Source organism: Cyprinus carpio, chromosome B16 (genome assembly GCF_018340385.1).
Source record: "Cyprinus carpio isolate SPL01 chromosome B16, ASM1834038v1, whole genome shotgun sequence".
NCBI classification, from domain to species: domain Eukaryota; kingdom Metazoa; phylum Chordata; class Actinopteri; order Cypriniformes; family Cyprinidae; genus Cyprinus; species Cyprinus carpio.
Genome location: NC_056612.1, coordinates 23,273,494 through 23,345,582, shown reverse-complemented (window position 1 = coordinate 23,345,582; position 72,089 = coordinate 23,273,494). Strand labels below are relative to the sequence as shown.

Here is a 72,089-nt window from a genome sequence, read left to right as displayed (position 1 = left end):
ACAACTGCATCCAATATGATTTACATACTAAATCCAGGAGATACTCCAGATCAATATGTGGGCTATATTTTAAAATGTTTAAGACTGGTGTTACCTGAACCTCACAGTTTTTCTGTGAAACATTTGAGTATTTCCAGCATCCTCATGACTCATCAAGAGGTTTGGAAAATGGATGGATGTTTCTGAAATATCTGGGATGTGTAGCCTAATATAGCCTACAGTATGCAGTATTATGTCTCTTTTTATAACACTGGTCATGTCATAAAATACCAAACACCTGAATAAGCTTGCAGAGACTCTTTTTGATAATGTTTTATGATGACTAATATGTTATATTGTATTTACACACAAACATCTAATAATTATAGTAAATAGTAATGAGTTTAACATTGCAATATTATATACAATATAATCTTTAATGTTAGTTTCAGTGACATGCCGATTATAACAGAATTCCAAACTCAAATTTCAGGTTATAAAAACAATGGGACAAAAATATGGAACTGTCACATTGTTTTAAGAGTGTGTCTTTGGAAATTATAAATTATATCCAGAAAGTAAGGAGCTTGAAAAATGCTCTGTTGTAAAAACAGGCTAAAAAAAATGGCCTCTTAATTACCTAATAGTTCACTGAAGGTGCAGAAGGACATGGATTGTAGCTTGGTGGAGGTTCAGAAAGACCTGGGTAATAACTTAGTGGAGGGGAAGAAAGACTTGCATCATAGTTTGGTGGAGGTACTGAAGGACTTTGATCATAGATTGGTGGAGGTGCAGAAGGACTTGGATGGTCGTTTGGTGGCGGTGCTGAAGAACTTGGGTTGTAGTTTGCTGGATGTGTAGGATATGGACAGTAATTTGGTGGAGGTGCAAGAGGACTTGAATGGTATTTTGGTGGAGGCTCTAAAGGGCTCAGATCAGATGCAAAAGAGCCTGGTTGCACAATATTGTTGTCAGTCATATAAGGCACATCTTGGTTTATGTAACTGACTGCAACATTTCTTGATTGAAAGAGACAGAGAACACAAAAAAATAGAACATCATTATTGTGTTGCATTCATTATTGCATGTAAATATAAAGGGGATGTAGTGACACCTAGTGCCAGTTAATTAAACAATCAGAATGGATAGGCAAGTTGAAATAATGCAGTTAAATAATCATAAGGATGAGAAATAAAAAGTGCCTCTTTCTGTGTGAATGAAAGTGCTAATATGTAACTCTAATATACAATTATTTCTGCATTTCCACATTTAGAAATCAATTATTATAAAATGGATCGTGGTTAACTTATAAATAAACAACCTCTTATATCATTGTTGGTTGAATCAGTTGCTTCTTAAGAGTATAAAACAATCATTAAATGTAACTGTTTTTATGTCAGACTGCTTTTGTGAGTTTTTGTAAGCTCATCTGATTCATTGAAAAATATCTTTCAAAAGAAGAGCTAAGGCTGACTTTGCTTTAACACGTCTTAACAAGGCTTATAATATGTAATATTATTATAATATATAATTATAATATAATATATAGCATGAACATGTGGACTACATTTATTTATTTATTTATTTATTTATTTGCCATTTTGCAGAGTGAAAGAGCCAGTCCTCATTCATCTTCATTATGTGTTCCACAGAAGAAAAATATGGGTTTGGAATAGCATGAGGCTAAGTAAATAATGACAAAAGTATTTTTAAGTAAGATCTTTGAACTGAATCATTTTACCTTCACCCCACAGCAGTCACATGAGGACGAGGCAACTATAACAGAGATGATGAAGACCAGAGCATCACAGAAAACCAAGAGAATTAGAGTCACACCCTGAGTGAGTACACAGACATTAGACATTATAACCTAATACACATTTTATTATTAGTTACAAATATTTCTCTTTAAGAAGCTGACAGAAACTGCACATGTGTGATATAAATGTTATAAAGGACAGATTAGTGTGGAGCTTAAATAAATAGGCTACAATTAAAACAATGTTTATAGTTGATAGTATTAGCACTTTGTCTGGTTAGAATGTAAGTTTTGCAGATATGTTTTAATTTTGTAAGAATAAAAGCAGGATATCTATACAGACACTTACATCACTGTCAAGACAGTGAAATGGGATGGAGATAGCAGCTGCTATGGCATTGAAACAGTTTAGAAATTGTGAGATTCTGACCTGAAATGGGAACAATGGGGAAAATGTAATGCATTATAATCTAATAAAAAGTTAAATAATTTCTACTAGATATTCAGACTAACCCAACATGTGTTACGTGTACATGCAGCTGACACCGTCACAGATCCGGTTAAAATAGACTGCAGTGAAGATTATGAATATTATTCAGCATATGTTCATTGCACAATGCTGTTATGATGTTGACACTGAATACTTACAATTAAACATGACCAGAGGAGATATAAAAATCCTGTCCAGATTGCTAAGATTAACATCGTTATACCTACTGATATTTCCAAAACCTGTAAGATATAAAACAAGAGAGCATCTGTTTCCTCATTTCCCCTCAATCAAAATAAATTCAAGTGTGTCAGTTTGATTTACCCCCAGGATCTTTGGCCTGATCTTCAGGAATTTAGACACCACACGCTGGTCAAAAGGTGACATTGACGGCTGCAGAAAGCTGGTCACACCATCACGTCTAGGCATCTTTAAATGCACTGAAAGAAATATGTGTTGGGATGGGAACTGTAAGAAACTAATGTTTTCAGTTAAAAACTCTGATGTACTCATGTACTCTGTTATCAGTTTTTGAACACTACAGTAGTTAAAAGCATGCTTTTCTTTTCGCTATCAACCAAAATGAAGAGGAACCAAATGTTTCTGTGCACATTGTCACAGCTGAAAATCAGGATTTGCTGGAAGAGTTGTTTAACAAAATATCACAAGGTAAGCAAACAGTGTTGGCAGTGACAGCTGATTTAGATTTAGAGTTTGAGGTCGTTTTTTTTTTCAAGGAGATGTCACAATTTTCTAGATCCAAACAAAGTTTGGAATGAAGATGTTCACTTGACCCTGTCAGTCACAACACATAAGATCTTCATGAACTTACAAAACAACCATCTACACAGTATATTTTTGCAATAACCACACTGAGTACACATTGAACACATAAAGAGGATTTATACATGATAGTTTGCAATAGTATTTAGTTCTAACTGCTTATTCCAGCTTTTACCTAACCCACAAACACAGACAGTATTAGCAGAATACTTACAATAAGTAATGATTTTTCAGCTCCCAAATTAAAATCCATGTAGTATGTGAAGATATGGTACTTATGAATAATTGTTGATAGACTATATGTCAGGAGTCATTTTCATTGTGTTTTTCCTAGTAAGAAGTCTTTTAGCTCAGACTGAAAGACTCCGCCTCCACAAAACATGAAGAGAATTATTCTTAAACGTCACACTGTTTTAAGATGTAAACTTCACATTATACTTATTATACATTATACTTGTTGATCTTAAGGTTTTAGAGTCACAATGGTCAACTCAAAATATTTTAAAAGCAGTATTTGTTTATTATTTGTTTTTAGTATGACACAAGGAAGCAAGGATCATCAAGTTTATCGCTATTACCCTACCATGTCAGGATGGCCGAGTGGTTAAGGTGCCAGACTCAACTGATGTTAAGATCCAACGTTGGGAGATGTGGTTCTCTGAAAGGAGGTCATGGGTTTGAATCCCACTTCTGACACAATGTTTTTGTAGTGACAGGACTAGACAAACCAGCTTTGGTTTAGAATGTAAGTAAATGAAAGGGCCATTTTCAACATCAAGATGTGTAAGATCAATGTGAAAAGTGTCTCAGACAGTCCTACACCATCTGTTTCAATCTGTCGAGGAGCATATTGTGGTCAAATGCAGCAATGAGATCAAGCAATACAAATGCTAGCATCAGCATTTAGGTGAATATTATATTAATCAGTGATGTCTCTGTGCTGTAATTTGTTTGGAAACCAGAACAGAAGTTGTCTAAATAGTCATTTGAGTCAACTGAAAACCTCTATTACACTGCCAAATTTGGTCTGTAGATGTTCAAAACTGAGTTATCTAGGTTGCTGTTCTTTAGAAGAAGCCTAATAACTCCAGTTTTTAAAGACCTTGGATAAATGCCAGAAAGAAGTGAGTTATTTACTTTTACTAGGTCAGATTCCAGACAACTAAACACACTTTTAAAGAAGGATGTGGCTAAAGTGTTAAGACAGAAGGTTAACGCTACAGAAGTTTAAAGCATGCTTTTCTTTTTACTGTCAACCAAGAAGAAGAGGAAACAAATGTCGATGTGCACATTCTCACAGCTGAAAATCAGGATTTACTGGAAGAGTTGCTCAGACAACACATCACAAGGTACTCAAACAGTATTGGCAAAGACAGCTGATTTAGATTTCAGGGGGGTAATTTCAATGCAACTTAAAAGTACAACCTAAAGATAATGGCACAGGAAGTGTCACTATTTTCTGCTGGTCCAAACAAAGTTTGGAATTAAGATGTTCACTTCACCCTGCCACTCACAACACATAAGATCTGGATGATCATATAAAACAGCCATCTACTCAGTATACTTCTGAAATAATCACACTGAGTACACAATGAACAAATAAACTGGATTTATGTACAATAATTTGCAATAGTATTATTTGCAATACTAAGTGCTTATTCTAGCTTTTACCTAACCCACAAACACACACACAAACACACACACACACACACACACACACACACACACACAGAGAGAGATAGATAGATAGAGAGAGAGAGAGAGAGAGATGTTAAATTTGTAACAATTTTTCATCCCCCAACTTAAAATCCATTCAGATTAGTAGTATGTGAAGATGCCAAATGAATCATTATTGATGTGTATGGTGTGTTTATCTGGAGTCATTTTCATTTTGTTCTTCAATTTGTATTCCTAGCATGAAGTCATGCTGCTCACAAGACTCCACCTCCACAAAATAAGAAGAGAATAACTCTTAAACTTCACATGTAAACATTGAGTGAATTCCAGTTATACAGATAGGATTTTATAGGATAGGAACAAATATCCTAATTGCTGATATTTTTTTGAAAAGACTTGCTGATATTGAGGTATTATGAGTCAAAAAGGTCAACTAAAAAATTAGCATGGCACATTATGCAGTTGAGGAAGCAATGATAATTTCTATCGAAGTCCTATGACAGTGTCAGAAAAGTCAAGTGGTTAAGGGATCAAACTTAACATCTTATTTTGTGATTTCTGATGATGTGGTTTCAGTTGCCACTTCTGACAAGGTTTTTGGAGTGACAGGACTAGAGGTCCCGGCTTCAGTATCAAAATAAATAATTAACAAACGATTAATAATAAATAAGTAAGTGATAAATAAGTGATTCAACATCATAATGTAAATGTACTTTTTAACATCAAATCAATGTAAAATCTGATCACTGTAATAGTTTGCTTGTTAACATACTATACAGGAAGCTTAAATGCCTTTATTTACATTAAAATAATAATAATAAATAATTAAATAATTAAATGGAATAAAATCACAGAAAAATGTCCTGTGACATTATGTTAAAACACTTCATCCAACTATAGCCCATATGAAAGGATAATGCATGCAGAGAACTTCTCAACCACTAGAGGATGCTGCAGTACAAGGATAGAAACGCATTCTCAGTTGGCTTGACATCAGTTACAGTATGTGAAGTGCCTGGTGAATTAATAATAATAATAATAATTAAAATAATTAAATAAATGATCAAGTCGATATCAGCCATAACGTGAAACAAAGAAATTACTATTTTATTTAAAATATTCAAATATTTACAAATTGCAATCTGTCTTTTTCAGATGTCTTTTTTTTTGGTCTTTTGTCTTTTTCAAAGTCTTTTTCATAATCAGTGATATTAGTATGCAAAGTTGTGCCTAAAAGTTTTTTTTTTTTTTTTTTTAAATAAAACAAAACTTGTATCTGTTACTCCATCAATAACAATAAATAAAGAAACAAATTGTCATATACTCTGGGACAAGAGTACTACAATTTGAGCCTTGTTTTGTTCAGTCCTCATTTGCCACAACAAAGGACCAATTTAGAAAGAATTGTTGACAATAAGAAATAGTGACCAGTTACAGCTGTGATATGCAATATGATAGACCTTCATTTGGAATTAAAAAATTATTCAGTGGGTAACTAAAGTAAAACTGCAACAGAAAATATTGACTTCAAGTTCAAAACTACAATATACTATGAAATGTTTAAGGTCTGCAAACAGTTTGAGTTCACGTTTGAGAACGTTAAAGCACCTAAAATAAAAAAATATATAATTATAAACTATATATATATATATATATATATATATATATATATATATATATATATATATATATATATATATAAAAACATTTTCTTAGGATATAAGTAGCAATATGTGTTATTTGTCATCCAATTTATTATTGCAGGGTTTGCAAATACTTGCAGGACTAGCAACTACTAGGATGAATTTAAATAATGATCTGATTAGCATAATGCAATAACGTTTTTAAATGAAAGTTAATATAAACTTCCTATTTTGTGTCTCTGAGTTTGTTAGGAGTCAAGGTAGTAGCCTAGTCAGTCTGTAAAGGTTAACGACTCCTGCTGTACAACAACTGTCTGCTTGGGCTGTTGAGAGGCTGGATAGTTTTTGACATCACTTTTTGTTTAGTGTTATATCTCCCATTCTACAACACATTAGGCCGAAAACCCCCTTAATGCGTCTTTCAAAACTTGCAGTTTTCCACACGCTCATCCTCACCGGGAGAGGGGTTCTTTTTTTTCCCTAGTGGATTTTGCAGGCCAACCAATAGTCAATCAACTCTTCCGCTTCTCATTAATATTCATATACGAGCGTCGTTCCGGCAACGTGATTGGCTAGAAAAAAAGCCGGTCGCTCGAGAGTGAGCGGATGAAATCACCTGTCAATCTCCAAAAGGGCGGGATTTACCAATCCCAGATATATGTAAAAATACCATTCACACGCTCTCAGTGGCTGTGACACGAGCGAAGGGGCTTTTCGAAGTATCATATTCAAATCATTCTCCGGCGAGGGACGGAAGAAGTGCACAGTTTGAACAAATGGAGGAAGATAGCGCTGAACAGATGAAACCCCTCCTAACCACAGTAAGCATAAACTTATTTGTTGTTGTCTCTTCAGATTTCAGTTGTCGCGGGAGCCTGGAGCGTTTCTGCGCGCGTTCATTTCAAAGAAAGGAAAGGGACAGGGATGAGGGAAATGGATGCGGATTGGCTTAAAGCATCACTTCCTCTGGGTTGTTAACGACCCAGGAGCATCTTCGTTGTCTTGGTGTACTTCATAGGTGTTTGTTTGGAGATTGTATGGCTGTGGATTTGTACTTTCATTGTTTTGGGGTGAGCACGCTTCTGCCAGGAAGTGTCGTTTAGATCATTGCGTCATAATAACGGTGAAAGACGAGCGCAGTAGACTGTGAATCTCTCTCTCTCTCTCTCTCTCTCTCTCTCTCTCTCTCTCTCTCTCTCTCTCTGGCTCGAAACATACACGTTATAACTTTTGTTTAACGTTTTATTGTATTTCCTCAAAAGAATGTTCCTTTTCATAAAATATATAAACATTAATGCAAGAGCTTGGTGTTTATTGTGTCTTTATGCATTTAGATTTCAGCTGACATGATTTGCTATTTATGTGTCCACAGTTTGTAACTGTTACCGTTATATTTTCCTTTTTGAAACGACGTTCTATTCTGTATTTTTAAATAAAGAAGTCACAATGACATCCTTTCAGGATATGAACACTTGACATTGAAGTCCACTCATTTTTATCACTTTTTATGGTGAGTGGGAGACTATCTTAAAATGTCAGCTTAGTTGATATGAATTTGTATAGTAAACAATTGATTATTCTCTCTCTCTTGCTATTATTATTTACATAAGTATGTATGAGTAAGTGTGCCCTTTCCTCTTTCCCTCTTTCATTCCTCAGAAGCGTAATTTCCATGTAGTCATAATGACTTCAGTAAATATTTGCTTCTCTTAACAAATCATTTGCGCTATCAATAGATATTAGCAGCCGTAATGCGCTTTCAATACTTGTGTATATATACATAAGAACAGTACTATATCATCTACAAGTAACAATAATCGTAACAACTATTGAGTAAAGATATCTTATGAATGAATATTGTCCACTTAATATATGCTTACCCTTTTCTTATAAGTGCATAGTAAGCTTGTAAATTCAGTAGAAACATTTTAAAGTGGCTGACAGTCTTTGTCTCATAATAACATCCAAAATGCAATGGATTTGACTAATCATCAATACATAGCAGAAACAGACATTGGACGGCTAAGCTTCTTCAGTCTGCTGCCATCAGGGAGGAGACTGCGGAGTCTCCAGGCCAGGACCAGCAGACTGAAGGACAGCTTCATTCATCAGGCTGTCAGGAAGCTGAACTCGCTCCCGAACTTTGCCCCCCCGTCCCTCTTCTGCCCCAGGCACCACTGAACTATAACCCCCCCCCCACTCCCATTCTCCAGGTCCTTCCACCACCCCCTCCCTCTAACATATATGACATGCACCAGTCACTTTGTGCAGCATTGGTCTGCTCACTACCTCATTCACCATGGAACTGATGTCATTCTACCACCTCATCAGTCAGTTTAAATAAAATAACTGCTCTTGAGCCCTTTGTCACTTTAATCAGACTGAATAAGCTTTTTTTTTATGCACTAAAAATCTTTTTATCTACACTGTTTCTTCACTGGTTTGCACTCTATCTGCAATGTGCCTTACGCTGCTTTTATTTAACCTTATTTTTTTTATTTTATTTTTTCTATTATGTCTTTTTTACAGTACCTTATTGAATAGTTTTATCTTATATTTTTATATTTGATCTAGATTTTTAGGCTCTACTGTTAGTGTTATCTGTATGCACCGGGGGTCTGAGAGTAACGCAATTTCGATTCTCTGTATGTATGTACTTTACATGTGGAAGAATTGACAATAAAGCAGACTTGACTTGACTTGAAGATAGTATTACATTCAGAACATCGGGTGTGTTTGCATGATATTTGGCTTGATTTGCAACATTTGAAATCTTGCAAAGGATGAATTCAACTGTTTTATTTACATTCAAGGTAGCAGTGTGAATATTGTTACTTTTGATTTCTCTTTTCAAAGCAGATAATATGGGCTTGTGTTTTCATATAAACAGTAACCAGTGGGTCCTTGCTATGCTGGGTTTTTTCCCCCCTACAGACAGTGCATTACTGATACAGAAGTATGGTGTGGTTAATATTAGCAAAACCTCAAGATAACAATCTCTGTCTTGCTACTTGCTACTCTCTTTTCACAATTGCCTGTTTGTTTATGAAAGCCTATTTTTGCCACGGAATAGAAAATACAAAAGGTAATTCTGAGAAAGAAAGAATTTTGAGATATAAACTAAGAATTGTGGAATATAAATTTGTAATTCTGAGAAGAAAAGTCAGTATTATGAAATATAAAATCACAATTGTGAGAAAAGAAGTCAGGATTTTTGCCTTTATTTTTTTTTATTTAAAAAAAAAAACAGAATTGTGAGATGTAAACTCAGACTGAGAAAAAAAGTCAGAATTGTTACATATAAACTCGCAATTCTGAAAAAAGTCACAGATGCCATTTTTATTTCTTTTTATTCTATTTTTATTCCATGGGAAAATAAGCTTTCATACATGTTGGTGCAGGTACAATGAAATAAAAAAAATAAAAATAAAAAAATCCTATTAATTACAAAGACATGACCACTAACAATGAATGAAACATGAAATGGAAGCAGAGAAGTGTCATTTTCTTGTAAAACCCACTCTATTAATCTTTGATTTATTTACAGCTTCAAAAACAGTTAACAGTGTATGTTGTCAATATTATGTAATGCTGTTTAAGGTCCACATGGCAAATCTGAGTCTAAGACTGGGATCCAGATGAGGAAATGGCTGTGGGTTATTGCATAAGTATGTATATTGTTTAGATGTCACTAAACAAAGTTAGCTTTCTATTTATCTGAAAATGTTGGAAATGGCCAGTTCCTGTTACGTAACAGAGCCTTGTTGTGATTTCCACCTGTACTTCACTGCTATTCATCACTCAGGTGTCTTCAGGACAATGATGCTTCTCTGTTCTCTGCCGTCACTCTGGCGTCTGGTTATTGGCGATGAGAGAAGATTTCATGGTTCGTTGAGTGTGCTGTATCGTTACGTTACTGCACTGGTTCAGATGGAAGATTAGACAGGAAGTTTGTCATTGTTCTCTGGCTGGAGGATCAGCAGCTCTCGGGGGCAGACAATGCTGTTGATAAAGCCACAGAGGGCACAGCCGTAAGCTCAGCAGGTTTGGAGTAGTTGGGGACAGTAGTATGAGGTCCTGTGACCTGTCAGCGTGCAGTAGTCAACACAGTCGCTCTGCTACAACTAATTCACAACAAGACTTTCTGGTCCCACTTGTTGACAACTGTTGAGAGTGATTCTTTGAAAATGCAATTCATTAACTCCGTATTGATCAGGCATAATGTTGGCACAATAATATGTGCATTAACTAGGCCTAGAGGGACTCTGGAAACATTTCGTTTTGAGGGAGAATCTGCAGAATGGATTAAATGGAACTGAGAATACTGCAGTTTTATTTGAACAAAGTTTATTTATTATGTCACCAAAATAGTTAAAACGGGTTCATATGATGAGATTTCAATTTTTCCTTTCTCTTTGGAGTGTTACAAGCTCTTGGTGCATAAAGAAGATCTGTAAAGTTGCAAAGACTAAAGTCTCAAATCCAAAGAGATATTCTTTATAAAATTTAAGAGTCAACCACGCCCCCCTAAAATGGCTCATTCTAACACATGTCTATGTCACGATGTGTGAAGATTTGCATAACGCCGCCCAAATGTTCAGGCAAAGAAAGAAGGCGTAACTTTCTCGCTGTAGTATTGTTGCTGCCTCCGTGTCATGGAGTCGCTGTGTGTTTTGTTGTGAAAGCGAAACTACTTTGTTTGGCCTTTCAAAAGAGGACAAAACTAGAAATCAGTGGTTAAAGGTGCCATGTGTAAAAATTGAGGTAAAAATATCCAAAAAATGACCTACACGCATCAAAAGAATGAGAAGAAATTAAGGGCGATGATGGGGCAATTCCAAAAAAATGTCGGACAGTTATAGTGCTGCAGAGATTTCATATTTACCTTAATTTACTGCATTAGCATTACTAGCCACGGCCCGTACAGGTTGTTCGTCGACTTCACAAATACCAGTTTTCGGCCATGGGAGGCGGTATGCGGCAACATAAACCACCAGCCAACCTGCAATACACGAATAACTCGCACGGCTTGTGGGCGTACTTGAAGCTGATTTCAATCGTTGTGGAAGGTACGGGGGGGACACTACACTCACAGTCAGTTCAGGGAAGAGAGCGGAAGGATGGCTTAAGCCCTTGGCAAAAGACACACCTACCACCACCACCCGCTACAGGGAAATAACCGCGCAGAACGATGAGTAGGAATCAAAAATCAAATCCGATCAGAAAAGGAGCCGAAACAGGAGTAAACATCCGGCACATGTGCATTTGTTGATTCGCTGGAGACAACTGATGGACTTGAAAGAAATGAGGTTCGCATTCCGAACTTGCAACATTTCTTTTGGATTAGGTAAGTAAGATGCTGTTAGTATTTCGCAGAGAAGTTTGTTTTATATGTTTGCGTATTTTTTTCGGGAAGTTTAAAAATAGAAATGTATCGAAGGCTGTTCGATAAACGTGCAAAATGTTTATTCCAGAGGATTGCTAACCGTAGCTGCATTTTTGATAATTAATATATCAGTAAAATATCTTACCCACAGATCCGATCCGGTTTTTCACCTGCAAATCTACCAAAGCCCGTCTCTACCAAGCTGATGCTAATGTTTTGTACACATTACCTGAAGAAGATTTACAGTAATGTCTTCGATGATAATGAACCCGAGAGAGAGAGAGAGAGAATGACAGAGCGCCCTAAAAATTTACCAGCACTCACTCACTGAATGAGTTCAGAGCGGTCAAGTTTTTGAAAGCGTGTGAAAAGACAGAAGTCAATTGCGTGTAAAAAAAATCACGGTACAATGCTTGAGAGTTGGCAGCTCTGGTTGTGTTTTTTTTTGGCGCTAGCTTGGTCAACATCAGCTGTCTGATGTTGAGTGCAAAGTGATTTGACAGAATGCTGTCTGTCAAATTAATTTAGCTTAATTCAAATAATGTGTATATACAACTCAAAATGTAATATGAACAAAACGAATATGAACATATTCACTGGTAAAGGTGAAGGGGGGTAGATTGGATTTGTGATGTTTTGTTTAAAACCCTTGACTTCACCCAACGTTCCTCTGGAGGCAAAACGTCCTGGAAGGCTTCGGCTATGGCAATCTAGGGTTGTTGTGAAGGTAGGGGCGGGAGCATAGAGACTATGCCGTTCTCGTTTGTTACTCTAGAGTAGACCATTTCACTTTATTGAGGCATACTGCCCCCATCTGGTATGGAATGTGGAGTATGACTTGATTTTTTTGCCAACCATTACACATGGCTCCTTTAAGTTGTATTTACAACACTGTTCCGGAACAGTTCAACCCAAATATTCAGATGTGTGCAGCGCATTTTTATGCATTGCGCATTTTATGGAGTGTGAGAGTAGTTTCTATAAAGTGGGGCAATTCCGACTTTGCAAGGACAGTCTGGCGCTTCTGACTCACAGCCTGTAAGTTTTCATATTTAAAGAATTTGCCACTGACGATTCAAATGCGAGTTTTGAGCACTGTAGAGTAGCGCTTGTTGTTTGTCGCTTCACAAATGCAGACATAGTTTTATGTTTATGCGGCGTGATGCAATGCGTAAAAATACAGTATAAGTCATTATAAGCAGTAATTATGTCCCCACTGGATGCAGCAAATGCCTCGTTTATAATGGGTTTTACTGGTTTTGTCTCGTCACCCGGGGGGACACAGCATCACAGTATGTTAAGGGGAGTAAAATTTCAGTCACATGCTTGAGGTATTTGACAAATCACAACGCACTGGATAACTGGCCAATCACAGCACACCTCACTTTTCAGAAAGATGAGCTTTGTAAAAATCGACGCGTTTCAGAAAGATTGGGCATAGAGGAGAAACAATCATGTACATTATGTGGAAAATAATGTGTTTTTTGAACCTTAAACCGCATAAACACATTGCATTACACCAAATACACAAAATAATGTTATTTTTTGTTGTTTTTATATGAATCATTTGATAAATTTGATGAGAAGGGGTTGGGTTTTGAAGGGGTTTTTTTTTTGATTTTTGTACTTTTTTAAAAAAAAATCTCTAATCACAGATAAAATAGTCAAAGCATTTATTCAGAGGTTGTTTTTGTTGTGCATTTTTGCATCATAATATATCAGTAAAATATCAGTAATCTTAGATTAGGGATTAAAATTGTTCAGCAGTGCAAAGTCTGTTTGCCAGTGATTAGTATTAGCTTAATCTATTTTATGTTTTATGATTTTATCTGAGAAAATGATTTACAATAATGCGTTACTTCAGTTTAATTTTCCTAAATGGCTGCAAAATAGTATTAGCTTAATCTATTTTATGTTTTATGATTTTATCTGAGAAAATTAACCAAAACCGGTTTATAAAATGAATGAGGAGTTGTCGGTCAAAATTTTTGATAAATGAGCACAGACATTTTTTTATTAGACAGAATATTTATTTAATTGGATGTAGGAGGTGTGTTATTCTACAGCATTTCGTCAGAGGTGAGATTTGGTGTTATGTATTTTTGTGTTGTAAAATATTTTATTAATCTTAGATGAGGGGTTGTTCAGTGCAAAGTCTCTTTGCAACATTGACAGTACTAAATATTAGCTTAATCTGTTATGTTTTTATGTTTTTATCTGAGAAAATGATTTACAGTAGTGCATTACTTTAGTTTTATTGTCATAAATGGCTGCAAAATAGTTAATAAATGAGCATAGAACCATAAAAATAGTTAATAAATGAGCATAGAACCATAAATATTAACTAAAATATTTAATAAAGGAGAATAGAAGGAGTGGAATTTTTAAAAACGTCAAACTAATCGCATGTTTTATGTGTTGTAAAAGCGAATTTTTTTGTCCGTTTGATGAGGCATTGTTATAGCATTGTTCAGCAGTGCAAAGTCTGTTTGCTTAGTATTAGATTAGTATTGGTATTAGTGTTAGCTTAATCTATTTTATGTTTTTATGATGTTGTCAGAGAAAATAATTTATGTATGTATGTAATTTGTGTATGTTACCTCAGGATTGCATTCATAATGCATTACATGCATGCATTCATAGCTGCAAAATATTTGTTTTACGTGTTTGTATTTGTAGATTATTTATATTTCATAAATGGGTTGATTTTTTGTTGGAAAATTATTTATTAAATAATAAAGGATTTTTTGGATTTTTTTTAATTGAAAAATTTTTTGTTTTAATTTTAAAATATTTAAAATTTTTTTTTATTGCTGTTCAGCAGTGCAAAGTCTGCCAATTCTTAATATAAGTCTGTTTATGTTTTCATGAGCTTATCTGAGAAAGTCTTTTAGATTAGTATATGTTACATCAGTATTGTATTCATAAATAGCTGCACTAGATTTACAATGCTTATGGTGTAACGGGCCAGGGCACTACCAAATAAGGTAAAGATATTCCCATGCAAAGCTCACTGGCTTGTGTATGACTGTCATTCAGCATTATTACATGCTCCTTCAACACTCTGCTTTATCCATAAAGCTACTACAGTAAATACTGAAAACATCAGAAATGTAAGATTAGAAAATCACAGGTCAGACTGTGCTCTCTCTCTCTCTCACACACACACACACACACACACACACACACACACACACACACACACACACACACACACACACACACACACACACAAATTAAAAATAAATAAGCACAGTAAAAAGTGGCAATTTCTCAAACGTTTGTCCTCTGATTTCTTTAAAACACACCATCATTTCTACAAACATCTCTCTTGTTGTTTTTCAGTCTCCTTTCTTCATGTGTTTCCTGTGTCACATTGTATGTGCAACCTGTTACTTTTCACAAATGACTTGCCATTCTTAACCCAAGTGTGATCCTAGGTAATCCTGTTTCATGTTTCACACTGTTCATACTTAAAGGGATACTCCACCCCAAAATGAAAATTTTGTCATTAATCACTTACCCCCATGTCGTTCCAAAGCCTCCCAGTTTTCATCCAAAATATCTTAAATTGTGTTCCGAAGACGAACAAAGCTTTTACGGGTTTGGGACGACATGGGGGTAAGTGATTAATGACAAAATTTTTAATTTGGGGTGGAGTAACCCTTTAAACCTGAGTTCTAGTTTGTAAACCCTGGATACAATGCTCATTTACATATTTATAAGGGGGGTAATTTGATTTACGGAGTATCCAGTATGCAACCTGTATGATTTAGCTGATGGATATGGTTATTATAAAGTTTCATGCATCATCAGTGTTTATTGGAAAGTGAGTTGTTGATATGATTTTATATTTCTTTATTTCTAGGTCACATTCTTTTAATCATTGTGATTTTAGTTTGCTTATACTGCCAAAGTATAAGTGAAAGGTGCTTGCAGGATAGCAGTATTTCAGTGTGAATTAAGTTGATTTTTAGGGTTTTAGTTTGCTTATACTGCCAAAGTATAAGTGAAAGGTGGAAAGGACAGTGTAGACTAGACAGGAAGTGTTTTTTTTGGTGAAAGAAGAGGGAGTGGGATCGGCAAAGGACCACGAGCCGGGGACTTACGAACCCGGGTCGCTGGCAGCGCAGTTGCGCTGTATATGTCGGCGCACTAACCGCAAGGCTATTGGCGCCGACGAGTTTGCTTATACTGCCAAAGTATAAGTGAAAGGTGCTTGCAGGATAGCAGTATTTCAGGGCCCTATGATTTCTGCAATGCGGAAAATACGGATGGAATCATGGAATCAGGTCATAAAAACTGAATTTACTGTATAATGCGGAATGTCAAAGAATTTTCCAAAGTTTTGATGAGTAAATAAAAAGTAGGTCAAGTACACTTAATCAAAACGTGATATGTGTCTGTGAATATTAAGCTGCAAAAATATAATTTAAATATAAATCCTACATGTTTAGTGTGTCTCTGTGTGAATGAATGGCACATTAAATTTAACTATTAAAACAAATTCTAGAAAAATTAAAACGGAAAATAACAGACTTTGGAAAAAAGAAAACAAAATTTGGGAAAAAAATAAAATGGATCTCATAGGGCCTTAATGCTTTGGCATGATTGATGCTTAGACATCAGAAAATGGCTAAGGTAACCTGTTTATGTATGTTGACTTTTTTGGGGGTCACAAACCACTTGCCCACATGAATAGTTTCAAAATTCAAATATGGTGAAGTATTTTGGTAAATTTCGCAAATGCTGAGTACATCAACTGACTAGGGCTGGGCGAAAAGGCAAAAAAATGAAATCTCGATTTTCTCAGAACATTTGACCAATTCTTGATTTTTGACTAGTCAACTTGAAAATGTAACTAAGACGTGATTCAAGTAACTTTTTCTTTATTAACACTCTAGTTAAATAAAATTCTATTCTAAGTGCGCCACACATTAAGTTGTGATCATGATGTAAATGTTAAACGAATCACTTGTTAAATATCTTTGCTGAAAAGATGCATGAACTACAATTACATCTTATACAAACTTGTCTTATACATTTTATATGTTCAGAAATAATATGAGAAAAAAGCTTAGAAAAATCTTAAGTCAATGTAATTCAAATTCAAAATGACTGAAGGAACACCAGTAGACTATTATTAACTATAAATGTTTTGTAAAAACAATGAACAGCAGTTTTCAGCCTGTCAGCATGATACAAACATGAAATATCAGACATACAGAGGTAGTTCTTTACAAGTTTTTTTATTCACTTTTCCATTATTTTTTCTATGTAAACATGGACATGTTTGACTGTTGTATTTGCGTCTCTTGCAGCGTCTCATGCATGAAACGGCATTCTAAAAACATGGCGCTGTAGTTATTAAAAGATGTTCAACTCCCATCTTCTTGCATCAACTCCCATCTTCTTGCATTGAAGCATCCACATTTTCTTTCAGACAATCCATCTAACAATGGTTCCTCCTAGATTAGAATGGGGCTTTTTTATTTTATTATTCTTTGCGTAAACCCTCTCCATTCATATAGATTGCGTAGCTTCTCAGATTTAATTACAGGCATTAACAGCTTCACTGGCTAACATAGGTTACTCTGTTGTCAGGGGCAACAGGTATGCGTTCTTCCTTTTCATGAGCAAAGTATCAGTGTGCTTGCTACTACTTGCTTGTGTACATGAAACTAATTGCTATTAGTGCTTTTATGGAAAGAAATGTAAATGATTTCCTCTCTCTAACATTTTTGCCACATTTATTTAGCTAGCTTAAAGGTATAGTTCACCCAAAATGAAAATTGTCTTCAAGACTCACCTTCAAGTTGTAAGAGTTTATTTCTTCTGTTGTGCACAAAAGATTGCAGTTGCTGGTAGCCATTGTAGGACCCTCTGATTTCCTCGGTGCTGAAAACATGGACAGAATTTTACAGTTTCTTTTGAGAAAATGTTTCGTCATGTCATATACAGAAATCTAAAGGTCTTCACAGCAACCCGTCAAAATAAAAGTTTGGTTTAACTTGAGGAAACTGTGACTTAATGCAAAAACTATAGTTAAATAAAACTATAGATAAAACATTATTTTAGAAGAAAAATGTAAACACACAACATGGTATTTCTGAAAAAATAAATAAATTAAATAATAATAAATTATTATTTTCTATAAAATCAATTAATTAGAGATACTTTGATTATTACAATTTAACAAAACCAGAAAATTGAATTTGGTAAAAATAAAACCGAATATGAGAAAAAAATAAAACACATTCCATAGGGCCTTAAAATTTTTAGATTTGTTAAACTTTTAATAATTGCTGTTAAATAATGTAAGTTTCATGAGTTTTATTTGACCATTAAAACAGTCTAGAAAAAAAAAAAAATCAGATTCCAGAAAAAATAAAATGGAAAAAACGGAATTTGGAAAAAATAAATAAAATGGAATTTGGGAAAAAATAAAATGTATTTCATAGAGCCCTACCACTGACTTCCACTGTATGAAAAAAGTAGAAGTCAGTGGCTACCAGCAACTGTTTAATTGGCAACATTCTTCTTATTTTGTGTTCAACATTCATTATACAGGTTTGAAACAACATGAGGGTGAGTAAATGATGTGAGAATTTTTGAGTGAACTATCCCTTTAAGGTGCTGAGTTTTTAAAAACAATGCAATATAAAGACAATGCAATGATGGCTAAGTGCAATGCAATGGTGAGTAAGGGGCATTTAAATTAGTCTACTAAGCAATCTGATTTTATATTTGATACTTGTCACACATTTGCTTGCAGTGATGTAACTTCCAATATACTTTACACTGTAAGCGATGCAACAAAAATAGAACATCCCATAATAATCAAAAAGGCATAGACACTGTGTAAATAAGATATTCATTGTGCAGTGTAGACAGTTTTGTTGATTATAATGTGATTATCCTAGCTTTAGTAGTAGGCTGTGATATTACTTTTTTATTTCAAACCCTGAATGTGCTTTAACACCTCAGGGCAATGGCACGCTGTCCCGGCAGCTTCCCAGCATTCAGGCCATGTATAGCTCCAGTGCTGTTTGAACCCAAGCGCTCACCCCTGCTCGTGGAAAAACACATGCACGCTCACAATAACACATCCTCACACTCGGATATAAATAACACCTCATGTTTAGGTCTTTGCGACCAGGAGTGAGATCCGTCCAACGTCAGCATGAGAAGTGTGCACTGGCAGCGTCTTGCAGGATTCTCTCTCAATTCTTTCTGCTTCCTAGTCAGTGTGACATAGACGCTTTTGCTCCTGATCTTGCTAGAAGCAGACTTCCTCTTCCACAGATCCTGACTGTAGCTTGTCAGTCCTTTTTGCTTTTAACTAAATTATTTTACGCTTCAGGTTGACCTTTGATTGTTTCTCATTGTTAGCTCTAGTAGCATACTGTTTTAATGAGCTGGCTGAATGATCAATATTTCTGGACCTTATCATTTAAGCTCTTGGGGTCTTGAGTGCTGTCTGATTTTCTCCAAGGGACAAAGTTTTAAAGTCCCTCCCCAGGGTCTGTGAATGATGCAGGACTTCTGGGGAGACATTGTGAATCTGAGGACCACCAGAGGAGCTACAATATTCTCGGTATGTTTTTGGGCTCACTGTTGTGTATCTGACCTAATTCAGTTTTCTTGAGCTTAGAGCATAATTCAGATTCTACATAGCTCATTGAATATCCTTTGGCTCGGTGTTAGTGTTTACTCATCGTGTTCTGTTTCAAAACATTGCCTTGGGAACACAATATAGTGTGAAATTTTATTTACACAAGTGAAATCTGGTGCCGTTTCACTGAAAAGAGGCAAAGCTTGTCAGTGGCCTCAAGACACCTTGCCTGTCACGTGTCGTGATGGTTTTAAATTCTAAGTCCACATTGTACCCTTTGCTGCATTTTGCCCTTTGGGGTGATATCTGATGCCATGGCACTCAGTAATGCTTGGACAGAGGCCCATGGCGGGACAGGGCCACCTTGTTTTTTTTTTAAATACACAGGACTCTCTGTGAATGTACAAACTCGATTCCAAAAAACACCTTGTTTTTTTTTTAAATACACAGGACTCTCTGTGAATAACATATCAAATGTTGAAAGTGAGACATTTTGAAATGTCATGCCAAATATTGGCTCATTTTATTGGATTTCATGAGAGTTACACATTCCAAAAAGGTTGGGACAGGTAGCAATAAGAGGCCAGAAAAGTTAAATGTACATATAAGGAACAGCTGGAGGACCATTTTGCAACTTATTAGGTAAATTGACAGCATGATTGGGTATAAAAAGAGCCTCTCAGAGTGGCAGTGTCTCTCAGAAGTCAAGATGGGCAGAGGATCACCAATTCCTCCAATGCTGTGGCGAAAAATAGTGAGCAATATCAGAAAGGAGTTTCTCAGAGAAAAATTACAAAGAGTTTGAAGTTATCATCATCTACAGTGAATAATATTATCCAAAGATTCAGAGAATCTGGAACAGTCTCTGTGCGTAAGGGTCAAGGCCGGAAAACCATACTGGATGCCCGTAATCTTCGGGCCCTTAGACGGCACTAAATCGCATACAGGAATGCTACTGTAATGGAAATGACAACATGGGCTCAGGAATACTTCCAGAAAACACTGTCGGTGAACACAATCCACCGTGCCATTCGCTGTTGCCGGCTAGAACTCTATATGTAGGTCAAAAAAGAAGACATATCTAAACATGATCCAGAAGCGCAGACGTTTTCTCTGGGCCAAGGCTCATTTAAAATGGACTGTGGCAAAGTGGAAAACTGTGAATCAAAATTTGAAGTTCTTTTTGGAAAACTGGGATGCCATGTCATCCGTACTAAAGAGGACAAGGACAACCCAAGTTGTTATAAGCGCTCAGTTCAGAAGCCTGCATCTCTGATGGTATGGGGTTGCATGAGTGCGTGTGGCATGGGCAGCTTACACATCTGGAAAGGCACCATCAATGCTGAAAGGTACATCCAAGTTCTAGAACAACATATCGTCGCTGTCCGATGAAAACCACGTATGTCCAAAACAGTTACTTTTCAGGAAGTGAAAAAAACACTGTATTTCAAAAGCAGTTGAAGGTAGCGTTGTCATACTTGGTACGGCATCTTTACATGTAACCATATTCTTGCCAGTGTAATGATATAATCCACATTTGACCAGAATTGAGTTTAAATGGACATACATGCATATTTTACAGTAACGGTGGTCGATATGCGTTCTTCCGAATTAGAATGGCCAAGTCGCGTTTCATATTGACAGATGAATACGCTCAGTTTATTAAATAGCCTACGTCTTAGTTTATTAAATACGCTTAGTTTATTTAATATTAATTATAAATTTATTAAATGTCTCTTGCAAACTATGAAGGGACAATGAATCAATACACTGACATGATAATGCTAGACAGATACTTTGTTTGCACAGTCCTACCGAAATTTTTTTCACTCCTAGACGTACGTCTGGCGTCAGGGGGGAAACGTTTACCTCGATGAAGGAAAGTCATTGTCTCACCAGGCTATGTTTATTTGGCAATGTATAGCAGAAAAGAAAAGTGAAACTTCACGAGACCGGCGAGATGCTTCCACAGGGCGGGAGATACGCGGCATGATTGACAGCTTTACGTGAAAATCAGATGACATGATTTCACAACTTTTCATTGGCCATTTAGATATGTGAAGCATACTGTATTCGGAAATGAACCTGGACATTCAATCCGTCGAAAAATCTAAAAATCGGCAAAATGGACATACGTGGTTTTCATCGGACAGCGAAGATATGCTCACGTGGTTTTGTTATGTCTTTGAGGGTATGCTCTAGCTTCCTGTTCCACCTTCATTAGAACAAATACTGCATCAATTACAACATCATGGCTGCGTAGAAGAAGGATCCGGGTACTGAAATGGCCAACCTGCAGTCCAGATCTTTCACCCATAGAAAACATTTGGCGCATCATAAAGAGGAAGATGCGACAAAGAAGACCTAAGACAGTTGAGCAACTAGAAGAAGCCTGTATTAGACAAGAATGGGACAACATTCCTATTCCTAAACTTGAGCAACTTGTCTCCTCAGTCCCCAGACGTTTGCAGAGTGTGGGGATGCCACACAGTGGTAAACATGGCCTTGTCCCAACTTTTTTGAGATGTGTTGATGCCATGAAATTTAAAATCAACTAATTTTTCCCTTAAAATTATAAATTTTCTCAGTTTAAACATTTGATTTGTCATCTATGTTGTATTCTGAATAAAATATTGAAATTTGGTTTGTACTGGAAGAGAAAATTCTCATCTCACATCTCACTGCATATAGTCTAGCTACATGTATATATATTTATACCATGGTCTGTCTGAATACTTGATTCTGATTGGCTGGCAGGTCTATTAACTAGACTAAGTAGGGAATAATTGACAACAGGCTGTTGAATTATTAGAAAAATAATGATGTATATATATTTATACCATGGTCTGATGTGAAGCCAATCAAAATCAGACAAACATATATCAGATGATATATTTCAAGGCATTCATCCGGTTTTTGTACTTAAAGGGGTCATATGATGCGATTTCAATTTTTCCTTTCTGTTTGGAGTGCTACAAGCTCTTGGTGCATAAAGAAGATCTGTAAAGTTGCAAAGACTAAAGTCTCAAATCCAAAGGGATATTTTTTATAAAAGTTAAGACTTGTCCACGCCCCCCTAAAATGGCTCGTTCTAACATGCCCCCACATCTCTACGTCACTATGTGGGAGGACTTGCATAACACACTCAGCACTTGCACTGCGCTCACACAGAAACATTCTGGAACATAACTTTGATACTGAATTGCTACACTATATTTCTCAGCAATGAGGAGGTAAAATTGCTTTTTTGAAGTAACTAAACTAACAGCTGCGTTGTTTGTAGAGATATGCACAGACACAGATAATTTACACATGCAACTGTCGTCTCTCTCTCTCGGTCATCTCTCTCCACTTCGTGATGGGTGGTTCTTTGCCTCCGCGTTATGCATTAAAATTGTTGCTGCATTATCCTTACATACAGTCTACATATATAATACACACACACGTGTTTGTGTATATTTATAAAATTTATATATATATATATATATATATATATATATATATATATATATATATATATATATATATAATATATATATATATATATATATATATATATATATATATATATATATATGGTTTCAACTGCGACAACATAAACAAATGTTACTGCGCATGCACGCTTTTTTTTGGGCCTAACCTATTTTCCGGTAGACCTCCAAATAGAATCAATAACAACAGCCAAGTAGTCCCTCTAGAGTAGATTATTTTTGATAACAATTAAATATGTTTGCTGGGTAAATCAGACTTACTGAAAATGCAAATTCATACTCTGCCAGCAGGAGGTGCTTTAAAGCGGGAGAAACAGAGGTTTCCCCAGTAACTGCTGTACACAAAGCAGCGCTGAGCTCACAAACAGTGCTTTATCAGGCATATACATTGTGGGGAAGTCGTGGCCTAGGAGTTAGAGAGTTTGACTCCTAACCCTAAGGTTGTTGGTTCTAGTCTCAGGCCGGCAATACCACGACTGAGGTGCCCTTAAGCAAGGCACCGAACCCCCAACTGCTCCCCGGGCGCCGCAGCATAAATGGCTGCTCTGGGTGTGTGTTCACGGTGTGTGTGTGTTCACTGCTGTGTGTGTGCACTTTGGATGGGTTAAATTCTGAGTATGGGTCACCATACTTGGCTGTATGTCACGTCACTCACTCACGTATGCAAGATGAAATGAAAATGACATCGAAAATTTAATAGACTAATTAAAGATAGTCTTCCTTCAGAAATACAGTGATATAAAAACACCCGCGCCTTGATTTGATTTTTAAATGTGCAGTACGTGCCCATGTTTATTCAACGGAGCCTTTTGGAAAATCGGTCAGTTTTGATATTGTGAACGCCACAAATAAATAAATGTATGGGAAACACATCCCATATACTTTTTGAATTCAGTTGCATTTAAATATATGAAATTAAATGGAATTAAAAATGATAAATATAGAGGTCAAATCACATAACACTTTACACAACAGAGATGAAAACAGGAAAGTAATCAGCGATGCCAACTTAATTTAAGACCAATCCAAATTTTGATGCACAGCAACTCTGAAAAGTCAATAGTGCCATTATTCAGCTCCAGTCAGTGCAGTGTTGGATAAATTCATTTCAATAACTGTGTTGTGTTTATCAATTACAAAAGTTCAATTCAGTAATAAGCAGCTCAAATGAAGACAATAGTGTCATTACTCAGCTAAGATCAGTTTTCTCATCCACATTATAGTCAATTAAATATTACTGAATATTAAGCTCAGTGATGGTTTAGTACTTGTATTAACTTGCTTAGAAAATAATATAAGGTTATATAAACAGATGAATGTCTATGTGGACATTTTGCAGGTGTACATTCTTGAAAGCCTTGTCTCTGTTGTGATGTACCACTTACAGGTATTTAACCTCGTGGATGTTTCCTGACATGTGGCAGCCCTGGAACTATTGTACCACAATTTCTCACATCATGATTGCCAATGTATTATGCAAATGTCAGTTGGTTATGGCTTGATTTATTTTTACCCATGTGCTCCTTTTGAGTGAGCTCAGAAAAATGTGGCCTGAAATAGTTTCGGGATAAGAATAGCTGTGAATGTGATCTGACTATGGTTACATCATCCTTGTCATGCAGCTGCCCAGAGGACATAGTTGCATCTATTGTTTGTTTTATAGTTCTGAGCTGGAATGTGCAATGATAGTCAAATAGTCATTCAACAACCAACTAGTTGATTAGTAAGGTTGATTCATTTGTCTAAATTATTTATATATAATAGTTTAGATATGCTTTAATTAACATATTAACATACTGACATCATTCTGTGAATTAGGTTTTAGACAGTTTGCAAGGATTTCTTTCTTAGAAAAAGTCATGAAATGAAAAGTCACCATATATTTTCTGACAATGACAATATTATTTCATCAAATACAATCACACTGTAAAATGTAATAGGTTGACTTAGAAAAAGTGAGTGTGTTAATTTTAAGTGTGCATAATTTAAAACAGTTTGTACAGAAAACTTGTTAATAAAGTATACTTAAGTGCTGTTGACTTAAAATAATTAGTTGTGTTAACTTCTTATTAGTGTTCACATTAACTGGAAAATATTAGGAAACCGATTGCCTTAAAATTAGCAAGTAAGCTGAACTCAAAACATTAGAGTAAACTAAAGACAAAAAGCAACAACCGAACTGTTTAAAAAAATTTTTTATTGTCTACAAGTAGTACAGTGTACCAAACAATGTCAATCGAAACCGATTTTTTTTTTTTTTTTTTTTTTTTACATAGTATACATAGTTATAAATGCACCAAAAATGTGCAATGCAAATGCAACTATATAAAAAAAACTCTATCAAGGATCCTGACTGTTTGACAATCTTTGAGCTGAAACTAACAATCAACATCATTTTTTTTTGAAAAAAAAAAAAAAAAAAAAAAATTCAATATAACATTGTTCTAAGAGTAGAAAAACATTTTCGACCAAGGTTCAACAATGTATAACTTTAATTAAAAGAATTTAAAAATGTTTGTGCAAACACAAGTTTAAAGGGATATTTCACCCAAAACTGAAAATTTACTCTCCCTCGTGTCATTCCAAACCCACAAGATTAGTCTTTGTCTTTCAAAGACTACTTTTAAGGAAACCTTAGAGACTTTTGTTCCTTTACTGAAAGTCCAGGTAACCAAAAGATTTTAATTTCTTGATATTTTAATGTGTGGATATGATTTGTTTAAATACACCTTAATGAACTTTTTAATATATTTTAAGTTTTGGTTACCTGGACTGTCAACAAAAGGACAGAAACCTCTCAGATTTCATTAAAAATTACTTGATTTGTGTTTCAAAGACCAAAAAGTCAAACCAAACCAAAGTCTTATGGGCTAGGAATGACATGAGGGATAGTAAAATGACAGAATTAACATTTTTGGGGGTTTTCTAAATCTCAAACAGCCTTGGTTTTCATCATCAGCAGATTTTTAGTGACTGTAGTTTAGGTTTCAGAGATTTGTGTACAATGGAAAGAAAGACTCAACGTTGAAGAATAAAATCAAAGTTGTACTTGAGCTGTATAAACCATCCAAATGGAGATTCCTGGCTGTCTTCTGCCAACACAGTCAGAATCCGATGGAAATCTGGGGTGTGTCACATTCACAGTCCTAAAAAAACAATGGAAAGGATTACAGTTCATGTTACATTTCAAATAATCTTACAAATGTACATGTAACTTAAAATATTTTGGACCATTATCTTATGCACTATGTAAAACTAACAGAGACAAACAATGGTCGTTGATTATTGTGTAGAAATTAGACAAAATGAATAGTATAATTATGACAGAACATGCATATAACAAAATGTACAAGGGCTTAAGTTAAAAAATGAAATAAATTCAGAGGTTGCTAATCTGGTGCAAGATAAGAGTTGAATGAAGTGTAATTGATAGCCTATATGTGATGTGTGAGGGATTTTTGAATGGAAAAATGTTTTGAAAAATGTCAGGGGTTTCTTCTCTAAAAGGAAGGCCATGAAGAACTGCTGTGCTCTGGAAAGAAAAGTTAAAACAGAATGAAATGTCAAATTAGTATGAATAAATGTATTTTGAAAATGCAATGACAGTGCTCTGAAAAAAAAAAATTAAAACAGAGTGTGCGAAATAAAAGTGTTTAATATATTTGTTAATATGAAAGTAAAAAGTTTTAATTTAGTGAAGAGTGATTTAAGCTTAACACATTTAACTTGGTCAAGAAATTTATAATGCTTCAAAAGGAGAGCTCTCTTTTCGCAAAATAAATAAATAAATAAAAAATCCAATACTTACATTTCCATTGCATGACTCATTTAATAAGCTCTGCAAATAAAGAAAACAATATTAACATATAAAATTCTTGAATTACTATACATCTTTTTATTTACAAATTATTACTTGTAAGACAGTCGAGATTAGTTAACTAGTTGTTCAGACATTCAAAATTATGCAAACAACTGCTGCTGGGGTGTAAAAATCCATAAATCTGTGCTCTTTGGATGCGTGAATCTTTTGTATTATCAAAATACTCATAAATCCAAGGCACTTGAGTAGTGTGAAAAAATGAAAAAGCCTTTATTCACATGGCTTTAAAATTTAAAAACAACACATTTGTGCATCAACGCATTGCGGCTAACTTGCCTTCATCAGGGTGTCAATTTACAAACACACTCAGAGTTCATTTAAACAATTTTTTTTTTTTTACACTACTCTAGTGCCTTGGATTCATGAGTATTTAGTTTTTCAGCCAGTTTTGAAAAGTGTTAATTTTTTTGTCACTGAAATGAAAGAGGTTACTTTGTTTTGTCACAGATCTATGCAGCGTTCTGTTTGGAGATTTAGCCTATGTATTAGCAATGGTAGGGAATTGTGGGAATTGGATTATTGTCTGGGGAACTTAAACAAATAGGCCTATGCAGTAGAGGGACTCGGGCATACAGTAGTCCTGAGAATACCCTGGGTCGCATCTGGAAAAATGTTGCACAATCACCTTCTCTAATACACCAGCTCCTTCTACAGCAACCAGCAAAATGTTCTCACAGACATGCAGAATTCTCTTGGGAAATTTGGGACAATGTTGTCTGGTGCACTCTTGTGTCCCAAGAGTACTTTAGGATCTCTTCTAGGATGCAAGTGGAAAATGTTTCTCATTTCACAATAGGGATTGTGAATTTCGGTTATTTTTCCTAACAGACAACCGACGCTTGTTAACCGATTATTAACTGTTAACTGACAAGATTATTTTAAATTAGAATTGAATTAAATTAGAAAGGATCAGTGTCTGTGACCCGTTAAAAATACTAACATTTGTTTCCCGGGGATAAATTTTATATGCGCAAAAAACAGCAAACAACAGAACATGAGGATTCACATGGTCATCATATCACATCACGCACATGCAGCGCTTCTGCGAGCTGAGAAAAACATAATAAAGCTAGGATATATATATATATATATATATGTGTGTATATATATATATATGTATGTGTGTGTGTGTGTGTGTGTGTATATATATATATATATATATATATATATGTGTATATATATATGTGTATATATATAATGAATAAATAGGCCTATACGAGAAATATATTTTTCCTTAATTAATAAATTAAGAAAATGAACGAAAAAAGTTTTGGTTCATTTTTGTGCTGTGCGAAAGGAAACCACAAGGCAGAAAGTGCTGTGAAATTACCTGTGAAATGTAAGTTATGCATTAAGGAAAACAGCAGATCTCAAACACATTAAACAGCGCGTCTCTGTCAGCCTCACACGCAGCCTTTCTGTCAGAGTATCTGACGGGGCGAGCGTGAGCCGCTTTGAACTGAAACTATAAACTATAGGATACTAGGAGAGAAATAAAATGCATATATTATTTAAATGCAAAACAAACAAACAAAAAAACATTTATTGGTTGAACTCTTCATCTTTTTCTGTTTCTTGTTTTGAATACTGCATGTGGACAGAGGCGTCACTAGATTTTTGCATAGTTTAGAGTGACAAATCATACCAGCGTACTTTGAGGTCAAAATGCGTACGCAAAATGCATACAGATTGGCAGGTCTGTTTTTATCGTGAATGTACACAAATAAAGGCAAACCGTTTACAATTCCGATTATCTTTATGACTAAAAGGAGAAGTTGCTTCCACTGTTAGAAGGAAAAAAACTCAAGTTATTGCGCTGGCGCTGCATGTGCACACACAGTTAAGCTTTGCTACCTTGACAATGCAGCCTGTTCAATTTATAATAAAATACAGTCAGTCAAACATATGGGAAAAAAACCATACTGCTCAGTTAAAATATGTAGTAAAATCTGTGCCGTTAAGTGTTATCACCGTACCGCCGTGATGTTATGCAAAACATTTTGTTTTACGTGGATATTGGAACGCGAGTGAAGTAGGCTACATAATAAATAATAATTTGCCATTTAAATACATCGCGAATACGGAAACATTTGATTTTGTGTCGAATGAGAGACCCAATGTTGATTTCAGTTTTGTTTTAGCCTAAATTAATTTGTTTTTGCTTGTTGTTTATATTGCCAAACTTCTGAAAGGCCTATTTTTCATTCTTGTTCTTTTTTAAATACTGTTAATTGAAAGGATTTGTTTTGTGATGGGAACTAAAATAGCCTAGCTATGTTTACAGCTTATTATAAAATGTTTGTAAACATTTCGCATTGGCATTAGGCCTATTTCTGAATGTAATAATAAAATGCAACCTATTATACGCGACTTAGGCCTATGGTTTTTTTTTTCTACAAAAAAAACTTTTTTTTTTTATACGCATAGCATATTTTACCCATGCAGCAAACCTTTTTAAATATTTTGATAAATTACTGAAAATAAATAAATAAATGACCTTTTAAACCATTTGATTGTATTAATCGGTCAAAATTCTTAACGGTCGGTTAACGGTTAACCGGTTAAAATGAACATCCCTATTTCACAATAATCATGGTGCCCGTTGATTGTGGCTTGGTCCTGATAATGGAGGACGTGGACTTAACTTTGTTTGGGCCCAATTAAAGCTCATTGTCTTTGTATAAAGTGAGTGGGAGGCATAACAATTATAGTCACTCATTTACAGTATATTGTCTCCAAATGTGACTCAACCTATTAAACCCAAGTGGTTGGAAAATATCGTGCAGTAGACATTATAGACTGGAAATGGACATCTGCAGCATGCATTTAAAGAAGTTTAGTCTAAGCCCTGTCTTAGACAAAATTATACATTATTGAAATGTCCTGTGTCCTAGACCCTCATGATGGACTATAGATAAGCAAGGGTGTATAAACCATTATTATTTAAGGGGGACATGTCCCTCTCAATTTATAGGAAGTAATCATTATTTTTCAAAGACTCTTGCCGTAACGTGTCCCTGCCGTGTTTCTAATCCTGCCTCTCTGCACACAAGACAGGTGCCAAAGACAGCAACTGTTTGATGATAATAGAGTTTCAAAGCACGTTTTATTTTAGAGACATGTTATTGTGGGCACAGGTTAAAAAAATACTAGATTTTTTTAACTTCCTGACGAAGCTTTCAATTCATCATATTTTTATATTTAAATGTAACTGTCCAGTAACTGATAAGCAGAAACCTTTTTTTTTTCAGATTCTTGATACAATAAGTACATGATCATTACAATAAATTATCTTAAAAAGAAATGCACAAATGCACAACTAAATGTTGTTGTTATTATTGTTATTATTATTATTATTATTATTATTATTATTATTAGTATTATTATTGCTATGATAACTACTAAATCCCAAATATTCGTCATTCTTTTTATTTAGAATTGTTGTAATAGGCTGTTATTTAATTTGGCTATTTATGTCTGTAGCTACAGTTACAGTACATGATGAGTTACAGCCCATTCCAAAGTTGAAAATTTTAGGTTAGAGGTTTGTTCTGATCCTTAACTGTTAATATGAGCAATAATGCCTGAGAAAGAATCACTATTTATGTTTATATTTATGTGGATGTGCAGTTTGTATTTAGATTCTGATCTGCTATGTTCATGTTGGCTGAGGTAATAGTGTTGTTCCTGAATTTTGGTTCATTTGACATAGTTGTTTATTCTGTGACCTGTTCCCTTCAGTTTTGTGCCCAGAAGCGTATTGTCAAAAACAAAAGTCTTAAGCCCACTTATGGTATAAACTCTTGCACAATTCTCAATTATAGCCAGACGCAGGCAGCAGTAACTGGAATGGCACCCTCTCGTGTTGCCATGGATTGTTTGTTTACTCTGGTGTGACATAATTTCATCCTTCTTTATCTCTCTCTGTTCAGGGCAATGATGAGGAAGCTGTTGTTGATCATGGGAAAACCAGCTCTACCATCCACACAAACTTTGAAAAAGAGGAACTTGAAAGTAAGTCATTCCCTTCATTCACATAACCCCCTTCTTTATTTACCCTTCATAATCATTTGCGTTGTTTTTTTCTTATCCTCAAGCATACCAGCTGGTCTTTTCGCACATGGAGGTGTACAGTAAATGTCTACAGTGTTTTCACTCATTACTTTGGGTGTGTTTTAAAGCACAGTGATTAAAACCATTCCTCCCCCTCAACCTCATTTCACTCTTTGTCTGAGTTCATTGAGGTTTTTAACCTTAAACGTGTCTTAAACCGCCCCACCCCCTTCTTCTCTGAGCGCTCTCCCACGGGTCAACGGTATGTTTCCAGGTGATCCGATCCTGCTGCCAGCCTTCTGCATGTGTTCTGGAAGCTTGTGGCTCTTGGAAAGGAGGCACTTGGTATTTGGTAACATTGCTTTGCCAGATGAGTAAGGCAAGAAATGTCTCGAACTCACAAGAACTCATTCTTCAAGTTACTTGTGCAAAGTGAGAGGGGACATCTGACCTACATATTACAATTATGGCATTCATAGCCTGTGAACTGATTCCCTTACTAGCATGAGAGTTACACACACTTTAGCCAATATAAATGTCGTATTTAATTTAGCACGAAGTAGTGGTTGACAGATATGTACTGATTAATATGTAAATAATTCAAATTAGACAATTACTTAAATCAAACCAACTCCTTTTAATGATACAAATCATTAAAAATGTTTTTAAATTTGTAACACTGATTATAAAAATATAATTACTTATTTAATTATTTAATATTATACTGATTTAATATTTATATTTTAGGTATTAAATCAGTTTTAAGGTATAATGTATTTATATATATTCACTTACACTGCCGTACAAAAGTTTGGGTTTTGTAAGAAGTCATTTATGGTCACCAAGGCTGGGTTTATTTCAATAAAGATGGAGTAAAAAGGGTAATGTAATAACACTAATGTAATCAAACTAAATATAAAAACAAAGCTATTTGCCACTGCCAGGGCATTAACTTTTTTATAGAAAATATTTTATAGTTTGTTTCAGAAAAACAAGTCCAGAGCCTCGATCAAAACAGTATAACAGGCACCTTCCGAGTAGAGACCTCCACTATCACAGGACCCAACGCAACAGAGTGCAGCGCGGGACAACACTTGATGGGCGAGTAGAGACTGGTGTGTGCAGGATGCGGGAGAATAAGGGTGTACTCACACTAGGCAATCTTAACCATGCCCGAGCGCGTTTGACTCCCAAAGCCTGGTTCATTTGACTAGTGTGATCAATCCGTGCTGTGCCCGGGCGTGGTTCGTTTAGCTGTCCCTGACTCGGTTGGAAGAGGTGGGCCAGAGCACGGTTCAGTTGGGCTCAGGCGGGGCACGCATAGTATTGGAGCGCTGAACTTCTGATATGTGCAGCATGATTGCGTGAAAATTTCTGAGCGGCAAAAGTGATAGATCTGTAAACCAATATATTGTGAGAGGACAGTGTGTTACCATGTCCCAGATGACTCAAAATAATAAATCAAAAGGTTAACAAAATGATGCACTCCGCTGGGCTGAGCGAGAGTGCTTCTCTGCTGTCTTCATGTGCGGAAACTTCCTATTTCCGGCTTATGAAGACGTGAGCACTTCATGTGGATGCTGCTGCACACTTAGGCTTACCCCAAATGCTGTCAATGTTTAAGACAAGTGATGACACCCATCCCAAGCCAGTACTGATCAACATCCCACCCCTCCTATGACTCATGGTTTGTCTGTATGTGTAATCAGAGCTAGTGAGCAACGGACTTTCAAAATATAAAAAACTGCATTAATGTGCAATAAAATAATTGTCGGTGTTAATCAGTTAATGTGATAATAACGTGTTAACTTGCCTAGCCTCCCTTCCAAAAGTATTGGAACAGTGAGGCCAATTCCTGCTGTAGACTGAAAACATTTGGGTTTGACATCAAAAGATGAATATGAGACAAGAAATCAACATTTCAGCTTCTGAATCTGGATCTGATACACAGCTTAGAGGATAACACCTTTTGTTTGAACCTACCCATTGCTCATGTTACCATAAGTATTGGAACATGTGACTGACAGGTATTTTGTTGCCCTGGTGTGTCCTATTATATTGATTATTCAAACAATAAATAGCACTGAATGTCTAAGAAAGACCCTAGAACAACTGTTAGTGACATCAGCAACAACTTCCAGAGGGCAGGAATGAAGGTATCACAATCTACTGTTGGCAGAAGACTTCATGAACAAAAGTACAGAGGGTACATAAGATGATGCAAACCACTCATTAGCAAGAAGAATAGAAGACGTGCCTCAAAAATTCTGGGACAAAGTTTATGGACTGACGAGACAAAGATTAACCTTTACCAAAGTGACGGAAATGCTAAGTTTGGGGGAAAAAAAGGATCTGCTCATGATCCCAAACATACAAGCTTATCTGAAACACAGTGGATATAATGTCATGGCTTGGGCTTGCATCACTTCTTCTGGGACGGGCTCATTAATCTTAACTGATGATGTAACTCATGACAGCAGCAGCAAAATGAACTCAGAGGTCTATAGAAACCTTTTATCTGCCAATTTACAGAAAGATGCTACCAAACTGATTGGGAGATCCTTCATCATGCAGCAAGATAATGACCCAAAACAAAGTGCCAAAGCAACAAAGGAGTTAATCAGGGGCAAAAAATGCAAGGTTTTAGACTGGCCAAGTCAATCTCCAGACTTAAACCTTTTAAAGTATGCATTTCACCTGCTAAAGAAGAGACTGAAGGGAGTAACCCCCCAAAACTGAAAGAGGCTGTGGTGAAAGCCTGGAAAAGCATCACAAAAGAAGAATGCAAAAGTTTGGTGATGTCAGTGGGACACAGGCTTGATGCAGTTATTGCAAAGGATTTGCAACTAAATATTATGTCTTATTTACTTAATTTACAGTAGGTGGGTTCGAACAAAAGGTGCTATCTTCTAAGTTGTGTGTCAGATCCAGATGAAATATTTGTCCCATAATTGTCTCATATTCATCTATTGATGTCAAACCCAAATGTTTACAGTCTACAGAAAAAAATAATACTTTATATAAATATATTTACATATATATATCACATATACACTTAGGTACACCTATTCAGTTGCTTGGTAAACACAAATTGCTAATCAGCCAATCACATGGGAGCAACTGCATTTAGGCATCTGGATGTGGTGAAGACGACTTGAAGTTCAAACCGAACATCAGAATGGGGAAGAAAGGGGATTTAAGTGACTTTAAACATGGAATGGTTGTTCCAGTTTTTGAGTATTTCAAAAACTGCTGATGTACTGGGATTTTCAGGCACAACCATCTCTAGGGTTTACAGAAAATGGTCTGAAAAAGAGAAAATATCCAGTGAGCGGCAGCTGTGTGGACAAAATTGTTGATGTCAGAGGAGAATGGGCAGACTGGTTAGAGATGATAGAAAGGCAACAGTAACCCAAATAACCACTCGTTACAACCAAGGTATGCAGTATACCATCTCTGAATGCACAACACGTCGAACCCTGAAGCAAATGGGCTACAGCAGCAGAAGACCACACCCGGTGCCGCTCCTGTCAGCTAAGAACAGGAAACGGAGGCTACAATTCGCACAGGCTCATGCTGCGACATTCAGATGGTAGGGTCAGAATTTGGCGTAAAGAACATGAAAGCATGGATCCATCCTGCCTTGTCTCAACGGTTCAGGCTGGTGGTGGTGGTGTAATGCTATAGGGGATATTGGTACTAAGGGGCCCAAACACTTTGGGCCCCTTAGTACCAATTGATCATCGTTTAAACGCCACAGCCTGCCTGAGTATTGCTGCTGACCATGTCCATCCCTTTATGACTACTACTTCCAGCAGGGTAATGCACCATGTCACAAAGCTCGAATCATCTCAGACTGGTTTCTTGAACATGACAATGAGTTCACTTTACTCAAATGTCCTCCACAGTCACCAGATCTCAATCCAAAAAGCAGCTTTGGGATGTGGTGAAACGGGGAGATTTGCATCATGGATGTGCAGCCAACAAATCTGCAGCAACTGCGTGATGCTATCATATCAATATGGACCAAAATCTCTGAGGAATGTTTCCAACACCTTGTTGAATCTATGCCATGAAGAATTAAGGCAGTTCTGAAGGCAAAAGGGGGTCCATCCCGGTACTAGCAAGGTGTATGTGCAGCAGTAGCCAGTGATGTGTGTGTGTATGTACAGTGTATATATATATATGTATATGTATGTGTGTGTATATATATGTATGTGTGTGTGTGTGTGTGTGTGTGTATATATATGTTATTTATTCCTGTGATGAATTTTAAGCAGCCATTACACTAGTCACATGATTGTTCAGAAATCATTCTAATATGTTGATTTGCTGCTTAAATTTGAATTACACGTTCTTCTGTCCATCACAGCCTTATTTTCATTTGTGTTCTTCATTGTTCTTTGTTAATATAATTCTGATATGATTGTACTGAGTGAACTTGTTAAAAGTAACATGTACAGTACGGGGCGCTGCACTGGCCTCCCGCTTACTTTAATAGCATTAAGATGGATTAGACAACAGCTCAAGATCTAATTAATTAAACTGTGCCTGCTCGGGTCATGCATTCGGTCCCACCAGCATTAACTGCACGCTCTATTCCTCACGTAAAACACTATCCTACCCTAAACATTCTTGTTTGTCCTCTTTCCCTTTCTCTTTGACAGCTGACGTCAATTTAAGGGATGTCACAGGAAGCCATATGCTTTATTCAGTATGATGAAGCATATTTTACAAATGAATTTGGTTACATTTACTGGAAAATGTAATTAATGGAATCTGTAAAAGGGATAGTTTACCTTAAAAATGAAAGTTCTGTCATTTTGTCACTTATCATTTCATGACTGCCTGTCTTTTGTGAAACACAAAATTTGTTTAGCCTGATGTTTAAAGGGATAGTTCACCAAAAAATGAAAATTCTTTCATTGTTTATTCACCATTAAGTTGGTAACCAAACTGTTAACGGTAGCCATTCACTTCTGTAGTATAAAATAAAATACCTACCAGTAATTTTACCAACATTCTTCAAAATATCTTATTTTGTGTCCAGCAGAAGAAGGAAACTCGTAAAGGTTTTGAATGACTTTTAAGCTGCTCTTTTCCAAGTAAATAGTGACCATGGCTGTTAATAAAGATTTTAAAACCATTTTTTTTTAATGAATGATTTAAAATTTTGGTCTGTTACATCTACTTTTGTGATCCATTGGAGAAAGAAAGAAAGTCATGTATGGAGTGACATGAGGGCGAGTAAATGAAGACAGACTTTTTTTTTTAATATTGTTTTAGGTTTAAGATCTCAGATAGGATTCTTGTTATCTTTGTTCATGCCTTTCTGCCAGACACGTACAACAATCTAATCGTAACAGACGTAGATCAGTGAGTCAGGTCTTTTTAGTGCCAGTTTGAACTCCTCAGCTTTATGTGCTTTGATATCTTTATAATTTTCCTGTTTTTCCTGCCATCTGAGTAACTTGGCTGATTATTGCAATTAGTAAGGGCCAGGATGGGTTTTCACAGGCATGTAGCACTGCACTGAGCTGTTGTTTTGAAGCTGGGGTTTAGGGGAGTGTCAAGATAATATGAGAAGAAGCTTTAGTATTGGTCGACCCCCCCACCCCCGCCCCCATTCCTTATTGCTCACAATGTGTTGCTTTGTATCTGCACTGCTGTTTTCTTCTCTATCTAAATATGTTTTCCATGTAAACTTAAACCTATAATTGCCATTAGTGTTTCATTTATTTAATTATGTCCTTGGAGACCTTTGACCTCAGTGTGTATGGAAGTCAGCAGTGACTCTGTTCATTGTGGAATGCGTGCTTTGCAGGATTGAAGCACACAAGATAAGTTACATTGCCTCTATGTGTCTCAATGTCTTTGAGAGCTGTTGTGACTGACAAAGTGTGTACTCTGCTCTCAGCCTCCCTTGCATTCTCTGCGCAGACAAGCATGTGAAATTGGTGTATACACAGCAGGCGTTTACACAGACCACACATGCATTCACACATGTCCCACCCTCACACTACGAGCCAGCTGAATGAAGTTAGCTTTAAATCGCTTGGTGTTTTCTTTCCTTGTTCACATCATTCTTGTGACGCATGTAGCTTTTGCTTCCCAGAAGCCTACCTTCAACACAATAACTCAAGCATGGGTGGCAGATTTAACTTTTAAGCTTTTCCTAAAGCATGCCAGAGACAGTTAAGTTGCTATTTATGTGTTTGTTAAAAGCACGCCGGTTTTCTCGCACAGTTTGTCCACAGCGTCAGATTGGTTTACGTGGAGTTTAAGAGGGCTGCTCAGCAGAAGTTTGGAATATGTGTACTGGAACATAAGAACACTTTTTTTACTCTAGGGGTTTTGTTTTAAAAATCCCAATGTTAAACATGCCTCCGTGATGCTAGATTGCCCTGGGTGGATATATCGGTACAATGTTGGTTATCCACAAATATATGAGATTTTCTTTTCAGTACTGAACAATAAAATAATTGTGTGCTTATTTCCCTTATTTTTACATTTTTGGGTGTTTTCATACCTGTACATTGTTTGCTGTTGCGAAACAGGAACTTAATTTGTTACAATGCAGCATTTTCTTCTTGGTTCGGTTCACTTTCTCAAGGCATCGTTGCAAAGCGTACAAATCTTTGTTTATGGAAGTCACATGCGAGTTAAACTGTCCATTTATTGGTCAGTGTTCACATGTTTACGTTCTTCTGCATCAGTCATCAAGATGCATTGACAAGTGTGGTGTTATCTGTAGTTGTTGTGACATTGACAAACACTTACACGAATGTAGCCATCATTCCCACTCTAACTGATAAATTACATAGCATAAATTTTATCTACCAGTTAGAGTGGGAATGACGGCTTTAATTTATATGATTTTAAATATTTACATTATTTTAAATATTATAATTTGGATATTTAATAGATAACATGAAATGCAGTGGGAATCAAGGCTTCATTGGGACAGCATTCTTGTGAGAAGAGCAATTACATAGCGTTTTAGGATTTGCATTAACTAATGTGCTCACCCACTGAATCCGACGCTACTGCTTTTTATATAACATATTTCCCATTCTGAATTATGATACCACTTGATTTGCTGATTTGTTCTTTACACAAGCAAACCGCTCCAGAGTCCATTTGCAATCGGGGCTAAGACCAACTCGTTCAGGCGATCTTGCACCTATTATTTTGGTGGTTCCTCAAAATAAATACATAACTATATATTGCATACAGTACATTGAAAAATTATGATTCCTTAATTTGCTTGTAGCATGTAAAACGATAGATTTCAGTGTGTTTTTTTTTTTTGTTTACATTTACTTATTTCATTTTTAGTAATAAAGATATGTTAGCAATAGATCCTTTTTATACCTCAAAATAAAATTTAGACAAAATAATGCTCTTACACCAATAAGATATAAACATTATTAACATTATTTTTTCAGTTTGTCAACATCGTTTTTCTTTTTGTGCATAGAAATGTGGCTCAGGAAAAAAACTCCTGAGATAGACAGTTCAGACAATTAATAATTCATCTTGTGTGTCTGGAACACTGTTTGTATGTTGTATTTGATCTGTTCCTTTTCCTGTCCATAATGGACTTTAAAAAGGACTTCCTCTCACATGCAGTACAGGACAGAGAAATAAAGCCATTCTCTTTATAGGTCACAGGGCAGTTTACGTCGGGGTACATGTACCTTTAGGAAAACAAAGCAGACGTAGACATCGCCACCGTGGTCACAAGCACCATCGGAAAAGGAAGGACAGAGAATCCGAGCGAGAGGATGGGAGGGAATCGCCAGCGTACGGTAAGAATAACAGTCTAAAATCTCTCAATGCAACTTATTTTCATGTTCCTGTGGCTCAGTGGTAGAGCATTGCATTAGCAGCACAAAAGGTGGTGGGTTCAATTCCCAGGGAACACACATACTGGTGTTAAAATATATGTATAGCCTGAATGCACTGTAAGTCGCTTTGGATAAAAGTGTCTGCTAAATGCATAAATGTAATGTAAATGAATGGTAATAATTTCCTATTTTACTTTGAGTATCTTGACTCATTGCCTGTGTTTTTTTTTATTTTCCTATTTTAAGGGTCCAGTTTATCCTCGGCACTGAGGATGATGATGAGGAGCATATTCCTCATGACCTCTTCACGGAGCTCGATGAGCTTTCCTTTCGCAGCGGACAGGCTTACGAGTGGAAAGAGACGGCCAGGTAAGGACAACACTGTGTGTAGGTGTTGTTTTTGTGTGTATAGAGTATATATCACAAATGATTTATTAGCTGACAAAGATGGAGTGAACATCAACACTGAATTAAATAAATAAATATTGAATGAAGTTATTTAATACGTCATGGAATGTTGCAATAAGTAAAAGTAAAATAAAATGTAAGCATGAATAAATAAGGTGTAAAAAATACTTTCATTAGGCTTATATGTATTGATTTATTAATTTTTTTCAAGGTGTATATCATTTAACATTTCATAAGTTTTCTAATTTTAAGGCATATTTCAAGTCAAGTCCTTTTTCATATAACATAAAAAGATGCGGTATTTCACGTCTTATTGATTTGTTATTAAATGTTATTGTACTTTTATTTATTAACATTCCATTGTGTATTTAATAATTTCATTTTTATATTTATTTAATTTAGTGTGTCAAATTGTTCCATAAATGGCCATCTTGACATTATTTGCATTGACTGATTTACTAAGTTTAGTATTTTTCAGTTATGAATATGATGTAAAACACATTTAATATGTAAAATGCTTTCAATTTCAGAAATTTTGTGTATCTTATTTGCTAACATTTTTATATGTCCTATTATATCAAGTGGCCACCTTGTTCACTAGACATAGACTTCAGCTTTGGTCCTAAAAAAATGTTGGTATACATGGGCTCCAAAAAGTATTTTATTATTGTATTTGATGATAAAATATCAAACCATGTGGCATCTGCTAACAACATAATGCTTGACATTCTATAAGAAGATTCTTGTAGGCATTTTTTTTTAAATGACTTTAAACCAGCTGGTCTCAACGAATTTTATGTGTGATGTTTACTTGTGTGATTTCTTCTCAAGGTATAGTTCTTCATATACGCTATGGAAAACCTGACTGTTTGACCACCAGGAAGTGTCAGAATACTTGTTTTAATACTTGGTTAACTTTAAATCCTATTTGGTGCAGGTGGTTGAAGTTCGAGGAGGATGTAGAGGATGGAGGAGAGCGCTGGAGTAAGCCCTACGTCGCCACGCTTTCCCTGCACAGCCTGTTTGAGTTACGGAGCTGCATTATCAATGGCACAGTCATGCTGGACATGAGAGCAAACACCATTGAGGAGATAGCAGGTAATGTTTGGCCGATAGATAAACCCTTATATCTCACTACAAACAAAATGAATGACTGAAAAATGAATGTCTCTCCCTGTTCACCAGACATGGTATTAGACAACATGGTGGCATCTGAGCAGCTGGACGAGAGTTTGAGGGAGAAGGTGCGGGACGCCGTGCTGAAGAGACATCACCACCAGAATGAAAAGAAACTCAGCAATCGCATCCCGCTCGTACGCTCCTTCGCGGACATAGGCAAGAAACATTCAGACCCGCACTTGCTTGAGAAGAATGGTGAGAGCTTTTGCTGTGCTCGACTTTTTCTTTCTAATATTTACTCAAAAGAACCTAACACTTTGGACAAGATTCTGTTAAAACCACCACTTATTGATCCTTTTTCCCACTCAAAATCAAGAAATGAAGGAAGTAGGGGTGCACAGGGTCCTTGAGTCTGTGGCGAGCAGTTATTATTAGACATCCGACAGGAAGTATATGTGACTAGATGGGCCATTTCTTTCAGCGTATTTGACAAGTGCATGGCACGTTTCATTGACTGATTTCAGGCCATCACTGTGTGCTGTGTTGGCTGCATTTCCTGTCTTTACTCGCACCACAACATCCTTAAGGAAGAGCTGGAGTCATGGTGTTGTCATTGCGTGCCTAAAGCCTGTTTCACATGGCACACATGGGAAAATTTTTAACAGATTAATCTACATTGGTTGAAACTCCAATCCCAAAATCTAGCTTGAATCACCTGGATTCAGACAGATTTACAGAATGGAAAATGCTGCATGTTCAGGTCACTGCATGTTTAACTTTCTTCAAACAATTTTATGTATTTTTCTCCTTTTTTTATTTTACTTCATAGGAAAACTTATATATTGCAAAAGATTGTGTTGATAAAACATTTTTAAAGCAATTTCAGCATGTTTTCTGCTTGATTCAGAGTTTGTTGCATTGCAGAAATAGGCCCTATGCAAACTTCTGTGAAACAGGCCTAACCTTGAGTTGTTCTGTGATGATTTACAACAAAAAACAAGCTAGCAAAAAGTATCATTAAAAGGTTAATGATCAGTGTGTGATGGTCATGTCTTTGGGTGTTGAATCATGTGACTGATTTGCACTGTCCGTTCTTTGCCACCATCTCACCTCCTCACTTCATTCTAACACTCCCAGCTCTCTCATCACAACATATTTGCTTTTTATTTTATTCATCAGTGTTATTTTATTCCATCTGCAGTCTGTTTACTTTCTTTTCCTCTCTTCGTACTTTTCCCTCATCCTTTCCTGACCTCCTGCTCTGGTCCCATCAGGGGAGGGTCTCTCAGCCTCCCGTCTGTCCCTCCTTAGACGTACCTCTTCCACCTCCAGTCCCCCCAGATCACGCCGTCCCTCCAGAGAGTCCCGCGGTTCCCGTTCCTCCATTATTCTCAACCAGCTTCTGCCGAGCGCCAACGCATCCCTTTCCATCTCCCCCAATGCCTCCCCTTTCGCCACCCCTCAAAACTCACCCCCCACCGCCCAGCGCGCTTCATCATCTCTCCGCTCCCCAGGACCCTCTCAGCAGGGACCCGAGCTGCTGGTGGCACGGGGATTGAGAGAGGACATTCCAGAAGTTGTGGTGTTCCCACCCGAGGAGGAGGAGGAACCGCTCTCACTGTTTTCAGCCCCTCAGGAAGAGCAGGTGGCGCCTGACCCGGGCAGGCTGGCACAGCTCTTGCCCCCACCGCAGTCAGGCAAATATCCAGCGCATCAGCATGATGTGTCACCTGCATGAAACATGTGCTCGGCCTCTCACTATGTTTGTCATGAGTGTTTGAACCCAGAAACAAAGTCACCAATTACATTAGTTTAAAAAAAAAAGGAAAAGAAATTAATACTTGTTTCAACAAGCTTGCATTAAATTGATCAAATGTGACATTAAAGACTTTTTGAATACAAAAATATTGTTCATCAAAAATATTGTTCTTCAAAAAATTGCTGTTCTTTTGAACTTTCTATTCATCAAAAAATCCTGAAAATATCAGTTTCAACTGTTTTAATACCAATGATAATAAGAAATGTTTATTGAGAAACAAATCAGCATATTCAAATGATTTCTGAAGGATCTTCAAATCACATTGAAGACAGGAGTAATTTAAATTGCACAATATTACTATTTTTACTACATTTTTAATCAAATAAATGTTGCCTTGGTGAACATGAGAGATTTCTTGCAAAAGTTTTACAAAATCTTTCTGACCCCAAACTTTTTTTGTTTACATTTCCTTATAATGGTTTTAAAAAAGAATAATGTAACAACAAATATTTGGAACAAAAGATATGATTTTGCAATATTTTATGCATTTCATATGTAAACCTGAGATCTCACCAACAACTTGCTAAGCTCAGACTTCAGCAGGATAGTGTAAGTGTATGTTTATGCATTAAAATTTAACCATAAAATATTAATTTACATTTTTTTTTTTATTAATTACAAACACAAACCTTTAGTTATACATGAAAAAGATTTTAATAAATAGAAAAATAACACATCCTAACCAATCTATGTAACGCATGCTACTTTCTATTGCAATACCTCCGACATTGTTGGTCACATTCTCTACTTTCTCTTTCTCAGACCTGTCTTTCACACCCTGCCCTCTGTCACCCTGAACAGTATTTGAATGTCTTTTTGTCTCACGGTGCCCCCACTTGTTTTTTTTTTTTTTTAAGTTTCACCATGACCAATCCATCAGAAGTTTTCATGAGAGCTTCCATGAGATCTTGGCTGTCGATAAGAGACATTTCAGCTTGGCACTGTTTTATCATTTTATCCTTCTCTGAGAATACATACAGAACATCCAGAAACATACATAGCACCTGTAATGTTTATACTGTGGTTCAGATATTAGTGTGTGGCTCTTTTAGACTTGACATCTTAGCATTCTGTTGCCATAATCAATGCCGTTATGTACAGTGATCTCAAAATGTATTTGAATGAGCATCTCTAGCATTACATTTTGGAGCCACTGTATCACTTGCATACAATTCTCTATCATATAAGCTTATGGGAACTTCATTTTGATTTAGAATTTTACTGTCTGGGTCTGTTAAAGGTCTTCAGAACTCAATGAGGTCACAGGTTGCTACTCTAGCTATTGGAGCACATGCACACCAGAAACCAGGTCAATAAAATGAATAACCACAAATTAAGCACACTATGAAGGGTGGTAGTACCTCAGAGGTGCTAATAAATGATGTCATGCTAAGGATCAGAAAGCTTCCCGTGACACTTTAGGTCATTGGCCTCTAAGAATACACTTAATTCCAGAGGTGTAAATGGAGCCCGTTGAAATGGGAGTGGGTGATGTCATAGGGTTGCTCCATGTTGTACTGTGCTGCATTCGTGTTGGCAGAGCGTGCAGCTTGCATGCTTGTTAACCTGACCAGGCTCTAGAGACTGACATTAAACAATTGCAGTCACTGATTTGTCTGTTCCATGTGTTTACAGGGAAGACCATAGAAGGAGGGTCTTTTTGCTCCCTTTATTTTTAAGTTTGCTTGACGTCAAGCGTCAGGCTCAGATAGCAGGAGAGCTTGTTTCCATGAAATGTCATCCCAGGCCTACACAGTTTTACAGTGCCTCTTTAAGGATAACAGGGGATGGTTTTTGATCGTTGTGCTGTGTGAAGCAAAAATCCTCACGCAGAAGGCAGGAACAGTTTGTTATGCAATGGGAATTCTCAAATTCTCTGGGAATATCACTTTATAAATGTTTAAAATTCAACCTTACAGCAAAGCATCTATGAATGTACACACTGCAGTGTGATGTTATCCAGAAAGCATGTGACCTACTCTGCATGTCCACACAACAGACCACACAATGAGTGTGCAGTTAACCTTCCCTGTATATTAAAGCTTTGAATCATAATTATACATCTAACCACTTTCTTCCTCCATAACTTTCCTCATTTCTCATCCTAACAGGTCTTCTTGCGTCCCCGCAGTCGGCCCCTGGGGGCCTGGAGAACAGTAAGCCCAGTGAAAGCCGTATGAACAGCGCTGGTGGCAGCAGGGAAAACAGCACTGTAGACTTTAGCAAGGTGAGCTCCCTCTACATCATGACCTTGATGAATTTATAGTACACCGTATAAAAATTATCCATTTGATTAAAATGATTCCCTAATGATCAAGGGACCCTACATTGTTGAGCACATGTAGATGAGGTTCATCTACCGTTTGTCATTTAGCTCTTATAAAATAAAACTGGCCATCATGCATGTAGCATTTCTGTATTCCAGTGCTTCATAGTACCTTTACCTGTTTAAGACATTTATTTTAAGTTAATTTGTGCATGATTCTTTTTTAATTTTAAGCACTTTTTGGACTTTCAAGGTGGGAGGTTTTATTAGATCTGAAAGATCAGAATAAAATGGTTATATGTGTATATATACTGTATATATTTAGATTTTTATAAATAAATAAATATATTTATTCATATACTTATTTATAAATCGAGAGAGAGAGAGAGAGAGAGAGAGAGAGATTTTTTTTCAGTTCCACAAGTTCAGCCTTAGGTTTTGTTTCTGTAATCAGTCTCAGAAAATGGTTGAAAATATAAATAATTATCACAAAATTAAATGGTGTTAAAATACTGTTTTGGAAGCATTGTTTTCACCACCATTTTGTAAACATGTCATAATGTAATTCAGGTTTTGCAAGCAGATTGTAAGTTTAGGATAGAGTAAAAATTTTAATTGGAGATTATGACCGTTTTTGGTGCAAAGCACTAACATTGTAAGTGGATCAAATGACCAGGTTAATTCCTGGCACGAGATTTTTCTGACCATAAAAGACTCATGGCAAGATGGTGGGTATATTCCAAACACTGAACACACTCTGTGTCTGTCTGGTTGGTATCAGGACAGCCAATCCCCTTTTCACTGTAGTTGCGGCTCTCTAGGAGGGGGCGGCAAAAGGCCTACTGTAAGTCTCTACACTGTTATAACTCATAACCTGTCTTCCAGTGTGTTTCATGAGGTTGTGTTTGTGACTCTGGTCTTCTGTGATGTCTTGAGTGCTTAACCACGCTTTGATTATTGTATTGTGTGTTGTGATTAAATGATATTTGAAGTGTCTTGGGAGAAGGAACAATGTTCCTTTTTCGATGTACTTCACAATATTTCTAAATCTGTGTCATTAATATGAGATCATCAGACAGTCTTTCTTTCTGCTGTATTCTAGTGAGATGCTATCAAAGGTTAGTTTCTGTTAAAACCTAGTGAAGTACTGGTTTGAACAAGTTCTCACAGTTTTATGTTTTTTTTTTTTTTTTTTTTTTTTTTGACAGGTTTGTTTTAAAATAAAACAGAAACCCTAGACAGATTATTTTTCTTCTTGTTTTCTAAGAAATGTCTACCTGGTTCTGGATGAATGAAATCACTTGTAGAAGATGGACAGTGTTCTTTACTTGGTACAATTTGATAGTTTGTTTTGATACTGCAATTGATCCTGAACTTCAGATGAAGTCTTATTTTGTTAGGTGTTAAGTGACATCTTCTCACGAATCCTGATCCTGGTTAGAAAAATGTGACTCGCTAAGAGGAAAAACATTTCTCCAGACCATACTGGTCTAGATTCTGCTGTCCTGTGGATTGTGAAATATCATTCCTCTCTCATGTGTCAGTGGTTTGGTGTGTTATGTGGTTGTGCAGCTGTTGATTTTGTTCATTGTCAATGATTTATCATAGAGTTGTTTCCCATGATTTATATTTTTGTGTGTTTTTTAGTTCATTTAAAGATCGTTGATCACCATTTTAAACTGGCTTAACCTGAGTTTGGCAGAAATTGAGTTCCTTCAGTCTTGAAACCTGTTTTAATTAATGCATGATTACCATAAACCTGTCCTGGAGGACCCCCTGCCCTGCACCTTTTGTATGTCTCCCTTATTGTAACACACCTGATTCCACTCATCAGCTCATTAGTAAAGACTGCAAGAACTAGACATACAAAATGTGCAGGGCAGGGGGTCCTCCAGGACAGGTTTGGGAAGCACTGCCTAATATCATCAGATCTCCTGCACAGATTTGCTAATAGACTAGTTTGATTTCTGTGCACTTGGTGGACATGAATTTCATGAAGAAAATTCCTCCGGGCGCTGAGGCTTCAAATGTTTTGGTGGGGGAGGTTGATTTCCTTGAGCGTCCAATCATTGCCTTTATCCGTCTCTCACCTGCTGTTCTTCTCACTGGACTGACCGAAGTGCCTGTTCCAACAAGGTAGCACTCAGGCACCCCTGAAAACATGGCTTGCTTTTACATAAATGCACATAAATGGCTTCTGTAGGTCTCTTATGGCTGGCATTGTACTGTATGTGAAGCCTTTTATGCAGCTATTTCCTGAAGTTTAATTTCCTCAGTTTTTAAAATTTTTTTTTTTTTGCAGGTTTCTCTTCTTGCTGTTGGGGCCTTTCGGGAAAGGGGGCCAATACCATGAGATTGGCAGGTCGATAGCTACTTTAATGACAGATGAGGTGAGGCATCCACTTTGAATAAGGCTGCATTTACTAGTCTAGTGTGCCTATAGCTCAAACAGTAGAGCAAGTTCTTTTGAACTTTCATCAAAGAATCCTAAAAAATGGTCAGTTTACACAAAGATAACAGTCAACATTGATAATAGTAAGAAATATTTGTTGAGCACCAAAATAGCAATTTAGAACAATTTCTGAAGGACCATGTGACACTGAAGACTGCAGTAATGATACTAAGAATTCAGCTTTGCATCAAAGTAATAAATTCTATTTCAAAACAGAAAACATCTATTTTCAATCGCAAACATTTTTCACAATATTACTGTTTTGACTGTTTTTGATATAAATGCAGCATTAATGAGCAAAAGAGACTTCAGAAACATTTAAAAATGTCACTAAAATGGTATTGTCAATAAGACATTGAAGGAAGCTCAGCTTGTCTTTACTCATAATCCTTATTTTAAAATTGCAGCAGTGCCATTTGCATAACTACATTTTCAGTTTCATGTCTTCTCTAACACCATGACAGATCTTTCATGATGTAGCGTACAAAGCCAAAGACAGGAACGACCTTCTGTCTGGCATAGACGAGTTCTTGGACCAGGTGACAGTGCTGCCTCCAGGAGAATGGGACCCCACGATACGAATCGAGCCACCAAAGTGTGTCCCGTCTCAGGTAATCATCACCACAGAGATGGTGTTAACCAGTAGTTTGCTGGTTTAGTCTCTGGAAAAAGCCAGCCATGAGCCACTGGGTTAACAGGGGGGTTTTGTTGCCATTTTTATGTCTGCAGGAGAAGAGGAAGATGCCTTCCATGCCTAATGGCTCTGCTCCATTATCAGACATCATCAAAGAAGAGGAACACAACGCTGGACCTGAACTCCAGAGGACAGGACGGTCAGAGCTAGTCTAACCTTCAACATTTATTTGCTGCATACTTTTTTTTGCATACCTCAACCTTATTATTGTTGAGTTGGTCTATAAAATTAGGTAGAGGAATGCAAAGCAGAGCATATATTAAAACAGCGAGATTCTATTATATCATGTCCTAAATATGGCTGATTATATACATGACATACTTAGACATGTTGTGCTCTTGCATTAAGCCATTAAGTTGTCTGGACTTTAAGGACATGTATAAATGTGTGTCAAAGCTGAACCCTGCTGAACACAGTGTTAGTGAGAGAGAGAAGAGGCTGATGTCGGATTTACTTAAGTCTCTTTTAATGAAGGAGGACCTTATTAAACACGCATTAAATGGAGGGGGGTAAAAATGTTTTTGTGGTGCAAATTTTGTGAGCCTTTCATGTTGGAGGTATTGAATAAAGGCGGTGTATTTAACAGTGGTGCCTATCCTTTGATTTGTAGCTTTAAATGGCCGGCTGGAGACAGTTGTGTAAGAGAACCGTCCATTAAGATGTGTTTTTAGAGCCCCAGAGTGCTCTGAAAATACAGCGCAGCCATTAGGACAAAAAGAGAAGCCCTTATAATATCATTTCCAAATGCATTTACTAATTTATTTCCATTATTGTAGGAACTTGTAGGTTAACTTCACTGTTATATCCAACAGTCATTCATCATTTCTGTTTTATTAGAAAACGTGGATGTTAATACCAAAAATATAATAGCAATATGTATTATTATTATTATAATTATTAGTTAACCTCTGCAAATTATTTAACTCCAAATTTGATTGCTTTTGTGAGTAAGTCCTGATAGAATTTACCCTTTTATTTTCTTCCTTGATCACAGGATATTTGGTGGACTGGTGCTAGACGTTAAGCGGAAAGCTCCGTTTTACTGGAGCGATGTGCGGGACGCTCTTAGCCTGCAGTGCTTGGCCTCTATCCTTTTCCTCTATTGTGCCTGCATGTCCCCCGTCATCACCTTCGGAGGCCTTCTGGGGGAAACCACCAAAAACAACATAGTGAGTTAGACTTGTAGACTTAGCTCTGTCTGGAAAGAATATTGGAGGATTAAATCTGAGCGGAACAGACAGTCTGAATATGATTCAGATTCACTGGAATCAAGAGTGTTTATTAAGCATAGTCTTTCTTTATGCTTTAAAATATATAATTTCTGCTTCCACAGAATGTGTTTATTCTTTGTTTGAAACTCTCCCACATTGTTGATAACATCTCTTTTGTCTGTGTTTGTTTTAGAGTGCCATTGAGTCTCTGTTTGGAGCTTCGCTGACCGGTGTGGCCTTCTCTCTGTTTTCTGGTCAGCCTCTCACTATCCTGGGCAGCACTGGGCCAGTTCTAGTTTTTGAGAAGATTCTTTTCAAGTTCTGCAGGTGAGGGTGACTCACTTTCAGTAGAGTGTCATAATGTTCCTCATCCTCTCCCTCATGCATTTTCACATTTTAAAAATTGTGCTGAGAAACTGGGGCAGTTTGTGACTATTTATTTATAAAAAAAAAAAAAACATATTTGATTAATTAAGACTAAAATATATTTGATTCTTTAAAATTAACAGTTTAAAGCTCCAGTATGTGACTTTTGTAATTGACCACAAGAGGGCGCATTTCCAACAATAACAAAGGCGAAGCTTGATGACGCTATGAAGCAGGTGACAATGGGAGATGTCGTTTTTAATGCGTTTTCACCATAGCAATGTATCTAAAATTGGATAAACGAATCATGATCACGGATGAGGTAATTTATTCGTTTTTGTATTACCTGTATATATGATCGTATTATTTTATGTCATCATAATTAATGAACTGCAAGGAACGTGAAATTTTTATACTATATTATCCCGTTACAACTTACAGCTATTTGTTAAATGATTTGTTGGGTTAATGTTGTGCAGTGTTACGTGTTTATGGTTAATGCCGTGTTGTTTAACGTGCTCAAACCAATCGTTCTAAAAGTAAATTTGAACGAACATTTGCAAGTAATGACTAAATATATTTTTTAACAACACATATCCGATTGTATTTAATTGTACTGCCATAATCTTGGTCACCACACGTGATAAAAATCCTTACCTTAGTACAAAGAGCAATATAACTTACGTTTTACTGGCACTTCAATACTCGCCAAAGAGTTATCGTGATCCATAACAACGACAACCAAACCATACCCACCACTTCCGCATTTGACCATGTGATATTCCGGTGTGGTGGAACATCACATGGTCTACACCGGAAAAAAAAGTATAGAGCGGACATTGCGTCACTGAGAGGCTACATATTTTTTCCGGGACAGCCAGTTATTTAAAATCGGAATTTCTCTGAAATAAAAGATCTTTGGAGACTTTTGAGATATTGTAAGTACACAACTGGAGGAAATATATCACACTGTGCAAGTTATTTTCGGAAATTTTATTACAAAATTCCTACATATTGGAGCTTTAAACTGAGTTCATAGAACTAATCAAACTTACAGTACCAACTTAATGGGCAAATAAAAAACTAATGAAAATCATTGTGATTAATTGGATCCTTTATTTTATTTTGCATGCAAACTTATAAATTAATGAATGTTGAGATTTTTACCCTGATATTTTATGAAATATCAGCACTCCTGTAATGCTGTTAGTCCAGTCAAATTATTCGCTTTTAACTATCTATTGTTTAAAGAAGTTGAAGCAGATAAAATTGAAGTATAACATGTCACATTCCAGTCAATGGTTGACATTTCTTGTCAACTACAGGGTTAATGGTAGATGGTATAAGGGGAAAGATGGTTTGTTTGCTAACATCAATCTAGTGTAATTTTTCTCACACTGAACAACAATAATTACTATTTTTGCATTATTATAAGGGGTAGGTTTAGGGTTGAGGTAGGTGTAGACGTTAATAAAACACAATCTACTAGGTAGAAAATTAGCTTCTGGTTTTTGCTGTATCCCTTCTAGCCAAAACTCAACTACAGTTTAAAAAGTGAAATATAATTCTGATTGTTTCCTCTTGTGAAAGATTGATTTTTAAGCTGCAAGTACCATAGCGCCATCTACTGGTGCAAGAAAGAGTGTTGCAGCGCTCAGAAAAATACAACACACATTTTAAGTTCAGCCTCATTTTAATCCTACTTTGTGCAGTTATCCAAAACCATCAGTGTCTATATGTTTTTGTGCAGCAGTGCAAATATAAAATTGCATGATTGCTTGGTTTCAAAGTCTGTTTATCCGTTCTCTATACAAAAACACATGGCTGATTATATGAAACACACAGGTGATGTTTATGTTTGTTCATTTAGCAGATGATTTTATCCAGGTATGTCTGTTTGTCTTTCCTCAGTGACTACGGTCTGTCCTACCTCTCTCTGCGCACTAGCATTGGCCTGTGGACGGCCTTCTTATGTATCGTGTTGGTTGCCACAGATGCCAGCTCTCTAGTGTGCTATATAACGAGATTCACAGAGGAAGCCTTCGCTGCTCTCATCTGCATCATTTTCATCTATGAGGCCTTGGAGAAACTCTTCCAGCTGGGGGAGATGTTCCCTTTCAGCATGCACGACAATTTGGACAACCTCACGTTTTACACGTAAGAAAATATTCACCTTGTTATTTATGGTTTTATGTTACATGTGTATTATAAGTTTATTTATTCATCTTTTTTTTTAGATGTCAGTGTTCATCTCCATCTAATATCACAGAGAAGATGGTACAGGCATGGAATCAGTCTGGTTTTAATCCCGAGACCATAAACTGGAGTGACCTTGATGTGCCAGTAAGCATTTCTTTCTTCACACTACAGTTAAAGTGTTTTTAATAGTGCTGCCAAAGTTAACATTAATAGAAATATGATCAACGGCATTTCACATTAACATAACAATTTAATTGTTTGATTTTTTTTTTTTTTATGTCCAATTTCAAAAGACATTAGAATAAGTTGGACAGTGAGAATAAGGGCAGCATCAAAGGTGTCCAGTTGCCAGACTGTAGTTTATCAGTAAATGATAAAGAAACAACTAAAGAATCAAATGCATTTGGAACTTAAAAAAAAAAAAAAAGAATTCTTATTCTGTTGGTTTCTTTATCATCAAAGCTTAAGTGCTTTTTCTTCCACCCTTTCTTTTTCAAGAATTGCAAGAACCTCCATGGCGAGTTTGTGGGTCCTGCTTGTGGACATAATGGCCCTTACATCCCTGACGTATTGTTCTGGTCTGTCATTCTGTTCTTCACCACTTTCTTCCTTTCATCCTTCCTCAAGCAGTTCAAGACCAAGCGCTATTTCCCCACTAAGGTCAGTAGAGTCATGTGCTGATCATGTGCTGATAGTGTTATTTGCTCTAACATTTAGTTTCTGTCCTCCAGGTCCGCTCTTCAATCAGTGACTTTGCAGTTTTTCTAACCATCATGATTATGGTCTTGGTTGATTACTTGGTGGGCATCCCCTCTCCTAAACTACACGTCCCAGATACCTTTGAGGTACTATAAATGTCGTTTTCTATTATTAATTTGTTCATCTTTTTAGTTCTTAAGGTATAATCTATAGATCATGTTTGGCTGGTTTTAGGGTTTCTGGACTTTTGACCTTTGGTTTCCACTCTTCTAAATTTGGCCAAAACTTAATTTACAAAGAAAAATTTGGAATCCGTATATGAACTTGCACAGCTTTATATCTTTAAAAACAGTTAAAATGAGTGTATCATCATGTGAATGGAGGCAAAACTTTGTGGTAAATAATCCAAAATAAACAGAAAACACACTTAGCAGGGTTTAGTTGACTCTAAACCACTCCAGCTGTTTCTGTTTTCTGTTATCCCGCTGGGCTTTGACTATTGATTTAACCTCTCTTCTTTAACTGTTTTTCTAAAAAGCCTAAGAACCAGGTGCTGTACTCTTATGCAAGTATTGCCATTCATCAGTAATGTTCAAAAGTGTAATAATTTTTAAAATGTTTAAAATGTAAGAAATTAGAACTTTTATTATGTTAGGACACATTAAATAGACTAAAAGTGAAATGAGTTACAAAAGCTAGTTCAATTTCAAATTCAAAAAATTCTGTTCGTTTGAACTTTCTATTCATCAAACAATACTGAAAAAAAAATGCATCACCGTTTCCACAAAAACCAGCAGAATTATTTTCAACATTGATATCAATAAGAAATGTTTCTTGAGCAACAAATCAGTGACACTGAATATTTCACACTAATTTTGTTTTTGTTGTATTTTTGATCAAATCAAGGCAAAAATTCTGCTTTGGTGCCTTTGTGAGTCTTAAAAAAAAAAATCATACCAGCTCTAAACTTCTTAGCGGTATTGTACAGTATGTGCTTCTTGGATGCTGTTTATTTTGGCTTTGGTGACTCTAAAGCATTCATTTCTTTTGTAAATTCTTTTTGTAAAGGGATGCACGGATGACTGGTATTAAAATTCTATACTATTTTGTCTAAATAAGTTGAAATTAAAAACTTACAACTAAAACCAGTCAAACGCTGCAAGTGAATTTAGGGCATCACAACATTATAATGTACAGTATGAAATATGAATATTAATTTTGAGATTGCGAAAGATTAAGTGTTCCTAAATTATGTGTGTTTTTTAAAAATTAGTTTTGTTTGAGCATTAGATAATGGCAAAGGGGATCTAAATGTAAAAATAGGAAAAATAAGAATGTCAACAATACAATACAGATACCAATATATTAAGCACTCTCTAATATAGACTGAAAAGTGATATGACACAAATTTGTTCATCCCCAATAAATCAAATTTTATGTTTATTAAAATTTAAAGTGTATTTCTTCTGTCCAATAGCCCACCTCTAAGAACCGTGGCTGGCTGATCTCACCTCTTGGTGATAACCCCACATGGACGTTATTTGCAGCAGCCATCCCTGCCCTCCTGTGCACCATCCTCATCTTCATGGATCAGCAGATCACCGCTGTCATCATCAACCGTAAAGAACACAAGCTCAAGGTCAGTTCGACACCTGGTCCAGTCTGTCAGAGCACTGCAGCGGTCCTGAGGCTCATGATTCTGTTCTTCTGCAGAAAGGCTGTGGGTATCATCTTGACCTCCTGGTGGTGGCTGTGATGCTCGGCGTGTGTTCTCTGATGGGCTTGCCCTGGTTCGTTGCTGCCACTGTCCTCTCCATCTCTCACGTCAACAGTTTGAAGGTGGAGTCAGAGTGTTCAGCCCCGGGAGAGCAGCCAAAGTTTTTGGGCATTCGTGAGCAGAGGGTCACTGGCCTCATGATCTTTGTGCTTATGGGTCTGTCTGTCTTCATGACATCCATTCTAAAGGTATGGCTCAGTTTGTAGTGCAAAAAAAAAAAAAAAAAAAATTCTATGTATGTATATATGTATTAAACCTATAAATCTACTGTATCATTTGATATGCACATTTCTTAGGCCTCTTAATTGTCTACATGATCAAAATTGGTTGAAAACCTGTTTTGCTACTACATAATTTCTATTGTCTGATTGATACATTGTGTTACATGTGTCTATTTGCTGTAAAATCTCCACTGATTTTTATGAAGTAAACATAAGAATATATTTTATATTCTCACACCAATATTTCAAGATAAACACCAATTGGACTGAAGCAACTGGTTTGTCCTTACATTTTTTTTCCTCAGAAAAATCATGTTAAAATTTGATCTTACTTTTTGGCCATGTAAATATTTATAAATATAAAATATATTTAACTTAGCTAGGGCCTTAAAAACAGGATTTGTTTCCTCTTGGAGTATGAACTCTATATTCTGCTATATGAGCTATAGAAGCATGAGTCATCAAAAATGATACCTAATAAAATAAAACAAATATGCAATTGTCATTGTTTTATATTTTGTGTAAAGGTTCAGTAAACTCTTCCATTGCAATAAATAAATAAATAAAAGATATTTTTTAAAAAATTAATTAAAAGACCACATGTCAGGGTTAACTGTGTTTTTAATTGTAATTGTTCTTTTTCTTTATTTGTTTTTTATTTCTCTGTAGTTTATCCCAATGCCCGTGTTGTATGGAGTGTTCCTCTATATGGGTGTCTCCTCACTCAAAGGCATACAGGTTAGCACACTTTCATTTTCACAATATTTGATCTAATTACAGGATTGATTTATGTCTTGTTTATACATGCAGGTCAGACTAAGGCTATGATGGATGTGTGGTCATGTTGTTTGTGTATTCATTGCACCGCAGTTCTTTGACCGTATTAAGCTGTTTGGGATGCCGGCAAAGCACCAGCCTGACCTGATCTACCTGAGATACGTGCCGCTGTGGAAGGTTCACATATTCACAATAGTTCAGCTCACCTGCCTGGTACTGCTGTGGGTCATCAAAGCGTCTGCTGCCGCAGTGGTCTTCCCTATGATGGTACGTTTAAAATTCACCATAAAATCTTATAGGTCCCCATTACACCTGACATTAACATGCATTTTGTGTATTTAAAGATTTTTTTTTTTTTTTTTTTTTTTTAGCCAAACTGCATTTACACCTCAATTCAAATGTGTCTCCAGTATGACTGGATCATGCTTACCTGCACAAACTTCAGATGTTGCATTAATTGAAACATTTTCTGAATTTTCAAACACTGACCGATATCCAAAACATTTAAAAATAATCTTATCTTATCTTTCATTTTTTTCTTTACAAACAATTCAATGAATGTTAATGTGAAAAGGTTTAAAATAGTTATTTTTGGGTAGAAAAATTGGATTCAAAGTGTAATCCAGAAAAATCAATGTAAATGTCTTTTTCACATTGCAAGAAAAAATACCAATAATGTCTCCGTCAAAGTGATGTACAGTATATGATTATTTGCAGCACAACCTTATTAAAGCATATTATTTGTGTAGCTTTTTTTAATAAAAATAAAATAAAAAGTACAATTTTAAGCAAATTTATTATGTACTTGAAAGTTTAGTACAATCTGCGCTGTTTATCTCTGTTTTACTATCTTTACTGCAAATTTTACCCAAAATCTCTGCATGCTCGTAGAATACATCTTTATTCAGATTGTCCCGCTCATCATCCATTGTTGCATGTATCTTTACTCAGGTCTTGTATTTGCCTTCTGTAGGTTCTTGCTCTGGTATTTGTGAGGAAGCTTCTGGATTTCTGCTTCACAAAGAGGGAGCTTAGCTGGCTGGATGACCTTATGCCAGAAAGCAAGAAGAAAAAAGAAGACGACAAAAAGAAAAAGGCAAAAGAGGTACTTCTTCAGGATGTGAACTGAAATTTTAAAGATGGTTCTCTTGTACCTCTCTATGGGCATTTAACATCAATATGATGCTTTGTTTATCTTCTCTTGATAATATATAGACTTTGAATATTTCTATCAACACACATTTCTTCTTCTATCATCTGGTTCAGAATTTTTGAACAACCTCCTTTTACGTCACTATCTGTCTACCCAGGAAGCACAGCGCATGATGGAGGCTGAAGGAGGACTGGAGATCCCTTATGATAATGGGGACCACCTCGAAATCCCTGTGAAGACCCTTAAAGTCAGGTTGGTGAACGTTCATAGCTGCAGTAAACAATACATCCTGTAAAATCTAACCCTGTATGAGCTAAGGCCTTTCTTCATGTGGGTTTCTCTTAAACACCCTGTGTTTGCCTCATTCAAGGGCTCGCTCAGTACGTTTTGATCTGTTTGTTTTGAGACAGATCTGACAGCGTAGTCTCCGACACCTCATACGAGGAAGACACGAGCGGAGTGGTTGGTCTTTTGTCTACTCTCAGGCCTGCTTGAGTTGTGGTTACCGCTGCATACTCCCTCTTTCCAGCTATTAAGCCTCACTTACGTTTATTTAACGCGGATCACGATGTGAGTGCATGGTTACGAGTCGTAATCTTCCTCTGACAGCTCTGCATCGGTTAGCTCTGCAGAAGAGCTTCAGATGATGATTGTTGCTCATGATTTACCTTGTATGTCTGGTAATTGACAGTTCATGTGTAAACCAGAGCTCAGTAATATCTAAATAAATTAACCAGGGCCATCTCATTGACAGACAGCTGTGTCATTGACCTGTACACTTGTTAGGCTTCACTAACAGGTTACAAGCATTTGCGGAGCGCTAACTCTCATTACATTAATATAAGGGGCATTAATATTGTAGTGATTAGTGTAGAATAGTGATTCGTTTAGCCTTTAAATGACAGCTGAAGACAGTTTCTTTACATTTTCTTGTCTCAAGACCAGTGTAATCCACATTATTAATGACTCTTTGGAATTGTGGTCAGATATTTTATATAATTACACAACAGGATTATTCATTATTAACTGTATCTCAAAAATGTGCTCAAACCCCAGTTGTTGTTTTCACCATGATTATACACAATTTAGTCATACATTACTGTTAAAACGTTTAGGGTCAGTAAGAAGAATTTCACATTAAGAAGAAATTACAGTTTATTTGGCAAGGATGAAATATATTATTCCAAAGTGACAGAAATCATTTTAATTTTTAGGTTTAAGGTTTTAATGGCTTTACTTTTTCAAATAAATGCTGTAATTTTGATTGTTCTATTTATTAAATAATCCTAAAAAAGTCACAGTTTCCACAAAAAGCGGTTTTAAATAAATTGTTCAGCTTTGCCACCAGAGAAATAAATTATATTTTAAAATATACTAAACAGAAAACATTTTTTTAATTGTTATAATCTTTCACAATATTACTACTGTTTACTGTATTATTACTGTATTATTACTGTATTTTTATCAAATAAATGCAGCCTTGATAAGACGTATTTAAAAAAAAACGTTAAAAAAAAAAAAAATCTTACTGACCTCAAATGATTAAATGGATTGCCATTTTAAACCACTTCTTTAGTTATAGGTTGCTCTGTGAATGTGGATTTTGTTTTAGGAGTTCAAGAATTGATTTTGTTGTTGTTCTTGTTTGGCAAGTTTGATCCGTTTTGTCTCATATCTGCTTAGTGTCCATTTCATGGTTACTTTATCTTAACTAGAATGGTGTTATAGAAGAAAAACAATTCCATAAGGTTGATGTTTAGCTTTCAGCAAGGGAGCAAGTAAAACTTTGTTTATCTGACTCATAGGTGCTTTGATTACTAACATGACATATTACTCATGAACAACATTATGCTCACCTCTGAAATAACACACAGGGTCTGCGCTTGGAGGGTTTGTCTTTGGTTCATGTGATGTGATTTTCATGCTTTATTAATCAAATGGCCATCAAGCACAGTGCTGGTGAACAGGAAGAGAAATGAGAGTGTTAAAGTGTGGGCGACCAGCTGTAAGTGCTCTGATGTGTCTTTTCTGCAGCACTGACCCCTCTGTGGTTAACATATCTGATGAGATGGCCAAAACTGCTGCGTGGAAAGCTGTTGCCATGAGCTCTGACAGTGCCAAAGTATTGAAACCTAGTGCCAGGTAGCCCTGTTCCTCTAACCTCTTGCCTGTTTTTCATAGCACTGCTTCAACGCACAGCCTGTTTTTTCTGCAAAGAGGTAAAGCTGTACAGAAGAACTGTAGATTTTAATCAATAAAGGCCTGTTTGTAACGTATATTGTTAAATTTGATTCAGTGCAACTACTCATGTAAGACTGTGTTTATGAATAATTGAAGTAAATTATTGCAGATGAGTCCTGATGTACTATTTTATATATTATTTATATATTTATGTATATTTAAATTAGTGCTGTCAAATGATTAATTGCATCCAAAATAAAAGTTTTTATTTACATAATATATGTGTGTGTGCTGTGTATATTTATTCTGTTTATATAAATACACACAAATGCATGTATATATTTAAGAAAAATAAGTTATGTTTATATTTTAAAGATATTTATTTATCATATAAATTATATTAATATAAATATATACTTGTAAATACATGTTAATATTTTTTAAATATATTACTCTATGTGTGTGTATTTACATATACATAATAAATATACACAGTACACATATATGTAAACAAAAAAACAAAAACTTTTATTTTGGATGTGATTTAATCGCTATTAATCGTTTGACAACACTAATATAATTATATATAATTTATATAATATTAATATATTTATATATGAAATGATTTAAATATACATAAATAATTATGATAAATAAATGATCAATTATATATATATATATATATATATATATATATATATATATATATATATATATATATATATATATATTTATATATAATTGCTTATGTATTTTATAAAAGTATATTTTTGTAAAATATACTTTGTATAAATAATTGTTTTATAACATAAAGGAAACAATAATATAATATTATATATATATATATATATATATATATATATATATATATATATATATATATATATATATATATATATATATATATATATATATATATATATAATATTGTTTATTTATTTTAGAAAAGTATTTTTATATACAAAATATAGTTTATAAAAGTTATTAGTTTTTGTTTTTTAATCTTAATGTGACCAGGCCTTTATCCGTTGTTTAAAACCAATGGCTGTGAAAAGTGTGTGTGCGCTGGGTTTGCTTTTGCATATATCATGTTTGTGCTTCATTTAATCTGATGCTGTTTGTTGCAAGTATGGCGATATTAACATTTAGAAAAATTTTGCAGGGCACCTGCTTTGAGTTAATTTTTCCTTCATCTTTTCTCTTTGTTTTACAGTGAAGAGAAGACGGCTTGTATTAAGATCAATGTGGAGGATGAGCAGGGGGATAAATGTGTGGATACAGAGACGTCATTATGAGAGACAGACTTTGAGAGCTCACTGTGGACATGTACAGGGCCCTTCCCAGAGTCCTCTAGTCTGGAACAGTGTTTCTCTTTTGTGTGTGCCCTACCAACCTGCCAAAGTCAAGCCAAAGGTAGAGACACCCGATAGAGGGCTGAGAAATGACTTCCAGGTATATTTATCTGTTTCTATTTTTAATCACACCAACAAACCCTTTTTTATTTTGTTCAATTTGTTTTTAATATGCATAAAGCACCATGATTTCAGACATTTAGGGTATGTTATGAAGAACTCTTCAGACTCTTGTTTCATATTTTTATTTTATTTTTCTCAAGATAATGAAGACAGTCTTTTAAGGTTAGTTTTACACTCTAAAATCCTGTTTCTCACGGTACCACAGTTTTCAGATCATAACCTAAGATATTTTTCTTTCAGTATATTAAAATGCTGTTTGTAGAGTGCTGCTTTTAAAAAAAATTAATAAATGCATCTATGAGAAAATGTCTCGTTGAGGCCAAAGGTGGTGACATTAGGCTGCATGACTGTCCTACTAGAAAAAGAGCGTGCAAAGCTAACACTTCAAAATGTCAAATGAAGGACATATTAAACCTAAATACAAAGTAAATTATTATTATTCTTATTGTACTTGTAAAAATTTTATTCCCTATGATTATCTGACAGATTACTTGATTTATGTACAAATACTATATTAAAACAAAACAGTGCAGAAGGAGAACAAACAATAAATTCTTGCAGTCACTCTAAAAAAAATAAATAGTAAGAAAAATTCAAACTTGAGTAATGTAAATTGCACCAGATTGTGTTAGAGTTCTTCCCCACATTCATTCATGTGTTTACATTGTTTCTCTGTTTTAGTGTTATAAAATAGAATTTTGTATTGTTAGTACGTATGATTTTTATGATGTGTTAATCAACTAATTTATTAATGGTCATTTAATGGTCAAGTAGGCGACGCAGAGGCGTGATGGGGCAGAAGGACTGCTGCAGTGTTGTTGGCCTGTCATTTATTTCCTCTTCTGTTACTGGTGTTAATGTGCACTTTAGGTAGGCTTGCCATCATGGCTGTAGGCCTGACAACAACTTATTTAATCTAGAGCAGTCTCAGGAAACTCCTTTTTTGCACTCTTTCCCCACACTACTTTGTTCGGAAAAAAAAAACCATGTCCTCCTTTTCGCTTTTTTTTTTTTGCGATTCTGAGGTGAAAGAATCTGAATTGCGAGATGTAAACTCAGAATTACCTTATTTGTTGTTGTTTTTTATTTTGTGGTGGAAACTTCTATAGCTTTAGGAGTTGCCAAGTATAGTTCATTTGAATTGAGTAATTTGTTTGCAGTAGTAAGCTAGCTTACTGCCCTCATGCTCACACAGCACTTCATAGATCCCACAGTGACAATGAAATACCTCTGACTACTACACTGTGTGTGAAAGCACTCTTTGATTTGTAAATCACTAGGTTCATTCTGTACACTTTCACTCTTGCAGCAAGTTGCTTGTTAAATGTGATCAGTAAATGCTGGAGTCTGTGGGTGGGAATGAAATTGAATATCCGGAAGATGGTTTTCAATCATATGCGGTTAGTATCTTCCTTTGTTAGCCTCACAGTAAGACACTGAACAAGTATTGCTGCCGTGGTGTTCTGAGCTTCTGTCTGCACAATGTACATGTACTTTTACAGAATTCTGCCCAGTTCAGATGTTTCCCTTGTGAACCGGCCAAATCAAGATAAATGTAGGACATAAAGTTTTGAATTTGTACAATATATACACACAGGGGAGAGAGCTGTCTTTTGTAATGTTGACATTATTAAAGGAAAAAAAATGACATGTCTTTAATCTACCGTTTGTCTTGGTTTTTATTTTGTGGGATTTTTTTCCTGAATAAATAAATGCATGAATGCATAAATGTCTCTCTCTCTATATAGCACTATAGACTATAGATCATTAAAAACGCTTAATTTCAAACCTGTTCTGATAAAATGAGCCATGCGTTCACCTGTGACTTGAACCACATTCATACACGAAGAGCAAAAGTGCAAACGCAACATCTTCAGAATGACTTATGCACTTTTATTTTTCAACCGTTAGAGGGCCAAATGTCACATAGCTTTAAAATGGTTGTTTCAAATCATTTTTTTTTTTTTTACTTTTAAGGCACACTAACCAAATAAGGTTTTTTTTTTTTTCTGAGTGTGAATGGGAGAGATTCAAAGAAAATTAAAGTTATGTATACTCTTTTTAGCAATTTCCAAACACAAAAAGTAGACTTCTTCACCAGCTAAATACAGTAGCCCCTGTACACAAGTTCCAGGGGGCGTGGTTGGATCCACGTCTAGGGGGTGGAGATGGGTAGGTTTAGGTATATTATGCCTTAAAATTCACATCAACGTTATACTTAAAAACAACAAAAAGATCCAATGATTGACTCAAAAAAACATTTAATCGGTAAAATAAAATCAGTTCCTCACATTTGATAAAATGAGACAAAAAAAAAAAAAGAAATATTGATTTCTTTAACACTTCACATGCATGTCAACTGAAATGTAAAGGACACTTCTGAATTACAACAGAACACATGCTACAAATTGATATCTTTAATAATACTACGGCAGTGATTACAGTCCTTCAGCATGGTTTAGGACTATTATTATTACATGACATCAAAACTTTTTGGAATCGGGACAAAAACTTGTCTGTTGCCATTTCCTTACTCTTGGGAAATGAGCGCAACACTAGCACTGGTAAACTTCAGTACAGAAACCAACATGACCCAAATAAAAATACAACTGAGCAATACATTTATAAAAAAACAAAAACAAAAAAACACTAAGATAGCTAATACATAACACTTATGATTTCAACACATACACAGAGTAACAAGCAATTTATTTACAACTATTGACTAATAAAATTAAGTTTGCAGATTTAAAAAAATAACACTATAGACTATCATAATCCTCCCTCAAACTATGTAACTTTTTGTAGGTCACTTTGGTAAGAGCATCTGCCCAAAACAAATGTAAATTTGAAAATTATGCACAAAAAGTGTTTTACAAAACGTCACAGGTTGAAAATCCAAAAAGAGATTGAATAAAATATTTTATGCACAAAAAGTGAAATGATTTAAGTAAACAATTGTCTGGACCATATGCAACCGATAAACAGCACCATCAATGACAAAAATCACAGTCAACCTAATAAAAGACATTAACAAGCATGAGAACAGATGGTTAAAGGAATAGTTACTCAAAAAAACAATATGCTTAAAACTGACTTAGCCTCAAGCCATCCAAGGCGTAGATAAGTTTGTTTCTTCATCAGAACAGATTCAGAGAAAATAAGCATTACATCACTTGCTCACCATTGTTTCCTTTGCAGTGAATGGGTGCCATCAGAAATAATAGAAGTCTGTTTGGACAAATCTGTTCTGATGAAGAAACAAACTCATCAACATCTTAGGCTGTGTTTACACTTGGCATTAACATGCGATCACCATGATACGATCAAGCAGATCAGATCATCAGTCAATCAGAACATGGCGCGTTTACACTTGGCAACATCAACTGACTTTTCTATCTGGATAACCGATCGGATCTGTATTTCCCGTGCAAATTTAAATAAGTCTGCAGAGAATGGCCAATTTATTTGGCCAAAGTCAACCTGAAGTGGTGGGTTTTCTTTTGAACAGCATTTTCAGTCGCAGGACATTTTAGAAATCAAAGATAAGTGTAGGAGTCTCACTAGTCTCCACACAGGCGTTCTCCGTCTATTTTTGCTGACAGTTCGCGAGAGAGGGGGCGGCGTTTTTGCGTGATGTCGACCTGCGAATGCAGACACGATGGCTGGATCGCGTTTACATTACACTGAGATCCGATCACAATGCTTCCTCGACTACCTCTGGACCAGGACACGCTGATCGGATAACATGCGTTTACACTTGTCTTTTCAGTGTGTATGTGGACAACATCCAGATACAGGTCGAATGTCAATGCCAAATGTAAACGCAGCCTTAGATGGAGTACATTTTCAGCTAATTTCATTTTTGGGTGAATTATTCCTTTAAGTAAAAAGGGGTGATTCAATACTGATTGACTCTCACAGCAGTTCAAACATCTCTTACAGCTTATCAAAACAAAATGGACACCAAAGTGCAGGGCTCAAGAAAAACACATCTGACCTTTACAAAAATAATCATTGCTGTGTACATACACGCACATATCAAAGACAGGAAAACAGTAAGGTGAGGGGAAAACTGCTGTTATCTCATATCTCTTACTGTTTTGGGAACTCTAAGGACTTTGTAAATGTTGTTGTGAAAGACAGTGGAGAAGTGAGGACGAGAATCCCTCCACATGAGAGTGCAAAGTGGCACTTTCCCTGCATTTTGTGCATCCTCCACGTCCCAGATCTCAGGCATGCTGCAACCGGGCCTGGAGATGAAGAAGAAACGCATGTGAGATAAAAGAACTGATCAGACAGCGGTATTAATTTAAAGTATGCAGCATTTACTTGGAGCGCCTGGTGCACCACGAGTCCTCAAGGATGAAAAAGTCCACCTGCAGCTTTATTAAGTTTTGCTTCACTACCTCAGCTGGCTTTCGGCTGTACATGGCATACACCATCTTTGTTCTTTCTCTGAATAAGGACAAATAAAATCAAACGCTTTACATTAACAAAATATTATGACAATTAAATACTGTACAGTAATACAGAGATAAAACGGATGTTAAATCATGTGTACCTCAATCCTGCGTCTTCATAGTGTGGGTGGTTCACTATGGCTCTTCCTGTGGACAGTTTCACACTCGCCATGGTGGGCATTGCACCAGCAAACACAGCATCTACAGGAACATTGCATGGATGCAGGAGTCAGACACTGGTCACATGACGTGAGATGTTGAACAGCAAAAGTTTCTCACTAGGGCTTGTGTTGTCTTTGACCCACTCCAGGAGCTCTTCTTGAGGGAAGTTACTGAATTCTCCTATGATGCCCCACTGACTCTGCAGGTTTGCGATTCCTTGGACTGCCATGATGGATAATATTCCCACCACTGTCAGCTGGAGTTTAAACTTCCCTCCTACCCAGCCAAACAGCTGGGGATGAAATCAAAACATTAGTCACACCACATTTTAAAAGCTTTCGCTCAAATCAGCTTCCTTGCATTATGGAAATTTTGGGGCGAGTTATGGAGAATGAATAGTTGGGTCACCTGTCTGGAGCAGATCAAACAGGACATGATGCACATGTGAGGAGTGAGGAAGAGCTTCAGTCTCATGATGAGCACAGCCAGCACTGCAAACGCCACCAGCTGCAGACTGTGATACACCAACTAGACAAACATCACAAGATAAAAACAGCCTCTGGATATCAACTTGTTTGCCATGGATCACATACTTTGCATTCAGAAAGTATGAAAAAAAAAAAAGTCGTGACATTTGTCAAGTATGGTAACCCATACTCGAAATTGGTGCTCTGCATTTAACCCATCCAAGTGCACACACACAGCAGTGAGAAGTGAACAGCTATATATCCAGCGCCCGGGGAGCAACTGGGGGTTCAGTGCCTTGCTCAAAGGCACTTCAGCTATGGGTATTGAGGGTGGAAGAGAGCGCTGTTCATTCACTCCCTCCCACCTACAACTCCTGCCAGCACCGAGACTCAAACCTGCGACCTTCTGGTTACAAGTCCTATTCTCTAACCATTAGGCCACAGCTGCCACTCTTCACTTTTTTCAGTTTTCTTATGTTGCAGCCTGACACTACAATTGTTTAAACTGGTTTTCACTCTGATATGCATTGTCAGCTCTAAGGCCTTTTATAGAGAGGTGTGTCCAATCAATTTATTTTACCACAGGTGGACTCCAAGCAAGGTGTAGAAACATCTCAGCAGTGATCAAGAGAAAGGGGAGGTACCTGAGCTAAATTTCAGGTGTTGTTGCAAAGGGTCTGAATACTTGCATAAATGTGATATTTCGTTTTTTTTTCTTTTTAATGAATTTACAAACATTTCTAAAATGTTGTTTTCACTTTTTCATGAGGTTTTCTTTTTTTATGATGTACAGAGTGTAGATTAATGAAAACAAAATGAATTTAAACAATTGTAGTATCAGGCTGCAACATAAAATTGAAAAAAGTGAAGGGGGTCGGAACACTTTCTGAATGTACAGTACATTGCTTTATATACATCAATTAAGGGGAAAAAAGCTTAAAATCATAAAATGCTACACATAAAATTACAGAAACTTACCACTCCCTTTGCCAACATCTGGCTCCTGAAAAATGGAAGAACAAAATTTAGGAAAGAGTAGCCATTATTATCCAAAGAAATGTAAATATATTCTAATATTTAAAATTCAGGGGTCAGTAATTTATATATATATATATATATATATATATATATATATATATATATATATATATATATATATATATATATATATATATATATATATATATTTTTTTTTTTTTTTTTTTTTTCTTTTTTCTTTTTTTCTTTTTGATTGAAAGAAAGAAATAAAAAGAGAAAAATCATTATTGCAATAATTTTGCAAGGACATAAATTATTTAAAAGTGAAAAGACACATATAATGTTAAAAAAAAATTATATTTTTATTAGGCAAATATGCATTAAACTTTTTATTAGTGAAAGTATAAATATTAATGTAAAATGTATCATGGTTTCCAAAAAAAAAAAGTTTTCAGTGTTGATAATCAGAAATGTTTCTTGAGCAGCAAAACTAATAATAAATAAAATATTTCTGAAGGATCATGTGACACTGAAGACTGGAGTAATGGCTGTAGAAAATTCAGCTTTACCATCACAGGAATAAATAAGATATTAATAAATATATGAAAAAGAAAAGTTATTGTAAACTGTAATAATATAACTGTAATATTACTGTTTTACTGTATTTTTGACCAAATAAATTCAGCCTTGGTGAACCTAAGAGGCTTTAAAAAAAAAAAAAAAAAAAGTACATACTTTTGAACCAGTGTCTCTTTTTTTTCTATACAGAAAGAATAAAATTGTAAAAATTGTTTTCTGTTATATAACATTTTTCACATACCCTGTCCTCATGTTCACAACAATTATGTCAGTAAAGTGCTGTAGACATATAGAATACTTACTGCTCCATTTCATCATCCTCTGATTTTTCTGTCGTCTTATTTCTGAGAAACACAATAATGTCCTGTATAGTCTGAACTCAGGAAGAAAAAGAAGGAAGAATATGGAGGGAACTTTAGTCTGTCGATTACTTCTACAAAAACGCTTATGACTCTAAACCAACTGATAAACACCAAACTGACAGAAAACTGTAACCTAGAACATTGTTGCAAATAGATAAAAGCAGGACATATATATCAAAACGTAGGAGGGGTAAATCATCCATTATCCAAGTGAAAACAACTCACCCTTCCAGCAATAAAAGCCACAATCAGCACGTTAATTGGAAGCAGCATGGTTTTGATGTACCTGATGAGAGTCTGCAAACACATCAAGTCCAATAAAAAAAGAGCTTTAAGGGGAAACTGATGACTGACTGCAAGGAAATAGATCACATTACCCACCTCTGTTTCGATGAAGTCAAACTCAGCAGCACACGTGTACATCATCGTGTCAAAGTCTTTGTAGCTTGTGAACTTGGATTTGATCAGACTGCTGATGTGGGCCTATAATTCAAAACAAAATTAACATTTCAAAAGCCCTGCAAAGTGTTCAACGGAGCCCTAAATCTAAAGCTAACTGATGTTCACAGCACTGCTCTCGTTTTACTCACATCATCTGATGCCCCAAAAATCACTGAGAGCATGAACTTCAGAATGACAGTGGAGACCACCCATGCAAGGCACTGCATGACCTAACAAAAACACAACAGTTTTTAAATCAATTCAGGCACATTTTACTGCTGCATCAGTCAGTACTCAGTACTGCTTGTGCTCTTACCCATGTGAAGAGTCCAGGTTTGAATATACCAACCAAATAATCCCTGAGTGCAATTACACCCTGAAATGAAAGCAGACCAACCAATAAAGCTGACATGTTTCTTCACAGTATGTTTGTGTTTGAGGTCATCTATTTGTATGTACTTTGTACTTAGTCATTGATACTTATTTGGTCAGACTATGGCACCATTCAGCCAGCATTTTCTACACATCAGCTTCTGGTGTCCTAGGAACCGACTATACCACACTGTGTGCTTTCCTGAGCAAGTAGCTAATGAGTGCAGCAATGAGCCTTCACACTGTCCAGCTCACCCAGATGGAGACCAGTGAAGAGGCGTAGAAGGATGTCAACAGCATCGAGTTCCCGAACATTAGAAGAAAACAGACGGCCAAGGAGATCTGTGAGGAGCAGTCAGTTCATCAGTGAATCAGAAAGACAACATGAGCAATATTCTAGCTCTATTAATAAAGTCTTTAGATTACCATGTGTGTTACTAAGACAGACTGCATTTTTGCCGGACTCAGATAACCCAGGATATATGAAGCAAAAAGGGACGCCACCTGTAAAACACAAACATTCTTGTCATAGCATCCTTTGCTATCTTGCTGCAAAACAATTTTCTAATAACAGTTAAAATTGAAAACTGGATTGCACAATATTCCTGAGGCATGCAATCATGTTAGCCTTATCTAGGTCTTCTTCAGGCAAACTACCATTACAAATGACTCTGACTCTGGAGAGGAACTGAATTACGTTTCTATTAGGAAGCTGTCAACATCGTTCAAAAGTTTGAGGTCAGTGAAATTTTTTGTTTTGAAAGAAGAAGTGAAAACTTTCATACAGCAAGAATGCATGATTACATTAATCAAAAGTAGCAGTGAAAACATGAAACAAAGATTTATAGTCCAAATAAACTCTTATTTTGAACTTGCAATTCAGGTAAGAATTCTGAAAAAAATGATGTATCACAGTTTCCACAAAAATATTAAGCTGTTTTCAACACTGAGAATATTTTCTTTCAACACTAATAATATTTTCTAAGGGGCTAAATCAGCATATTAGAATGATTTTTCATGATCTATCAACTTTGCCATTGCAGAAATAAATTACATTATCATAGAGACATTATTTTAAATTGTAAAAATATTTCACCCTGTTAACATGGATGTTACATTTAGCCGCTTTCTCTACTTCCTTTAAATATCAGTATTAAACAAGTGTTAGGGTCAGCATGCTTATGATCTTGTCATCTCTTCCATCACTCACCTGGGTAAGTAAGACAAACTGAGCAAACTGCCATGGCAGCATGAAGAAAATATTGGAGATCCCCAGAGCCATCATGGTATTCTTGCTTGGGTTCCTTGTTTAAAACAAAATACATTTTAATTGCACAGAATAACTCAACGTTGTGTGTATAATCATAAACAATGTACACATAAGACGCCTAAATACACAAAACACTGCTTAAATGTGTCTGGTGACCACATAATACTTAAAAGATCTTAAATCATCTCAAAGTATAAACAAAAAGAGTGAACGTGCATGAAAGACTGAATATAAACATTAAATTGCTATGATTTGGGTTGCAAACTTAGGGAAGAAAGCAAGTTACCGGAGGATGTAAGTGAGCAGAAGCATCTGCAGAACCAGGAAGGGGTAGGAGAAGCTCTCTCTCAGAGGTGGTGTCCACATGACCCGAGTACTCTGGGATTCAAGGGTTCAAAAGAGAGACAAAATCTCTGAGTAGCAAAAAAAAAAATATATAATAATAATTCTCCAAGATGCTTAAGAAAACAATCTGCTTTACCTCTCCATGATTAAAGAAGAAACACAGAACTGTAACAGTGCCACCCAGTCGACTGCCACTATAAGAACAGCCAAAAAAAGAAAAAATGTATGTTATGATCTAACTTTTGAAATTATGCTTTTAGGATCAACCCATTTGCAATCAAAGTAAAAACTCAAAGTTGCACTTTCTTTGGTATCGATTAAAGGACTCTTCCTCTGAGATGTTTACTCTAGGCTGGATTACCTCAGGTATGTTCCATAAATGAAGAAGAGGCTCATCATTGCCCCATTTAACAGGAACACAAATGTGACATAAAAGTAAGCAGGATCCCCCAGACCTGTGGAAAAGCCACTCGAGTAAGTAAAATATCTGTGAAATGAAGAACACTTGGCTGTCAGTCACACAGTGAATGAAACAGCATTTTTCTCCACCTTAGTAAAAATCTTCCCTCATGATGAGTGTGTTAACAGAAGTGAAAATTGCAAAAAAGTCAGAGTACAAAAAAGAGGATCAAGAGTTATTTCTAAAGCATGCATTTTTAATTACAACTACAATGTAAAAATACTTAATTCAAGGGCCACAATTTAACTAAAACAAGTTGCTTGAATGTCATGTGTGGGACTCTACAGTTATTTACAATGTCCTGTACTGCAAATGCTTTAAAATTAAGCAACAAGTAGATGTGTGGGCCAAACAATGGATACTTATTTGATGTTTGGCTTCTCTAATACCTTCACAACTCTCCACTGGATCCAGACCCTCCCCTCTGTTGATGGTCCAACACATCTTGGTAGGGAACCCCAAAAAATCCATTGTGCTAGTGTATGCTCTGTACCAGCTGGCCAAGACCACCTGCAGTACAAGAGAGCAAAAGAGATGGTTAACTTCAGAGCTCAAGCAAACAGTGTTATTCAGAAGATGCCGAAGAGGCCATCTCACCTCAGGGTACAAGTTAAACCTCTTTAGAGTGTTTATCACCAGAGGATATTCAGTGAGACGATCGTTCATGATCATATAAAGACCATCCATGAAAGAAGGAGCCTCAATGATGGTCTTGAAGTATGAGTAATACAGTCCCTTAAAAGACAAAATAGCATACGCCACTGTGAGACAATTATCTAAATCAGCAAGATGTCAATTAAAGTCCAAGCTTGGTATTTAACAAAATGAGTTGCAAAGTGAAGGAGAGCTATATAGAGAGTTAACTCGGGATAATAACAAAACAATAGCAAAAAGTCCCCCAATTTACCCTCTCTGGATAGACACAGTAAATTATGTAGTAATCATATTGGGGCGGAAAAAAGCAATAATAACCATCTCTGTTCGAAAGGCCATCTCCTTTTCCAAAGATGACATGTGTGAAAAATGTCTGTCATTTTCAAATAGATGTGAGAGATGATACCTGAGAAACACAGGATAGTTTATTTAGTCACAATAAGAGGAACAGTGTGTTCATGTTTTAGAGATCTAAAGGTACTTACCAGTGTAAACATCCCACAATAAGAGCTGTGGAAATAAACACATGAGGTTAGATGACTTTGTCCAGAGACAGATCGCTACGTGGCCACACTGAAGGACTCTTATCTGACCATACAGAAGATATGGTAAGAGTCGCCTACTTTAATACAGATTAATCATTCTGATAAATCATTTTAATCAGTTAACGTCTGTGGATAGTTTACATGCACCGACAAACCATAAAAAGCGTTAATCATTGGCTAATAACTGGAGTGAAATGAATGAAATTCGATTGGTTGCTAACTATAGTTAATGGGAACATTCATTAAAAACCTGAAAATTAAACTGGTCATTTGGGGTTGTTTAGGAATAAAATCGATAAAGGAAATATGAGCTATACACAACTTTGTTGTTTACAAGCGAGTTTCGATAATACTGAGAACATGCTAGATGCTAATCAAGTGAATAACCGTTAGCTACCTAGCGGCTAAGAAACAAAGCCTTACCGAGAACCAACACTGATATTCCTCTTGCAAAAGCGGACGGGCTCAAACCTAATTTACTTCTAATGAACCCTGCAAAAAGTCCGTTTTTACTCTGGGAAGCCGAGCCCTTTCCATCTTTGGCACGCTTGCTCTTCCCCGACGCGGACTGACTCCTGTCCTTCTCGCTGCTCTGGTCCTTGGCATTTGATTTTCTGGCTTTAACTACCATGTTTTCATATGTCAGTCCGTAGCAGGGGAACGACAGGAGCGTAGATACGCGATAAAAGCAGCTGTTTGACTCTTCCGAGCGCCTCACATCTGTGGTCCTGCACAGTTTGAGTGCTGTGGGACTTTACTGATCTGTTGAACGAAGCGGCCATCGCCCCCGTCTGGACGCGGCACTCAACTGTCCGCTTGACGAGTAACCATGACAACGTGTTTAATTGCCCATTACCACGGTAAAGAACTTCTGTCACCCGCGAAAAAGAATACCTGTCGATGACAATGATGACGCTTTAAATAATCTGGTATATTATAGGGAATCGTAAGGATTTTAATGATTCATTACGGTTCCTTAACGCTTCCATTTAGGAATCCTTTAGTCTTTTTGATAACTATATAAAGAAATGAAGAAATTAAATTACTATTTAAATTAATACGTTCTTCAGTCTTTTGCCAAATAATATCGTTTCCCAAAAGTATGTTTACATAGACGTTTAAAGAGATTTTAAAACCTTTTTATATGCTGCATAAAAGTAATCCAATAACTGGCCCTAACTGTATATTAAATAATTACTAAACAAACAATAAATGGCTGAATTCGAAAAAGCATTATATCTTACTAATCTTACAGTTTTTTTTTTTTTTGTCTGTTTGTTTGTTTGTTTTTCCATATTAAAAAGTTTGATACGAGAATACGAATTCATTAAAGAACTGGATCAAAAGACTCGTCATCAGTTCGAAAATCGAACTACACAAGTGGTCGCGCTGTATATTTTTGGATTCCCTACAATGAACCGACTCATTTGTTCCTGAATCGGACTGCATGCTTTCGATTCACTAAAAAGATCCACCTCATTTGTTCGGGAATCAGAATACTGCCTCTTCTACGAAGCCATGTGTTCAGATGAGAGCAACCGCATGATGTCGCTGTGAGCCTGACGATC

At 36.0% G+C, this 72,089-nt stretch overlaps 3 protein-coding genes across 9 annotated transcripts in view; 1 reads left to right on the top strand and 2 right to left on the bottom strand.

Moving 5' to 3' along the window:
• Positions 1-3,704, bottom strand: part of si:ch211-135n15.2 (uncharacterized protein LOC557207 homolog) — a 6,541-nt gene extending 2,837 nt beyond the window's left edge. For 2 of the 3 annotated variants that reach the window (XM_042741552.1, XM_042741553.1), the window contains exons 1-7: positions 3,226-3,361; positions 2,553-2,668; positions 2,387-2,470; positions 2,252-2,308; positions 2,088-2,168; positions 1,721-1,816; positions 1-1,003 (exon numbers count right to left, since the gene is read on the bottom strand). The exon at positions 1-1,003 is cut by the window's left edge and continues 1,056 nt beyond it. In XM_042741552.1, the coding sequence (XP_042597486.1) occupies positions 620-1,003; positions 1,721-1,816; positions 2,088-2,168; positions 2,252-2,308; positions 2,387-2,470; positions 2,553-2,657 (807 nt within the window). In that variant the 5' untranslated portion in view covers positions 2,658-2,668; positions 3,226-3,361 and the 3' untranslated portion in view covers positions 1-619. Of the gene's footprint in view, positions 1,004-1,720; positions 1,817-2,087; positions 2,169-2,251; positions 2,309-2,386; positions 2,471-2,552; positions 2,669-3,225; positions 3,362-3,594 lie in introns of those variants that run through there. The other variant, XM_042741554.1, reaches the window with a different exon arrangement.
• Positions 3,705-18,348: 14,644 nt separating this feature from the next.
• LOC109060547 (sodium bicarbonate cotransporter 3-like) lies at positions 18,349-61,084 on the top strand. Of its 5 annotated transcripts, XM_042741549.1 has the most exons (27): positions 18,349-19,314; positions 30,636-30,717; positions 38,424-38,567; positions 38,837-38,975; positions 39,952-40,112; positions 40,200-40,388; positions 41,408-41,830; positions 44,064-44,179; positions 45,000-45,062; positions 46,173-46,354; positions 46,521-46,608; positions 47,135-47,281; positions 47,400-47,503; positions 48,359-48,533; positions 48,769-48,902; positions 50,853-51,098; positions 51,179-51,284; positions 51,639-51,800; positions 51,872-51,985; positions 53,317-53,478; positions 53,553-53,804; positions 54,507-54,575; positions 54,708-54,881; positions 55,588-55,719; positions 55,925-56,019; positions 57,802-57,909; positions 59,162-61,084. In XM_042741549.1, the coding sequence occupies exons 1-27, from the start codon at positions 19,249-19,251 to the stop codon at positions 59,241-59,243; spliced, it is 3,915 nt and encodes a 1,304-aa protein (XP_042597483.1). In that variant the 5' UTR covers positions 18,349-19,248; the 3' UTR covers positions 59,244-61,084. The 5 variants fall into 5 exon arrangements, with proteins under 5 accessions (XP_042597483.1, XP_042597479.1, XP_042597481.1 ...); XM_042741545.1 differs by lacking the exons at positions 18,349-19,314; positions 30,636-30,717; positions 38,424-38,567; positions 45,000-45,062 and having other exon boundaries at positions 38,857-38,975; positions 40,200-40,349; positions 46,197-46,354; XM_042741547.1 differs by lacking the exons at positions 18,349-19,314; positions 30,636-30,717; positions 38,424-38,567; positions 45,000-45,062; positions 57,802-57,909 and adding an exon at positions 56,178-56,229 and having other exon boundaries at positions 38,857-38,975; positions 40,200-40,349; positions 46,197-46,354.
• Positions 61,085-61,298: 214 nt separating this feature from the next.
• On the bottom strand, positions 61,299-71,342 carry dpy19l1l (dpy-19-like 1, like (H. sapiens)). The gene is made up of 22 exons (XM_042741550.1): positions 70,945-71,342; positions 70,462-70,486; positions 70,295-70,382; positions 69,920-70,057; positions 69,712-69,832; positions 69,224-69,317; positions 68,999-69,056; positions 68,803-68,895; positions 68,458-68,556; positions 67,674-67,751; positions 67,503-67,589; positions 67,192-67,251; positions 67,025-67,105; positions 66,816-66,917; positions 66,660-66,731; positions 66,375-66,445; positions 65,494-65,518; positions 64,457-64,576; positions 64,166-64,340; positions 63,988-64,087; positions 63,756-63,881; positions 61,299-63,676 (listed from the first exon to the last, which is right to left on the bottom strand). The coding sequence occupies exons 1-22, from the start codon at positions 71,150-71,152 to the stop codon at positions 63,505-63,507; spliced, it is 2,193 nt and encodes a 730-aa protein (XP_042597484.1). The 5' UTR covers positions 71,153-71,342; the 3' UTR covers positions 61,299-63,504.
• Positions 71,343-72,089: the final 747 nt, after the last annotated feature.

Coding starts and splice junctions, on each gene's coding strand:
- dpy19l1l (XM_042741550.1), bottom strand. CDS start 71,152: ATGGTAGTTAAAGCCAGAAAATCAAATGCCAAGGACCAGAGCAGCGAG. Junction 67,590..67,673: donor CTGTCTTAGTAACACACATG/GTAATCTAAAGA, acceptor TGCTCCTCACAG/ATCTCCTTGGCCGTCTGTTT. Junction 66,918..67,024: donor TTTTTGGGGCATCAGATGAT/GTGAGTAAAACG, acceptor TTTGAATTATAG/GCCCACATCAGCAGTCTGAT.
- LOC109060547 (XM_042741549.1), top strand. CDS start 19,249: ATGATGCAGGACTTCTGGGGAGACATTGTGAATCTGAGGACCACCAGA. Junction 47,282..47,399: donor CAAAGTGTGTCCCGTCTCAG/GTAATCATCACC, acceptor TTATGTCTGCAG/GAGAAGAGGAAGATGCCTTC. Junction 47,504..48,358: donor GAACTCCAGAGGACAGGACG/GTCAGAGCTAGT, acceptor CCTTGATCACAG/GATATTTGGTGGACTGGTGC.